Source organism: Corylus avellana, chromosome 8 (assembly GCF_965113065.1).
Source record: "Corylus avellana chromosome 8, dhCorAvel1.hap1.2, whole genome shotgun sequence".
NCBI lineage: Eukaryota > Viridiplantae > Streptophyta > Magnoliopsida > Fagales > Betulaceae > Corylus > Corylus avellana.
This window is the reverse complement of record NC_142497.1, coordinates 21,630,349-21,691,691: the sequence shown is the minus strand read 5'-3', so window position 1 is coordinate 21,691,691 and position 61,343 is coordinate 21,630,349. Positions and strand designations below refer to the sequence as shown.

General features: G+C 37.2%; 5 protein-coding genes and 1 pseudogene across 12 annotated transcripts; 2 read left to right on the top strand and 4 right to left on the bottom strand.

Annotated features, from left to right (window-relative positions):
- The first annotated feature begins 1,780 nt into the window (after positions 1 to 1,780).
- On the top strand, positions 1,781 to 5,559 carry LOC132163132 (putative receptor-like protein kinase At3g47110). The gene is made up of 2 exons (XM_059573325.2): positions 1,781 to 4,591; positions 5,056 to 5,559. Exons 1-2 carry the CDS (start codon positions 1,909 to 1,911, stop codon positions 5,475 to 5,477), a joined length of 3,105 nt encoding a protein of 1,034 aa, XP_059429308.2. The 5' UTR covers positions 1,781 to 1,908; the 3' UTR covers positions 5,478 to 5,559.
- A 252-nt stretch (positions 5,560 to 5,811) lies between these two features.
- LOC132163738 (UDP-glycosyltransferase 71K1-like) lies at positions 5,812 to 7,485 on the bottom strand. Its single transcript, XM_059574109.2, has one exon. It carries the CDS (start codon positions 7,328 to 7,330, stop codon positions 5,927 to 5,929), a length of 1,404 nt encoding a protein of 467 aa, XP_059430092.2. The 5' UTR covers positions 7,331 to 7,485; the 3' UTR covers positions 5,812 to 5,926.
- A 4,133-nt stretch (positions 7,486 to 11,618) lies between these two features.
- PH1 (pleckstrin homolog 1) lies at positions 11,619 to 12,287 on the bottom strand. The gene has a single exon (XM_059574814.2). The coding sequence runs from the start codon at positions 12,226 to 12,228 to the stop codon at positions 11,785 to 11,787; it is 444 nt and encodes a 147-aa protein (XP_059430797.1). The 5' UTR covers positions 12,229 to 12,287; the 3' UTR covers positions 11,619 to 11,784.
- Positions 12,288 to 19,199: 6,912 nt separating this feature from the next.
- Positions 19,200 to 22,190, bottom strand: LOC132164215 (Quinone reductase family protein). 8 transcript variants are annotated; one of them, XM_059574660.2, is made up of 6 exons: positions 22,126 to 22,176; positions 21,992 to 22,049; positions 21,081 to 21,903; positions 20,863 to 20,956; positions 20,473 to 20,738; positions 19,200 to 19,641 (listed from the first exon to the last, which is right to left on the bottom strand). In XM_059574660.2, the coding sequence occupies exons 3-6, from the start codon at positions 21,104 to 21,106 to the stop codon at positions 19,395 to 19,397; spliced, it is 633 nt and encodes a 210-aa protein (XP_059430643.1). In that variant the 5' UTR covers positions 21,107 to 21,903; positions 21,992 to 22,049; positions 22,126 to 22,176; the 3' UTR covers positions 19,200 to 19,394. The 8 variants fall into 8 exon arrangements, with proteins under 8 accessions (XP_059430643.1, XP_059430647.1, XP_088375022.1 ...); XM_059574664.2 differs by lacking the exon at positions 21,992 to 22,049 and having other exon boundaries at positions 21,081 to 21,178; positions 21,855 to 21,903; positions 22,126 to 22,171; XM_088518896.1 differs by lacking the exon at positions 22,126 to 22,176 and having other exon boundaries at positions 21,081 to 21,178; positions 21,855 to 21,903; positions 21,992 to 22,119.
- Positions 22,191 to 24,654: 2,464 nt separating this feature from the next.
- On the bottom strand, positions 24,655 to 30,959 carry LOC132164224 (anthranilate synthase alpha subunit 2, chloroplastic). Its single transcript, XM_059574685.2, has 11 exons — positions 30,661 to 30,959; positions 30,004 to 30,188; positions 29,723 to 29,912; positions 29,203 to 29,354; positions 28,906 to 29,021; positions 27,559 to 27,805; positions 27,420 to 27,476; positions 27,085 to 27,237; positions 26,503 to 26,583; positions 26,064 to 26,150; positions 24,655 to 25,212 (listed from the first exon to the last, which is right to left on the bottom strand). Exons 1-11 carry the CDS (start codon positions 30,845 to 30,847, stop codon positions 24,889 to 24,891), a joined length of 1,779 nt encoding a protein of 592 aa, XP_059430668.1. The 5' UTR covers positions 30,848 to 30,959; the 3' UTR covers positions 24,655 to 24,888.
- Positions 30,960 to 33,865: 2,906 nt separating this feature from the next.
- Positions 33,866 to 38,108, top strand: LOC132163126 (cation/H(+) antiporter 3 pseudogene; annotated as a pseudogene).
- The last annotated feature ends 23,235 nt before the right edge of the window (positions 38,109 to 61,343 follow it).

Below are 61,343 nucleotides of genomic sequence, written 5' to 3'. Positions count from 1 at the left end.
CGGAAACTCCATAGCCATACACAGGATAGAATCTCAAAACCTATTGAAATTTTTTTGTCCTATGAGTTTGTTGAGGGTGACACAAGAGAGGTAGACGCCAGCAAGGAAACGAAGGGCGACGAGCCAAAGGTCTAGCCAGACCCGGTGGTCACGGCTAGAAACCCAGGAGGGTCTGACCGATCTGGCCAGTGACCCACGCAGGTCGCGGCCAGACCCGCGTGGGTTTCTGGCCAACGACAGCATGAGAAAGAACCAGCCTTGAAGCATCCCCATGTAACTTGTCTCATACCCTTCTAATTCTTGTACGAAAGCTCGACGTTCTTTGGGTTCTCTTGCATTTCACGATGACCCAATTCGCCAAAGACAGTGTTTTGAAATGAATTTTCACACTTATTGCGTAGGGGTGTCAACTCGGTCCTGATTCTCGGTTATTGGCCAAAACCGAAAACCAGAACCAGGTAATCGGGTCCTTGTTAATCGGCTGGTTCCAATTTGTACCCAGTTAAAAAAAAAAAAAAAAAAAAAAAATTGTATTTTGGGTTTATTTTAGGTATTGGGCTTAAAATAAGCCCATTTTTTGCACCCAGTTGGCCAATTTTTAAAAAAACTATTAGCCTTTTTGTCTCACTAAATTGGACTTTGTTATGATTGTTTCAAATAATAATAATAAAAAAAATTAAAAACGCCCAAAAATCCTAAAAAATAAATGTTTTTGCCTATATGGGGATTAAAAATAAAAATCCAATTTTTTTAAATGCCATAAAAATTATTTTAAAGGTTACCTAATAGGCTAATACATAATACATGTAAGCAAACCAACAACAAAAAGAGATATATCCTCACAACTACAAACCTAAAGAAAACAATCAAAACAAGTATTTAAACAAACCAATAACCACAAGAAATACCCCTTACTACAACAATTCAAAACCCCCGAAAAAAATCAATAAAACAAGTATTTAAATAAACTACCAACCAAAAGAAATACCCCTTTACAATAAAAATAGTTCATAATTATATTACAAACACAATGAAACCTAAACTAAAAATTAAACTAAACACTAAAAAGTAAAAATAAAAGCAATATATATATATATATATATATATATATTCGGTTGTAACTGGATGCCAAAAATTAAAGAGCCGGAACCAGCTCTCCAGTTTTTGGTTTTATCCAACCAGAATCGGAACCGTTCCTTGGTTTTCTAGTTTTCCGATTCCAGTTTCAGTCCCAATTTCTTGATATTTTTTGACTCCCTTCTTGTTGTTGGGTGCCCATTTTGTGTTTCACGAGCAATGTGTGAAATCTTGAAGCGAAAGCACAAGGGACAAAACCCACCTCTATTATGTCACCGCGTTGAAGACTCCACTTGCAAGAACAGTTCCTTTTCGCTTACCCTTTCTTCATTTCTTGCGGTTTGGTTTATCGCTGTCTTGTCAACAGGTTTGTTGGGGTAGATGCCAAAACTGTAGGTTGAATTTTCAACATTTTGGTTTACATGTTTGAATGGATATCGGCGATTGAATGGAGAAGTCTAAAACCCAGCTTGGGAATGATGACGAGGGTGGGGGCATTTTAGGGAACAAAATGCCAACAGTGCATGAATGAATGATAAATTTTTCCCAAAAGAGAAGAAGATAAATTCAACTATATTAACTAATATTCGATCATATACACATTGACGACAGTCGACAAGTGCATGAATGAATGATCTTCCTTCACTCAATGATTTTTTTTTGAAGTGATCGAAGATGAAACTCGAAAGCTTGCCCAGTCAAAGTCAAATTAGGAAAATTCACCATGAGAGTAGTCAAAGTCAATAGTCATTAACCTCATCTTACTTCGACAGTGAAAAGTATAAAAATAGAAGATTTTCCACATTGTGGCTGCAACTTTCTCCCTCTCCCATGGAGCATCCTGTTATTTGTTTCAGACTCTTCTTTTCACCAACTTCCCGGACCATCCTTCTTCTGTCCCTCTTCTTTTCAGTCTCAAAATTTTCCTTGGCTACCACACTTTCAACTGAAACAGACAAACATGCATTACTAGAGTTCAAGTCCCTCATACATGACACCCCCAGTGTCCTGGCTTCTTGGAATGAGTCTTTCCAATTCTGCCAATGGGTTGGGGTCACCTGCGGCCACAACCACCAAAGAGTCATCGGTTTGAACCTAAAAGACCTTAAATTGGTTGGCACCATATCTCCCCACCTTGGAAATCTTTCTTTCCTTCGATCCCTCAACCTTGCAAACAACTCCTTCTCTGGTGGAATCCCCTCAGAAGTTGGTCACTTAATCAGGCTTCAAAATCTAAACTTGAGTTATAACTCATTGGAAGGAGAAATTCCAGTTAATTTGTCTCACTGTTCCAAGCTTGTCAATCTTGATCTCCACTACAACAACCTAGTACAACAAATCCCATCTGAACTTGGCTCTTTATCCAAACTTGAGATCCTATCTCTTTCCAACAACCACCTAAGTGGAAGGTTCCCACCACCTCTGGGGAACCTGTCATCTCTCCAACAGCTTTGGTTTGCATATAACAATTTGGAGGGAGAAATTCCAGGTACAGTAGCCAAAATGACAAGCTTGAAATTTTTTCATGTTGGATTGAATCATCTTTCCGGTGGGTTTCCAGCTGCCCTATACAATTTATCATCACTCATTTTCATTTCCTTGTGTTCCAACAACCTCTCTGGTAACCTCAAGCCTGACTTAGGCATTGCTCTTCCAAATCTCCAAGAACTTCTTTTGGGGGGAGGAAACAAATTCACAGGAAGCTTTCCAGCTTCCTTGGCCAATGCTTCAAATTTGCAGCTCCTTCATATATCTGAGAATCGTTTAACAGGAAACATACCTACGATTTTTCGCGATTTAAAAGATCTTCAATGGCTTGATGCATCTGGGAATCTTTTCGGAAATCAGTCAGTTGATGATTTGAGTTTTCTGACTTCTTTGACCAATTGTAGCAAGTTACAGAGGCTGGATTTCAGCTACAACCGGCTTGGTGGTGAGCTGCCTGACTCTATAACAAACCTCTCAACCCAACTAACATGGCTACAGCTAAGAGGGAATTTTATTGGTGGACGCATACCCATGCGGATATCAAATCTAGTCAGCCTAACTCAACTTGGCCTGGATCAGAATTTGTTAACAGGTAATATTCCAGCCTCAATTGGGAAGCTCTCAAACTTGAACAAACTATACTTGGGTGCAAACAAATTGACAGGGGAGATCCCATCTTCCTTTGGCAATATGACTCGATTGTTAGCTCTCCATTTGTGTAATAACAGCTTAGTAGGAAGCATACCCTCGAGTCTGGGAAGATGTAGCTACCTGCAAGATGTACGCCTTTGCCATAACAAATTAAATGGCAGCATACCAAAGCAACTCCTTGCTCTTCCAGCTCTTTCTCTAGTCCTTAATGTGTCTCATAACTCTCTGACGGGTCCGTTGCCACCAGAAGTAGGAAACCTGAAATCTCTTGTTGCTCTGGATTTGTCATACAACAAATTTTCCAAAGAGATTCCAGGGCAGCTAAAGGATTGTTTGGCGTTGGAATTTCTTTATATGCAGGGGAACTTCTTTGAAGGAACCATTCCCGATTTAAGTAGGTTAAAAGGTATTCGATATCTTGATCTTTCCCACAACAAATTGGCCGGCCGAATCCCAAGCTACATGCAGGTTAGTTTTCCCTTGTTGCAAAACTTAAATCTGTCGTTCAACAATCTGGAGGGAGAGGTACCGGTACAAGGGTCCTTCAGCAATGCTACAGCAATTAAAGTCTATGGCAACAACAGGCTTTGTGGGGGGATCCAAATGCTGCAGTTGCCAACATGCAAGCGTAGAAAGCATGTTGCTTTTAAGCTGATACTGGCAATGGTCATTGCAGCTGCTTTCTGCTTGACGTTGTTGTCTTTGATTTCTGTGTGCTTGTTGAGAAAGCCAGAGAAGAAACGTTTTTCTGTTTCTTCTTTTGGGCACTATTACCAAAGAATTTCGTATCAAGAATTGCTCAATGCAACCGGTGGATTCTCTGAGAGAAATTTCATCGGTTCAGGTAATTTTGGTTCTGTCTATAAAGGAATACTCGGATCGAATGGAAAAAGTGTTGCAATCAAGGTACTCAACCTTGAAAAGCAAGGAGCTTCAAAGAGCTTCATTGCTGAATGCCAAGCCTTGAGGAACATCCGGCATCGAAACCTCGTTAAGATTCTTACTGCTTGCTCAAGTGTTGATTTTGAGGGCAAAGATTTCAAAGCTTTAGTATATGAGTTCATGCCAAATGGAAACTTGGAGATGTGGTTGCATCCAGAAGATGGGCTCAAGCAGCTGAGAAGTTTAAGCCTTCTACAGAGAATGGACATTGCAATAGATGTAGCTTCTGCTTTGCTTTATCTTCATCATCACTGCCAAACCCCTATTATTCACTGTGATCTAAAGCCAAGCAATGTTCTTCTTGATGATGATTTGACTGCTCATATAAGTGATTTTGGTTTGGCAAGACTCCTTTCAGAATCCGGCAAGCAAGCTCTTCTAAATCAATTAAGCTCAGCTGGGATTAATGGAACTGTCGGGTATGCTCCTCCAGGTAACGTTTCAACATTTCACTCATTCTTTTAGCAAGTATAAATGACAAGGAAGAAGACAAGGAAGAAAAGAACCAAAAAATTGGATGTTAATGCTGTTAGATTTATTTCTATAGTTAATGCTGTTAGGTTTATTAAGATATTCTAGTTACAAAATTAAAATAATACTATAAGAATAATAAAAATGAAGTTATATGAGTTAAGCCGAGTTTATACAAACATAGCTCGTTTAATAATCGAGCCTAATTTTGTGTCACGGTCAGCTTATTTATTAAACAAACCAAGACCGAATCAAGACTATCAAAGCCAAGCCCGAACTTGTTTATGAGCGGTTCTGTTCGTTTACAGTCCTAGGTTAAGCCCACTACAAAATATCTGAATGCGCCTCTTATCACCGTGAGACAACTACCTTTAAGTTAACCAAATCACTAGTTTTATACCATTGAAGTTCTCCTAATTCTTGCAGAGTATGGAATTGGTGGTCAGCAATCAACTAATGGTGATGTGTACAGCTTTGGGATCCTCTTGTTGGAGATATTCACTGGAAGAAGACCCACTGATGAACTGTTCAAAGATGACCTGAACCTTCACAACTTCGTCAAGTTGACATTGCAGGGACAAGTGACACAGATTCTAGACCAATCAATTTCGAACGAGGTAGGAGAAACTAAGAACATGGTTACATGTTGGGGTGAGTGGACAAGTGACGAAATTGAATGCTTGATATTGGTCATTCACATTGGCCTTGCATGTTCAGCAGAATCTCCAAGACACAGAATGGACATGAGAAGAGTTACCCTGGAATTGCTTTCAATTAGAGCCAAACTCCTTGGGAGTGGAACTCGTGAACAGAAAATTGAAAGCTCAGTTAAAGGGGAAAGTTTCTAAAAAACTTCAATGAATGGAATGGATTAGAACAAGAAAAAAATGTATACAGGTATATTTGTATATATGTCCACTTTCTCTTTTCCTTTCTACTTTTTATGCTCTGTTCTTTTTTCTTTTGTTTTTTTGTCCTTTTCAAGTTTTGTAACGTACTTCAACAAGTATAACATGAAACCACGTAAGATTATAACGACTTGTACCCTTATGAAACAAATGATTTGTACTTGACCTTTTAAATTATACTTCCAAATGTCTATTTTATCTTACAATGTTGAAGTGGCAGCCTCGACCAACCTTCATATCAATCATTATTTTAGCCGACATTTGCATTATGAAATAAAAGTGTGATATGTAGTATTATTCATTTTTGAAACTTCGGGACAATTTCAGCAACATATTGCAATAAAAACAAGCAAAATTCAAACAAAGAGAAATCAACCCAATATGCGGTATCAACTGCTGCCTATGATCATATCATCAATAAATTGCCCAATAGAAGCGAACGACGATCCACCCTCCATTACAGCTTTTCTGGCCTTCTCTCCCATCTCCTTCACCTTCTTCCTAACCTCACAACCGCCATTCATCACACCTCTTACAGCTCTCTCTATCTCATCAGCCATCACCAGATCACCACCTCCATTCCTGTAGTCCAACCTCATCTCCATTGCCAATCCCAACTCCCTCACCATCTTGAATGCATTGAGCTGTTGCTCAGCATATATAGGCCATGTCACAATAGGCACGCCATGCCACAAGCTCTCCAATATTGAGTTCCATCCGCAATGAGATACGAACCCTCCGACTGCTTTGTGTGCCAGCACCTCCACCTGTGGCGCCCAACCGCCACATATCATCCCCTTCCCTTCTATCCGCTCCAAGAAACCTTCCGGCAGGATGTCATCGTCCGACGGCAAGGAGGCGGCCAGCCGCAAGGACCACAAGAACCTCTGCCCACTACGCTCCAGCCCAAAAGCTATCTCTTTCACTTGGGTTGCACCGAAGATCCCACGGCTTCCAAAGCATAGAAACACCACAGACGATGGAGGCTGATCATCAAGCCATTTCATGATGCTGTCATGCTGAGCCCGATCCAAACCAGGGTTCGGTTGACCCTTCAGGTCAAGCACCGGACCAACAGCGTAGACCGGAGGCGTTTGTCCATCGGAAAACGAGCGGAGACCATGTTGCTCCAACTCTGTGAACGTATTTACTATAATTCCTTTGGCATCTCTGAATCTTTGTGCAAGCTTAATATAAGCAGCGTAGCCACCATCCTTGTTAAACACAGCTGAAGGCAAAACAGCTGCCGGAACTGGGTTGACAAAGCCAGGGATTAACAACGGAGGATCTTCGTCGCTGAATTCGGCGCCGTTCACTTGGTTATGGCGAGTTGGAAGGCAAAGCATGAGACCAAGAAATCCAGCATTGGAGGTGAAGAATAAATAAGAAGGGAGACCCAGTTCCCCGCCAATATCAATCATTGACAAGCAGAAGAAATCAAGAACTAACGCTGCAACTCGAGCAGAGCCAGAGGATAAAATCTTCGTGACAGCATGTTTGACGTTGGGTATGTTGCTTTCTATGAAAGCACATATATTGGCTTGGGGAGATTTGAACGACTCCGATGGTGGTGGGTCTACTTGGGGGAGATCTATGAGCTGGATTCGAGCATGTGAGGTGGTGAGTGATCTGGTGTATGCATCTGCAAAGGGAGAAGAGGGGAATTTGATGGAAAGAACTTTGATCAAAAGTCGATCATCGCGATCAAGCAGGCACTTTGCGAATTCAAGGGTGGAAACCAGGTGACCCATTCCTGGAATTGGGATGAAGATGAGCTCTGCTACTTGCCCCATCTGCTGATCTCTTTCGTTTTTCCTGTTCCTCGTACCAACTCCCTAGGAGGCTGAGACTATTTTCATAGAAAGCACATTCCTCCCCTTTTCCTTTCTTTATTGGGAAAGACGACTGTATTATTTGGAGGCTGGTCTGGTCAGCGGTTTGAGATCGGATTCCCTAAAATTCGCTGGAAGTGAGCCTCATATTTTTTGAGCTATTTCTCACAAGTAGGCTCCACCCAAATTATACTCAATTCCGGACACCAAATTTCAAACAATCCTCATTCAGGAGTCAATGTTACAGAATTTCGGATTAGGATTCTCTATGATTTTTTTTTTTTTAATTATAAATTCTCAAATTGACGAAAAAAAAAATAAAAATTCAAATTATGCAATTTTGGTCATTTTTAAGCATCAAAACGCTTGAAAATGTCACCTATTAAAAATGGGATAAATTTCTGTTGAAAATATCTTGCCCTCTGTATTGTAAAAAAGATTTAACCTAAAAATTGTCTTTTGATTTTATGAAAAATAAGCATCTCTACAAAAATGAAGAGAAACCATTTTGGAAAGAATTTGTTTTGGTTACCTCGATAATATGCCACATTTTTAATAGGTAACATTTTTTAAGTATTTTGATACCTAAAAATAACCTAAATTACGTAATTTGAAAATTTACAATTGTAAAGAAATTGTAAGGGATCCTACTCCTGCTTATTTGTACTTTTTGCCCATCTTGGTATTATACTAGTTGATACAGTAAATTTTCCGGGCCACCAGCAAAACAAGAAAAGACTATTAGAGTGATATTGGCCGGACAAAATACTTTTGATACTTACGTCAGTAATAGTGTATATGTTTTTACCATGTCTATATTTGGCAGGTGAAATCAGCCAAGTAGTAATTTGGCAATCACACATAAAGAAGAGCTTAATATGTGGGATTGTAAGGCCAAGGCGGTGATTATATCATAACTGCGTTTCTTTTCCAAAGGCATCATATTATTGTCTTGCCATGACCAGGTCAATCAAAGGGTTCCTACCTTCTAGAAAATGGAGGGCTCCAAAGGCTTGAAACTTAAACAGAGAAAAATCAAATCAAATCAAAACAAAACAAAACAAACAAGCTTAAAGAATAAAAATTAGAAATTAGAAAAAGAGCCCAAAAGGAAATCAACAAACAATAACTGTCATTTCTCCAATGATGATGTGAGCAGAGCCCTACAGATTCTGCTCATTTGTCCAGCGCGTTGGTCTCAGCTCTTAATCCAATGGTGTACATGATTCTATAACTGCCTTTAATCTAACCTTGTACTCCATAGCTGACATACCAAGTCGACAATCTGCCCTGGAATACACCCTCCGAGTGAAGTTTCAAATTTATTTTTCCGAGCCAACCACCCCAAAAGCTGTTTTCTAAGGTAGACTTATTCAATTTTTCTACCACATACCCAAAACTACTTTTCCAATGAGTACTCAAATTGTGGAAAAAGGGTCCATTCTAAATAGTATAAAGGGGACAAAGCACAATGATAAGTCTGCGCTCCATGCAATATATTTTTGAGACACCAAGTTGGAAAAGGGAAATTTCAGCCACAAATTGCAATAAAAACAAGCAAATATCGTCGAGTTTAGGGATATAAATTCCAGAATCAAGATGATCCTAGCTACTCGGCAAATGGGTGTGGAGAAGGTAGTAAGTCTACATGCAAGACCTTTTGTTTTTTGGTCTATTTCTTCAACAACAATGACAAATCACCCCAACATATGCATTCTCTATATCAACTGCTGCCTATCATATATTCAATAAGTTGTCCAATAGAAGTGAACGAAGATCCACCATCCCTCACAACTTTTCTGGCCATCTCTCCCATATCTTTCACCTTCTTCCTAACCTCATTACCACCATCCATCAGGCGTCTTACAGCTCTCTCTATCTCTTCAGCCATCACCGGATCACCACCACTCCTATAGTCCAACCTCATCTCCATTGCTAATCCCAACTCTCTCACCATCTTAAATGCATTGAGCTGTTGCTCAGCATATATAGGCCATGTTAAAATAGGTACGCCATGCCACAAGCTCTCCAATATCAAGAACCAATGTGGCAACTCTGGCTGAGCTTGAGTTGGAGTTGGAGGATACAATCTTTGTGAGACAACGATTGACATTGGGTATGTTACTTTCTATGAAAACAGATATATAGCCTTCGACCGAGTTAAATAACTCTGCTGGAGGTGGATCTACTTCGGGGTTGGATTCAAGCTTGTCAGGCAGTAACTGATCTGGTGTATGCATCTGCAAGGGTAGTAAAGGGGAACTTCATGGAAAGGATTGTGATCAAAAGTCGATCATCACGATCAATTAGGCACTCTGCGAATTCAAGGGTCGACACCAGGTGACCAATTCCTGGCGTTGGGATGAAGATGAGATCTGCTTGCCTCATCTTCGCTCTTTGATCTTTCCTTTTTTTGATGAATGCTCTTTGATCTTTCTTGTTCCTCCTACCAACTCTCTAGGAGCCAGAGACTATTTTTATATCTCTAAGTTGGGCATTTTAGACTGTAGGAGAAAAGATAGCACACCTATTCCTACTACCAAGTCCCTAGGAGGCTGACATATTTTCGTAGCTCTAATTAAGTTGGGGTAGGAGACAAGAAAGCACACCTATTCCTCCCACCAACTCTCTGGGATGCTTACATATTTTGGTAGGTTGGGCATTTTGGACTGTAGGAGACAAGAAAGCACACCTTACTTGTTTTGTGCATCATATTATTGTCTTCCCATGACCAGATCAATCAAAGGGTGGATAGCTCCAAAGGCTTGAAACTAAATCAGATAAAAATCAAGACAACAAACAAGATTAAAAAATAGAAATTAGAAATTAGAAATTAGAAATTAGAAAAAGAGCCCAAAAGGAAAGGAACAAATAACAACTTGTCATTTCTCCAACGATGATGAGCAGAGCCCCACAGATTCTGCTCATCTGTCCAGCACGTTAGTCTCAGGTCTTAATCTATCTTTATTTTTATAACACAGGTGTTAATCTATCTATTAGACAGTGAAGCTCCCCTAGATCTCATGGGGTAATTATGGAAGTGGAACACTATTTAGACCTACCACAGAAAGCCTGTCTCGCAACTGTGGGAGCCGAATTTGAGAACAAAACAAGATTCAATTGTGCATGAATGGGCTGAGAAACTAGAAATGTATTTAGGTAACATAGGCTTGCCTAAACAGTGAAGCTACTTGCATTCTTGCTGTGCATGTGAAGGCACAGAACATAGGCTTACATCTGCGGGAATGCACCCTCTGAGTGAAGTTTCAATCTTGTATTTTGCCAAGCTAACCTTCCAGCTGTTTTCTAAGGTAGAGACTTCTTCAATTTTTCTACCACATACCTAAAACTACGTTTCCAATGAGTAGTGTCAAAAATTGGTTCATTAAAATCTGGGGAAAAGAAATGGATTGCATAGGGTTTGAAATAAATCAAGGACAAAAGAAACATGCTAGAGCTTGTGACTAAGGAAGCAAGATAAAGTGTATTGAGCAGCCCGTGTAACCAAAAAAAAAAACATGATGCTGCATACTGAGAATAGGTGGAGTCAGAAATAACTGCTGCACATAACCATTTGAGCCATATTAACTCTTAGATTATCCCCATTCATGAATTTTTCAAGAGAAGTAGAAATAGATAAATAAGCGCACATGTAATGGCAGGATTTAGTTCTCTTCTACAAACATGATCATGACAACCTATTACTTGTTACAATGTCCGGAGAGAAGGAAAGCGTTCAATTCAAACTCCGTTATCACTTACACGGAAAGGGATAAACCCAAACGGGAAACGGAAATTCAAAAGGCATATCCGGAACATTACAACCAATAGAATCAGATGACTCACACATCCTAATGACAAATCTCTTCCACCTTGAACTTCATATACCTAAAGATCAGTGAAGCCCTAAGCAGCAATATACCTGCCGTTTCCAAACAGAGCTGACAAATAACATATGCAAATTCTCATCAAGAAGCACCCACAAAGCTCTTCCTCCTACAACCAATTTATCCATCCATTACAAAGAAACTCAGCTCTAACTATCCCGCAATCACCTCCATTCATATTCAAGGGAGAATCATAACTCAACCCTGATTATTCAAACTCTTGGATTGCACAGACTATCCACTGAACATTGAAAAAATTACGAATCCCAAAACCCTAGAAAACCAATCCAAACACAACAATTAAAACATAACACCCGAATTTATAACTTACCAAAAAAAAAAATCCAAACATAAACAACGAATTAACAGAAAACATCTCAATTCATAATTAGAAAACCAGAGAAAGATCCAGAAAACTACAAGCTTTTACTATATCAAAGCAGATAATCTTATAAACAAGGAATATACAAATATTAAGCGCACCTCTCAGTGTACAAACAAGAAAGATAATTCATTTCCTCCAGATCATCACCCCCGGCTAACGTAATCGACGACCTCGGAATCGGTGACCGACCGCGAGTGCTGCACTATGGACCGTCCAATCGAGTTGATCCACTCCTCCTTCTCCTTGTCGGAGTCGGCGAGGAAGTACATGGTGTCCTGGTTGGAGGAGAGCTCGAAGGCACAGGGCTTGTGGAGGATATCCTCGGCGCCCCTGACGGTGAGGCAGGTGCCCACTGGGACGACACCACGAGGCGTGGAGCTTCGGGTGACGTAGGAGTCCTTGAACCACAGGAGCTTGCCTTGCTTGAGCACGAACCAGCGGCGGCGCCAGGTCTTGATGTACTCGCCCTGCTTGGTAAGCCACCCGGCGCGCTCCGGATTCGACCAGAACTCCACGCCGTCGTAGTCTTCCGGGCTCGGGTCCTGGCCCGTCGCCGCCCGCCATAGGGTCTCCATTCTCTTTGCCATTTACAGCTCAGATGAGACTTTTGGTGAATCGGTTTTGGACAAACCTTTGCGATTCTCAACGCAATTGTCCTAAAATGCTCAGATTTGGCTGGGAGTTGGCAGTGATAATACGACGTCGTTTCCACTGTGTATATATATATATATATATAGGGTTAAATACTCCATATCTCCCTATGGTTTCCCAACTTTATTTTTTCCCCCCTTTAGTTTCATTTTTATCACAGGAGGTCCCTATGGTTTTGATAAGTGACCAAGTTAGTCCATCCGTTAGTTGACCGTTAGGACTGACACGTGGACTAATCAAACGTCGACACGTAGCACATATTTAATTTTTAAAATTTTTTTTTAAATTAAAAAAAAATGTATTTAAAAAAAAAATAAATAAAAAAAAAAAGGAAACCGAAAAAAATTGTGGGTGGCCGAACCACCCCCTTGGCCATTTGGGGGTGGCTCGGCCACCCCCTTTGGCCATGGGGGTGGCCACCCCCATCTGGCCGATAGGGGTGGCCGAAACCACCCCCAGTAGCTCGGCCACCCCCATGGAGCCCTAGGGGGTGGCCGAAACCACCCCCAATGGTGGTTGGGGGTGGTTTTGGCCACCCCCTAGGGCTCCATGGGGGTGGCCGAGCCACCCCTAGTGGGTACGGAGGGTGGTTTCGGCCACCCCCTTGGGCTCCAAGGGGGTGGCCGAGCCACCCCCTGGGCAGCCACCCCCATCCGGCCAGATGGGGGTGGCTCGGCCACCCCTAATTTTTTTCCCTTTTTAAAAAAATAAAATAAAATAATTAAATATGTGCCACGTGTCGACGTCTAATTGGTCCACATGTCAATCCTAATGGTCAACTAACGGATGGACTAGCTTAGTCACTTATCAAAACCACAAAGACCTCCTATGATAAAAATGAAACCACAAGAGGGAAAAAAATAAAGTTGAAAAACCCTAAAGGGGTATGGAGTATTTAACCCATATATATATTTGAAAAACGATATGCCGACTCCAAAAACTTGTTTATCACAATTTATGCGGAATTAATATTATGAAGCAATAAACAATTCAATCACCCAAAATATATAAAGCAATAAAAAGGCAGACACAGATATTTTGGTTACGAAGAGGAAACCTTTTAGAAAACGTTCTAAAAGTAAAACCTCTCCGGGGCAGCCAAACCCAGGAAATCACTATCAAAAGATTATCTAGAGATTACAGACACTAGGAACACTTACAACCCTTTGCAAGACCTTGACTCTGTAAGATCGACAAGCCTACAACTCGTCTCCGCGCTCACAATCTTCTTCAACGTGATTCTCTTTTACCGGACCCTTCCGATAGACTTCTCAACCGTAGATTTATCAAAGGAATAATTAAAACTCTAAGAGATTCACTTTAACGCTCACCACATATGATCTCTCTTAGCACAGCCTCCGACGAACTCTCTGGGGGTGAAAATTCGTACTTCTATCTTCTATAATGATGTATATATACCCCCGACAAAACCCTAGACTTAAACCACTTAAAATCACGTTTTTGGGCCTCAAACTTACGGGGTGTCCGGACATGTTAATGGGCTGTCCGGACACGGCTTTGCGGAGCAAAATTTGAGTTTCTGGAAATGAGGTCCGGACCCGAGGAAGGCATGTCCGGACATGGGTGAAACAGCATTCTGGAAATGCTGTCCAATCTTGATCAACAGCCCCGATCGATGGGCGTTTGTGGTCCGATTGAGCTGAAATTTTGCAGGGACGTTCATAACACATGAATCTACATTATGAACGGTGGAGATTGGATTCTGAGCATTCTATATCAGTGTTTGAGCTTGTGAACAGTAGCCTCTGCATTTTGGAACTGAATTAAGCCAACACAAGAACTAACAAACTCCCCCTTTGGCAATTCAGTGACAAAACCAAAATGTCGAGCCAATCCCATCATCTCCCCATATTTACTCCCCCTTTTTGTCACAGAATGACAAAAGGTCTTCATATTTCCTGAAACACTTCACAAAATATATTAAGGCATATGTGGAACAGGAATACAGAAATAAAACTCATGATCACAAAAAAATGACGTAGAATGCAAGATCATGAACACACATTACCAAAAACTCCCCCTCAACATATGACTCAATAATCAACAAGAAGCTAAAAAATGCGAAACATGTTTCTCCCCCTCAAAAGTCAAATGAACACAAATGATAACACATTAATGACTCATGTATTGCACAATGAATATCCCAAACATGCTCCAAATATGCAAAACATACATGATACTAGAAATGGCTAGAAACTCATATTGCTTAACCTAAGCCAAGAAAATGTTTCATTCAACCCATGCTTGTGTGGTGTGTGGGTAAGCCATCCAAAGAGAAAAATTTTCAACTTACAAAATGAGGAGAAAGTTTCACCACCATGAGGTTTTGACAAGTATATCAAATCAAAAGTCAAACCTTATCATACTAGGGCCTAGCCACTCTCATCCTATACATTTCTCTTTGTAAAATATTTTGCACAAGTTTGACACAGTGAAATAAATTCCTTTTGGAATATGATCTTTTGATTTTATTTGTTTCACTATTTTGTTTATTTTTCTCTTTGAGAAAGTGTCATTAAACTTTTGGTGCTTATCACAAAAGAGAAAGCAGGATTTTTTAAGCCCTAGGTTCAACTAGCATATGGTCAATTTGAAAAATATGACTAGTCAAAAACCTCATATGGTTACCTAACAGACCTCACAAATAAAGTAGAACAAAACCTCAATTTAAGCTTAAATGTGCACAAAAGATAAAGCATAGGCAAAATGTACCACATATGCTCAGGCTTTAGGTAACCACAAAAATAAGTCCATTGACACAAATTTTCATCTCATGCATATTAAGAACATTCCAAGACGTAAGGAATTAAATCCATAAAAAGCAACATGAGAAATTAATGGACTATCTAGGTGCATAAGACAAAAGAAAGAAAAGGAAACAATTAAAATAACATATTTTTGTCTTTTTGAAATTTTTCACAAAAGAAAACAAATGCAAAACAAAGAAAAATGCAATGCAAAACAAAACAACATGCTTGAATTGAGATTACAACAGGCAAGACATGAATGTCCTTTAGCATTAAACTTTCATCACATCTTATAGGTCCCACTACAAAATAATGATTTGGTTTAATAACTACTTCTAGGTCTTCACAAGACATTACACATTGCTGAACATTTGATTAGCAAGTAGACAAAAATCTTGGTGGTCCGCACACAACATCTCATCTATAAGCTTTTCAAAGATCATGATATATGAATTTCTTGAAAAATCCTTTATGAATATGCCTCAAAACATGAATCTCAAAACAATCATGTATATACTTTTCATACAGAAAGTGTAACAACAAAAACAATGCAGTGCATAAACAATAAAGCAAAAACAAAAAAAATGCAAAGCAATGAAAAATAACACGCTCTAGGATATTCAAAAATAAGCAAAACAATCAATCCTAGGCATGTTATTGACTCACCTAACTTTAGGTGAGATCACTACCACTCCCCCTCAATGGGTGAATGGTATAATCTTTCCTAACCCAAACCTTCTTGAATAAAGGTGTAGAGACGTGAACCTTTTCAAACTTGTCTACTCTAGACACACCTCCCATCATCATTACCAAACCCTCATAATCTTTCCTAGAAATAGAATTTTTATTTTTATGCACATGAGGTTTCAATTTAAAACAGTTGGGTCGAATGTGACCAACTTTTTCACAATGATGACAAGTAGGAATAAACCTTTTAGGAGGTAGATTCCTAGGAGGATAGACGACTCTATATTTGGGGTAAGATACATAAGGTTCAATATGAATTTTCTTAACTTTTTTACCTTGTGAGGTCGAGGCAGCTTCTGTTTTTCTTTTAACCACAGAGTCTTCTACTTTTTCTGATTTAACAAATATTATCTCGGAAGTAAAATCATTGTTAGAAGACAAAGCAACATGACAATCAAAACTTAACTCAGATTTATCACAATCAGAATTCTGAGTATGTAACATATTCTCAAGGGAATTGCTAGAGAATTTTTTCAATTGAGTTTCTGACTCTTTTAATTTATTCTCTAACAAATCAACTTTAGAACCTAAAACAGAATTTTCAGATTTTAAAGAATCAATTAAAGCATGTGATTCAGACAATTTAGTAATAGTAGATTCATTCACATGTTTAAGATCTTGAAACTCCCCCAAACAATTTGTGTATTGATGTCTCAAAAGAGTGAATTTTTCCAACAAATTGTTGAAGGAGTTTATAAGATCATATTCCCCTTGAGAAGTATTCATAGCAAACAGGAGTCAACAGATCTCACTCAAGAATTTAATCCAAACAGAGTGAACCTGCTCTGATACCAATTGAAAAACGATATGCCGACTCCAAAAACTTGTTTATCACAATTTATGCGGAATTAATATTATGAAGCAATAAACAATTCAATCACCCAAAATATATAAAGCAATAAAAAGGCAGACACAGATATTTTGGTTACGAAGAGGAAACCTTTTAGAAAACGTTCTAAAAGTAAAACCTCTCCGGGGCAGCCAAACCCAGGAAATCACTATCAAAAGATTATCTAGAGATTACAGACACTAGGAACACTTACAACCCTTTGCAAGACCTTGACTCTGTAAGATCGACAAGCCTACAACTCGTCTCCGCGCTCACAATCTTCTTCAACGTGATTCTCCTTTACCGGACCCTTCCGATAGACTTCTCAACCGTAGATTTATCAAAGGAATAATTAAAACTCTAAGAGATTCACTTTAACGCTCACCACATATGATCTCTCTTAGCACAGCCTCCGACGAACTCTCTGGGGGTGAAAATTCGTACTTCTATCTTCTATAATGATGTATATATACCCCCGACAAAACCCTAGACTTAAACCACTTAAAATCACGTTTTTGGGCCTCAAACTTACGGGGTGTCCGGACATGTTAATGGGCTGTCCGGACACGGCTTTGCGGAGCAAAATTTGAGTTTCTGGAAATGAGGTCCGGACCCGAGGAAGGCATGTCCGGACATGGGTGAAACAGCATTCTGGAAATGCTGTCCAATCTTGATCAACAGCCCCGATCGATGGGCGTTTGTGGTCCGATTGAGCTGAAATTTTGCAGGGACGTTCATAACACATGAATCTACATTATGAACGGTGGAGATTGGATTCTGAGCATTCTATATCAGTGTTTGAGCTTGTGAACAGTAGCCTCTGCATTTTGGAACTGAATTAAGCCAACACAAGAACTAACAATATTATTGGGCAAATTTTCTCCGGCTAAATTTGAGTGGTTAATATAGGATAGTTGAACTAAAATTTATAAGGTTAAGCTTTTTGATTAAGTAGTATCCCAACATGTTAAAATTATACTCACTAAATAGGTTTTTTAAAATATCACCTTAACAAGTTATATCAGAATTGATACTGGTGTGCAGTAGGATGAAGTGGCGCTAGGTATAGAGGTGCAATGTGCAAATAAGGACGAATGTCCTTAGAGGAATAAAGGTGTAAAGTGCGAGCATGGACGAGGGTTCTTAGGGTAAAGGGACGAAGGTTTATGGCGTACACATGTACAAGAGTTTTAGGAGTAAGAACAAAGAAGCAAGGTGTGAGTATGGACGAAGGTGCATAGAATAAGAGGCAAAGGTTCATGGCATGAGCGTAAATGAGAGTTCATGGAGTGTGAACAAATGTGCATGGCGCAAGCAAACCTACATGGCTCCACAAGTGATCTTGGAGAAAACCCATAAGAATGATAAAAAGCTTACATTTGAGGGGGAATGTAACAACGTGGTGCTAGACTCACACATGGAGGGAAAATTTTTATTTTTATTTTCATTTTTTTAATAAAAAATGATAGACCGAGGAGACCAATTATGGTTATCTTACCTAGGCGTGACCATAGTAGCACCTACTCTCTAGGAGCCGCACAGGAGGGGCCTAGAGGATGAAAACCGCAGGTGCTCCCTTAAGTCCGACTAAGCCATAGCCTGACCTAACCCCACATGGGAGGAAGATTGTTGAGTATATACGTGTGGGTGCAAAATGATTGAGTTCCACACTGGAAAATGATAACAACTGCTCAAACTTATAGACTTAAACTTTTGAGATAAGTGATTTCTTAAACAAAGTGTCACATAGATTGCTACAGTCAACATTTCAATGTCTAACTTGATAACTACAATATGAATTGTCATGTCAGTTTGTGTCAAAATGGTGAATATCATCCACATTTTAGTAACTGACGTGATAGAAGTCACATGAATTACCACGTCAGTTTATAAGGTAATTCTTGTAAAACCATAGTACCCCTAATAGCACCCGAGGCCAAAGTATCACAAGGGTAATAACTTGTCACCACTATCCTCTGTCACTCTATATTTCCAGCACTTTGGCAAAGTGAGGCAGGAGTTTTAGAATTTCATTTAGAGGGTATCTTATTGTTTACTTCGTTAGAGGCATGGCAATGTGAAAACTTAACCAGTAAATTTCCGTTCAATCGGGCTTGCTTCCAGATTGTCTGCTGAGTAACATATTGAACATAACTCATACAACACAATCATTAACAAGAAGACAAGACTACCAAAAGTTCACACAATGCAGCAATGCGCATAATGCATACAAGTAATGAGGTTTCTGCCTCCAACTATTCCTTAATTCACAAGAATTTCAATTCTCACAACTAAAAATATAAAACATTCAAAACTACTTTTACCTCTATGTTGCATTTGAACATATTTTCAAACAAAAAAAACCATCGAAAAAGCATTAACAAACAAAACATAGCGCTCGAGCACACGAGTTCAATCAAAAGATTTAAGCCTCAGTCAAGAACGCAAGGAACGTACCCACCTTCTGGCGGAAGCGACTCCAGAGTCTTCTTTAATTTCTAATGAAAATTTCTTTACAATGTCCATTAGAAATCAGAGATAGAAAATAAAGAAGGCAAGCAAATAAAGAAAAACTTTGTACAAACTTACATATATGATGGGTTATTTATACAAGGAAATTGGGAGACATAATCCCATGCGTATTAACTGTAATTATTTTATACATGAAAGTCACCATCAATTAGTTTGTAATAGGTGAGTGAAGGTTGCTCTTGCTTTCCTTCTTTGCTCAGATTTTCTTCCTTAACATTGTCAGACTTTACATTACTGCCGAAAGGGGTTGATTTTTCAGTTTTTTAGCTATCTCGGTAACATATTTGCCCTGGTAGAAGGCCTGCTCGAGTTCTAGCTCTGTTGGTTGACGAGATCCATCTGCTGCATAAGTTCCAGCACCATAAGAAGAGCCACCTTTCAGCTCATTCATCTCAAACATGCCGCTCCCAAAGGTGTAGCCAAGAGGGACATATAACATACCATGATGTGCTAACTGTGTTACAGCCGTCAATCTGCAAGCAAGAGAGAAAGGGAATGAAATACCAGATAGGCAGATATCGAGCACATAAACATATTTCTTGACAAAGGGAGAAAAGTGAGATGGTAGGATGGTGGGAGAAGTGGAAAAACTTCATCAATCAGAGCAGAGGAGATTGTTAACCTTCAAAGATACAACCACAACTCTGTTGATGTGAACTCAGCCTGCACCTCAAATCTATTTATGAAACCATGCCAAAATTGTTTAATATGGTTATTATTGAGTTTCCATGTAATTGGATTATAGGAGGTTTCTCCAAACTTTAGCTCCTAATCCTCAACTAGCATATGAAAAGAACAGTTTCCATAGAAGAAATGATAAGGGCTTGGCCATTGATCCAAAAGCCTTGGGATTGTTAGATGCTGATTTGGTTAAACCCTTTAATCCTTAGGATCGTAACAATCTATCACGCTTCCGAATCCGATGTCCATGGTAGCTTACTTTACCAACACTAACTTGATGGTAGTTTTTTTTATCTTTTGGCTATTCCATTCACTTATTAGTATTCAATGACTTAAAGCTATGATCATATATAATGTCAAAGACATTTTAATTCAACCTATAAGCCACCTCATCTGTGACTCAATCCCGTGATATGATGCCTGCTCTAATACCAGTTGTTAAGAGTCCAACCATTGTTTCCAAAACTCTAAGACTATTGGATACCGACTTAGTTAAAACCTTAAACCTTGGAATCGTAACAAAAAGCAATAATTTCTGAAGACATTTCTTTACAAGTTTTGCAAGTGTGTAAGTTGATAGAGCTCAATTAAAAATTTCCAAAGGAAAAGCAGAAGTAACTCACGCAGTGAGCTCCTGGCCTCCCCCAGGAAAACCAGTACTCCAGAAGATTCCAGCAGGTTTGCCAGCAAGTGCTTGGGATGCCCATAGCTCATGGGTGGCATCGAAGAAGGCCTTGAACTGGGCTGCCATCACTCCAAAACGAGAAGGAAATCCAAAGATAAATCCATCAGCCTCCATAAGTTGCTCTGGCCTGATCTCTGCTACATCATTCGCTTTAGGAGGGGCCTTCATTTTTTGGAGTATCAAGTTAGGGAGTGTCTCAGGTACCTGTACAACACCAATCAAGTCAAACAACACTCAACTCAGTGCCAAAATAATAGAAGGCCCCTTCCTCTTTAAGTTTCCCATTGTTTTTGTGATAATCATGCGTTCTCATCCACAAAGATTTTACCTGCCAAAGTGTTGCTTCAACACCTTGAACTGCATTAGCTCCTCGTTGCACTTCCCTTGCCATAGTCTCCACGTGTCCATGTAAGGAGTAATACCTGATAAAAGGAAAAAATTACCATCTCAGATTCTCAAGCTATTGTTCGAAGTAGAAAAGCAAAGGGATAAATTTCTACTGAATTCAAAATCATTGAGAGGGAGGGAGGGAGAGGAGATACTTACACTATATAGACCTTGGTGGTCGCCATAGCAGCAGCCTAGAATAGGATTTTGATCTTGATTTACTTACTACTTCTGCATGTTAATAAACAACTGGCTCCCTGGATGAACACAACCCACACAATGCATATATTAAAAAGCGGCAAAATATGTGCAACTCAAAAGACAAACTATTATACAATTCTTTTAACGTGGTGAAGGGGCTGCTGAGAATGGATTTCCCTGACATCACAAATGATATGAACCTTTTAGAAGAGGTTTCCTTTTTAGATTCCAAAGTCAATCGACTCTCTGAACTGCCTATCTTTAAACATCAACTGTCTACTTGCGATCAAACCATATTAATATAACAAAGGCAATGGAGAATATATCTTCCACAATTACAGAGGAAAAGTACAGATTAAAAGTAGTGGGGAAAACAGAAATCTGATATACAATTACAGAATAAAAGTAAACTTCTGAAATCCAGTGCAGAAGTGTTTTAAGAATGACTGATCGCTATCACACTCCCTTTTATCCGTTTGAGTTTGCGATTTTTAAAAACTCAGTTGACCGTTTGACAGAATTACAGTTTACCCATTAAAGTCAAGCATTTTTAGAAACACACCCAACTGCGTGCGATTTGAAAACATGAATTTTTCTACATTTTCAAATCATAATTAAAAAAAAAAAAACACTCCCAAACAATATTTTTTTGCGAGCAATAGCCAAATGCACTCCAGTAATATATGATTCAAAATGGTGCCAAAAAGAGAAATCAAGTGATGAAAAGCAAACCGGTACTGTATTATATGAATCAATAGCCTCAATCCGGTAAGAGCGATGTCTGCAAAGCATGGATCATATGCAAAACGATTGGAAACCCAACATAATCAATCCTAAAAACTAAGAAATTCATAGACGACAAAACCGACCCATTTCATTGAACTGCTCAAAAACTAAAGAACTTGAGGAAGACTGTACTTCATTCAGCTGCACAAACACCCTTATATAATAAGGAGTTTTTATCGAACCAAATGGAACGAAGAAGAATTGAAGCTAATCTAACCTTTGTGAGTGCGAGGCTGTGGCAGAGGATAGGAGAAACAGACAATGAAACGTAAAAGCATCCACAAAAGATTTTCTAGAGAAGTACAATCTATATGACGTGGCGAGGCGTAGTTATCTTAATGTTCACGTGTCCTTAATTTATAGTTGTGGAAACAACTAAACTAACTACACAAACAAACAATCATATAACGACAGAAATTTAAAAAGTAAACTTTTTTTCATCTAAGAAAAAAAACCTACAAGTTCTCTCTCTCTCTCTCTCCCCTCCCCTCTCTGCAAGGTTTTTTTTTCTCTCTAGCCCCTCCCTGCTAGGGTTTCATCTTTTAACAGCCATAGGAGGAGGAGAATAAAGGTTCTCCCCCTCCGGCCCTCCTCTCCTCTCCCTTTTCTGCCTCTCCTCTCTCCTTTTATCACCCTCTTTCGTTTAACGAACTAGTCTATTTATCTGATGTCTCTAATTCTTTGGGCGATTTTTTTTCTTTCCCTTCCTCTCCGCCTCTTCCCCCTCCTTTGGTCCTTAGTTGTTTTTGTTTCTTTTTTGTATTTGCTTTTGTTGTTGTTGTTGTTTTTTTTTTTTTTTTTTTTTTTTTTCTTTTGCTTGTTTAAGTACACTTTGTGAGTAATGCTCTTGGAGTTTCACTCAAACTTCCCCCTCCTTTTGAGTGCGCCGCCGATCTCCTCTACATGTTTCGCAGCCCACCGTCCTCTGCTGGACCTTTTCTCACGCCCCCACCGCGATGAGCTTCCAACGCCCCTTCCGCTTTCAATTTCCGGCAAGGGAGCAATCGGCTCTTCTTTTCGGCTACTGTCATCCTCTTGGTGTGCTTTTTATATTGTTTATTTCCTTGTAATTTTGTCTGGCTTTCCATTTTCTGTTCTTTTTGTCTTATTTTGTTTCCCTTTAATCGTTTTTGTTTTTGCTTGTAATAATGCTCGGTCTTTTCTCTCTCGATCTGCCCGCCTAATGCCCTTCGGGTTTGTTGCTTTGGTCCAGTCCTTTGGATTGTGGATGTGAACGTTATCAGGTTGAGGATGATAAACTTTAGCTTAGGGTTATCTATCCTTAGTGCCGAGGAATAAGAACTACCTATGCATTGGTTTGAGTCTGTTTTGCGCAGATATGCTGTTTAATTTGAAAATTAGTCATAAGTGAGCGAATTTTGTTTGAGTTTGAAATATAATACGTCATCTTTGATGCTTGTAACCTTATAGCTTTAGCTATAGTTGCTTCAAAACTTTTGCTTTGAGTTATTTGAGCTTTATGCTCGTTTATCAAAGAATAAAACTGCATTGATTCATTTTTAAAAAAAATAATAATAAAGACAGAAATTTTTCTCCAAATCAATCCGGAGGAAATATTCTTCAACCCATTTAAAATAGTGTCAAGTATTTATAAACATTCAAAAAGCACATTAAATTTAGTCTGAGTTAGTAAACTGCTATTAATGACGTTAAGAATTTAATATACATTTTGATGTTTATAGACACTTGGCATTATTTTAAATGGGTTGGAGGATATTTTCTCTAAACGGATTTGGAAGAAATTTTTGTCCATTATATAATATTCCAGTTTTAGTATATTATATGATTCAAAATGGAGCCAAAAAGAGAAATGAAGTGATGAAAAGCCAATCCTGTAAGAGTGATATCTACAAAGCTTGATCCTATTTAAAACGATTGGAAACCTCTATCTTCAACATAATTAGTCCAAAAACTAAGAAATCCATAGACGATATAACCCCGATCCATGTCATTTACTACCCAATACCTACTTGTTCGAACGGGTGGGTGGGCTGCCAGATTTACTTGGACAAGTAAGCCCTATAAAGGCTTTTTAACATTTACCTAGTGATCTCTATCTCAATTTACATATCACAATGCTTCATGTCTGATAGTCAATTTAGTCAAAATTAGCCACTCTTGCTTGTTGATCCTCTATTTTTATATGCTTTGACAGCTTCATCAAGTGAGAAAAGGAAGATTTGTGATGTCGAATGTTGTTACTACAACAGCATTTTACCACAAGTTCCTTGCAAATTGACATGGCAATTCACGTGTTACTTACCATAACTTTTACTTACAAGTTCCTTACAAATTGATTGGGCAATTCATGTATCACTTATTATATCAGCTACTAAAATATAGACTGCCACATAACAATCCACATAATACTTACTACGTTTACAAACTGATGTGACAATCCACATGACACTTACATATCAGCCACTAAAACATGAATTTTCAAATGACAGCCCACGTGACACTCATTTGCATAAAATCTGAACTATCACGTAAATTTGTAAAAAGTAAAAAGAATGTAGTAAGAACTGTAGCACCCCAAGTATTTTCCACTTCATTGTATTCAAAGGTAAGCCACCACTAGGCCATGAGTCACGAGAGATCGGAGGTTGAGTTTCATAATGCCTTTGATGCTCTTGTTTATGGAAAGAAAACAATCAAAAGACACCAAGCCCATTAATTAATTAATTAATTAAAGAGAGGAATAAATGTATGAGAATTAGCTCCATGGGTGTACCAACTTAATTGGCAAAGTCCTTTTAACATTTTTTCCAAAACTTGCACCCAATACAGGCAGGTTAACCAATCATCAAACCACTAGACCTGGAAAGAATGAAATTTAACTACACCAAAAACATAAGCTCCCACCATTTACATATTAAGGAGCTCCATTCATCCTTCAGGCTAAAAATGGAGCTATGGATGAAAAAAACAAAAAATTTATAAATGGATAAAATCTCACTCATTTCTCCACAAATGAAGACTCTGCAAGATCAATGGCACGGACAAGTGCAGCAGCTTTATTCTCACATTCTCTCTGCTCATCACCAGGATCACTGTCAGCCACAATTCCAGCCCCAGCTTGAATATGAGCAGCCCATTCTCGGCGCTTGTTTTCATCTTTGTATGAGAACATCATGTCAAAACGAGCATTAGTGGGGAAAATTATGGTTCTCAAAGCGAGGGCAATGTCCATATCTCCAGAAAATGAAATGCCTCCAAATCCACCGCTATACGGCCCGCGTCTTGTGACTTCCAGTTGATCTATTAACTCCATTGCTTTTACCTGTATTGCAACAGAGCATCCAATGGGAAAACTAAGAGTGAACCCTTACAGAGGGTTAAATAATTAAGATTATTCTCAGCCAAAGAACAATGAGTGACATTTTTATAAGTGGTTAAAAAGTTGTGTGAATGGCAGATATAATTGCTCTCACTGCAAATATATCAAGAAAAATCTCAGCTTGGTCACAAATTCTGCACGGGGGCTGGAGCTCATAGGGTGTGTTTAGAAGCAACATCAAGGGAGAATTTGCTTCAGTGTTTTATTCAAGAGGTTTCAAATGAGACATAGTTCTTGGAAATGCAAGATCGACAGGAAATTGTTAGCTATTTTACTGGAACACCCTAAAAAATATGAAAACTTTAACAGTGGAATTACACTAAAATTATTCACCTCAAATGAAATTAGGAAGTTGGAACTTCAAAACCCAAATTTTTTTACACTCTTAGCAAGGCCAAATCCCTAGAAAATGCTTATCACAATTGGCTGATAAAAATTCTGAAACCTTACTATCTTCACATTTTATATCTAATACTAATTTATATCCAAGAGAATGCTAAACCAAATCAGTAGGACTATCCACAGGAGGTCAATTGAAGATAAATCAAGAAATCCTGATCTATGTATATGCTAACTGCCGTGCCAAAAAAGTCTGTGATGAGCAAACCCCTAATTATTTGATTAATCCCGATGGAACTAGACAGGTTGAATTAACTTGAATGAGTTTTGGGTTCATAAAGAGTTGAATATCCAAAAATCTTTGGAAACATTGTAAGAAAACAAAAACAAATACAAAGCATAGATGCATTGCTAAAAGTGGAACAGAGATGGTGACTAAAAGGGGGAAAAAACACCTTTGGTGCTCCACTAACAGTCCCAACAGGTAAGGCAGCACGCAGAGCATCCCAACTAGTTAAATGGTCAAGTAACTCTCCAGTGACCTGCAAAGACAATTTATGTCACCAAATGAGGTCAAAGAATAATATTGTCATTAAATGCATTTAGTTATTAAGACTAAAATAAATGATTTGGAGACCTGTTCCCAAAGCGTACTATAAGAACTAAGCTGAAGATGAATTCAAAGAAAAATGATGAAACAAGATATTCGACAGATTTTTAGATATATAATTCATGAGCAACAAACCCGAATCTAATATTTAAATGTGTCTGCACAAGTTGGGTCAATCATTGATTAAGATGTTTAACATGACACGATTAACAAATAAAAGAGTATATACACCACCTTAGTCCTAAATTGCATTTATGAATAAACAAACAAAAGGAAGAACTTACAGTTGAGCTGATGTGCATAACATGGGAATACCGCTCGATGTTCATGAGCTTTTCAACCTTAACAGAACCAGGTTTGGAGACCTACATGATCAGTCCAAATTAAATACATGATTGTGGCCATGAGGTGAAAGTTTACTGGAAAACTTATGAAGATTCTGAAAGATAGATGGAACATCATACATAGTATTAAGTGTAACCACAAAACAACTAATAAAAAGCCACCACAATATAGACCCATGGGTAAAACTATTAACTATTAGCAACATAAACTATGATGAGTGAAATAGGAAACAGGCTATATGAGAGAGATGACAACAAGTGAAAATTGAATTGGTCAACATGCTGACTTTATGAACTCATCCCAAAAGTATCTTGGATGAATGTCAAATTACCAAAGACAAGAAAATACTGCAAATTCAGAAATCTATCTTCAGAGACACATAATACAGGTTCCTTGCCGAGGAATACCAAAAAAAAAAAAAAAAAAATCACCTAGAGACTGTAATTAGATATAATATAAGTGAACCACAAGTGAACTATGTAATGAAGACTTTGGCACTCTGCAAAATAAAGAGTACAAACCTTTCCAACATCATTCCTCCCCAAGTCAACTAGCATAATGTGCTCTGCACATTGCTTTTCATCATTTAAAAGCTCTTTTTCGAGCATTAAATCTTCTTTAGGTGTCTTCCCTCTTCTAACCGTACCAGCAAGTGGTCGATTAGTGATCTTTCTCTGTCAACAAAATGAAAATTTGCATCCATGTTATTAAAGCTAATGCAAATGATATGCTATTTGTGGAAAATAAAATAGGTAGAGAAATTAAATTTCTAAATCATATATGTGCTAATAGAACCAGAACAAAAGGCAAATGAAACCAATTGTGCAGCAATTCCTTGGATTAATATAATAGCTACCTTCTTCACACGTGTAAGAATTTCTGGACTTGACGCAACCAAGATAGACCCTCTAGCCTGAACAAATGGATGAAAAAGTCAGATTTTCAATTTTAGCATATACGTTTCGAGCAAAATGTGATAGGAAAAGCCAGAAAACCTGTAAATAGGTCATGTACGGACTAGGATTGACGATTCTCAAAGCTCGATAGACTTCAAATGGATCCGCAAATGTTCTTCGTTCAAAACGCTGACTCAATACAATCTGAAATATATCACCAGCCAAAATATGTTCTTTAGACTGCAATACTGCTTCTTTGTACTCCTCACTTGTCATGCTTGACATTTCCAATTTAGGACCAAGGAGATTAGTGCATAACTCTATTGAACCAGCAGGAAGCTTTGGGCTGAAATTTATATTAAAAAAAAATAAAAATTGATAAGCAATCACAATATCATTAAAAGCGAAAGGGACCCCCAAGTACACAAGGAGTATATTAGAGAAAACACCTAACTAGAAAGAGAGGAAAAAAAAAAAAAAGGGAAATCATGATAACTAAGCATCAAAGAAAAAATAAGTGCAGCTGTCCAATGGTACAGAGTATTGAAGAACAAAAACTTAACTCCTCCAAAGTCCTCTCACAATCCTGAAAACTTGTCTTTTTTTCCTCCATCGACACCACAAAAGACACGAAGGCACCATCTTCCACACAACAGTACTCTAATTACTATCGATAATCCACCAACAAGCATACATGTCAATAACTTGTCTAAGCATAACCCACAACAGCCTAAAAATAAAATTCCATAAGGCACAAGCAACCTCATAGTGGAGAAGAAGAGGGTCCATGGACTCCACATTCCTTCTAAACATACACCTATCTACCACAATGGTAAGGATCTTTTTCAGGGCCGTTGTCTAAGCAAAAAAAGCCACCCTCAAAGGAACCTTAGTCCGCCAAACACTCTTTCAAGGAAAAAGAAAGACATCATTACAACTCAGGGCACTGTAGAAGGATCTAACATCGAACAATCTCTTTTTGAGGGGGCCCACCAAGGCTTGTCTTCATCTTCCCATCTCACTCTAACTGAATATGACACCTTGAAGAATGAGGCAAAGACATCAACTTCCCAATCATGAGTTGCTCTAGCAACATTTACGTTCCACTGATTGGTGCCACCAACAAACTCCAAGTGAGCCGCTACCGAAGCTAGAAAGGCTTCTTTTAGAGCCATATCCCCACTAAACATGTCAGAATCTAACCATGGAACTATCTCCCACTTCAAATCTGGTATGACTTGAAACCCCCCCTCCCCTCCCCCAGCAGCAACCGTTCCTCATATTCTTCTATAACCCCACCCCAAACACCCCAAGAGGCTTATTAGAACACTACCCACCCCAAAAACTACCAAATTTAGAGTTGAACTATACACTTTTTAATTGAAATTAATAAGAGACAGAAATGTAATGAGTTGCATGGAAAGAAAACACAAAATGATTACTCACGGAACTATATCATGTACTCTAGACACTAAAGCATCCAGACGCTTTATGCCATCATTGAAGGCCTCTTCAGCAGAAGAATATTGATCCATCCGCACCCAATGAATCACATATGCTTTCTGATATCAACAAAATTAACTTGATTATTGATTTAAAAACATACATAAATATGTGTAAATGTTCATATATACAATTATTCACAAAAGAAACCATCAAACCATTGCAATCAAAATTCAAAGCAAAAACCCAGTGATCTGTTTGATGAAAAAAAAAGTAGCTCGTTGATCAAAGTAAAACTACCTTCTCCACATGATCAAACACAATCACATTATCGTAAAGGCCAAGATGAACATCAGGAAGGTTCCTGTCATCAGGTGGGGCACTAGAGAATGGCAACTTTTTGCTCTCCACATAGCGCACAGTATCATATGAGAAGTAACCAACCCATCCACCTGGTTAAGAAAGAGTGTAACACTAAATACAGATTAGCAATCATAATGAATTAATAATAGCGCACTGTATCATATGAGAAGTAAACAAGTAAACCAACCCATCCACCTGGTCAAGAAAGAGTGTAGAACTATATACATATTAGCGATCATAATGAATTAATAATGTGAGTAGTATGAATTAAACCTTTTTCTATTAGTTACTTTCTTTAGGGGTACTTTTATGCTAAATACATTAGCACTGGCAGTGGCAGGACCTAATTCTCTCAAACACAAGAAACAGAACCCATATCTCCATCAAACTGAGAGGACACAGATATTCCAACATGGATCCAGCAACATAGAAAACTAATTTAATCCCCTTCTCTTACCACAAAACGCTTCTGGAAGTCCATCGACAAGTTGGGGTCTCCATCCCTCCATGATTCTTCGAGGAACCGTCATTGGATCATCCACAATCTCCTCTGTCCTACGCCCTTCCTCATGGTCCATAATTGTAACCATATTCTCTTTGGCCACAATTTCTATTGTCGGCTGAGCTCCAACAAAACTATACCGTCCCTACATAATTCATCCAACTGAAACATAAATAATTCACATCTCATGTGGATGCATAACACTTACAAAGTACAACAGAACTATAAATGCTCACAATACTGGAACCCCCCAAACCAGGCTCAACCGATTCAAACAGAAAGCTTGGAGCATCTCTATCATCTTCCTTCACCAAACACCGGTATGCAAGCACCGGAGTTAGGTGATCAGAGAATATGCATCGGTATAGAGGAATCAAATTCCCCTTCTTGGAAGCTTCAAAAAACTCTTCTGAATTTTCAACTGCATGAAATGCATCATAATAATCAATATTCACAAACACTTCATTCATTTGAATCAAATTAACATTTTTTTAGGTTTATCAATGATATATTCTGTTTCAGAATCCCCACTATGAGAACAGAGCCTCATAGCATTATGTAAGACTCAGAGAAGATAATGCTTTTGTCTTCTCGGATACCAAACAAATCAAACGTTCCCGTTGGTAACAATTCAAATGGTATAAGAAGAAGAAGAAGAGGAAGAAGAAGAAGAAAAATTGAAGCTTTGATTCATCGATTAATCACGAATCGGGACCAAAAACTAAAATTTAGATCGGAAACCATATCAAAATTCTGAAACGCAATCCCTACACTTAAAATGTCATTTTATTTTCTTTTATTTTCATGAATTTTCACAGCAACCAAACAGAACCCAAGAAAATCAACATAATTTCACTCCATATATCAGCATTTGGAGAAGAAATCGGAGGTACCAAATGACGGAGGACACTGAGCCGAGCATCTGAGTGCACGGGCACGCGAGCCCGAGCCGAGTAGGGTGACGGAGCTTGGCCTTGAGCATGAGATTCTCCCGCTAAAGTTAACGGACAATGGAGCAGCAAATCGGAGAGTTGACGGAAGTTGACGGGGCGTGAGGGCTAGGGTTTCCATAGTCAGCATTTGACAGAGAGAGTGTGAAGCAGTAAACCGTTACTGGAGCTGATTCAACAAGAAAACGCACACAAACAAAAGTAACACAAAAACAGAGTATTGGAATTTGGACCAGAAACGTCCCTCTTTTCTTTTATGGAAAATTAGGGTGTAACTTCTCTTGTTTGCCTCGGCTTGTTTAAATTTTATTTGAGCTTGAGCCGAGCTTAAGGAGGAGGTAAAATATGGAGCTTGAGCTCATAATAAGTCGAGCTGGCTTTTATATTTAACTTAATTTAATTTTTTTTATTGTAAATTTAAACTTCAAGTACTATTAAATGGCTCAAGAAGCCAGCTTGTATATAAGCATTTATTTAGCATGGCTAGTTGAATATGGAGCCTGAGTTAATATAGTAAGGCACTTGGTCTCGAAGAGAGGATATGCATCATTTTATTATAAAATGATGCTATTAAAAAAAAAAAATCATCAATTTTTAATATTAATATGAGTAACTATGTGAACAACTACTGATTTTAGCATTATACGAACTGCTCACGAGCCTAACCGAGTCAAGCCAAACTTGCTTCGTTTAATATTTGAGCCAGTATTTGTGTTCATGAAACACCTCATTTAATAATCTAGTCGAGCACGAGCTAAGCGAGCTCGGGCTTCGCTCACTTAACACCCCTAATGGAAATTGTACTTAGCTATTGCATTTACGATCCATCCTTTGAGTTTAAAAATTTTCAATTTATAATATTAAACTTTAAATTATTTGCAATGTCGGTCACGATATTTTGTTAAATCTTAATTGAGCCCGTATAAATTCCTTAGGTTTTTCTTTTCTTTTTCTTTTTCTTTTTTTTTTTTTTTTTTCAATTAAGGGGTATAAAAGTTATTTTACCTTTTTTTTGTTGTCTGAATAAACCTCAAACCCTAACGTTACAGAATAACATTACAAATTTCTTAAAATTTGATACATTAGATTTAGAATTTTTGATATATATATATATAAAATAAATAAATTAAAAAAATTGCAAATATAATGAAAATTCATAAGGTTAACAAAAGTTTCTCATTTCTTTTACTTCTTTTAGATTAAATATTTATAAGTGACTACTAATGCATGATTAAAGAAGAAGAAAAAGAAAAAAGTTCCTTAAGTAGCTCAATCGACTCAGAATCACGCATCATGAAGCATATGTCACTAGTTAAAATTCCCACTCTCCCCTTGTCCGAACATACAAAAAAAAAAAAAAAAGTGTCGGCTCATGCTCTACAATATGTAGTTAAGGAAACTATACTTATTACTCAAATTATCATCCAATTTGTAATATTCTTTCAAAGAAAAAAGTATCGTTTACGTTTTTTGCCTATCTCATGTCTTTGTAACATCTCTTTTTGTCAAATCTCAAAAAGTTGCAACTAATCCTAATGAATTTTCACCCTATGAGATCAACACACAATTTTTTTTTTCTCTTCAAATAAAGACTAGGATTTGGCATTTGCCAATTAAAAGCCTGTTTGGAATTGAGTTAGGGAGCTTAAAAAGTATTTTTAATATCTAGAAAGCTCGCATGTTTGGTAAAAACTTTCAAAAATACTCATTTGACTTTTTCACTCTGAAAATTGCCAAAATGCACATTTGAAAAAAAGCTTAAAAATGAAGATTTTTCGAAAAAGCTCTTTGAAATTAATCCAAAATAGAAGAAGGCCAGGGTAACTGATCATTTCCTATATGTGTGTATATATATATATGTCAGTTCTTAGTTTAGTATAAGAGGCAGATTGACTCAGCCATAAGATAATGTTTTGGAAAAACTTCAATTAAGACTCCTAAATTATCATGTATTTTGAAAAGACTCCTATAAATTTCAAAAATTCTCAATTTTTACTCCTGAACTTTCAATTTGATGCATTGTATCACACTCAGTAACGTTAAAAGTGATAAAATGACCTTTAACTCCTAACATTTTTATAAAATTCCAAATTTACCTTTAATTTATTTATTTTTTATTTTTTTTAAAAAAAGTGACCTAGTTGGGTCACTAGTCACGACGGTGGATCTCGGCCAAAGACTCGCCGACTGGGTCGGGGCCACCCACGGTAGGGTTTAATGTCAAAAATTGACTGAATGGAGTAGATTGCATCAAATTGAAAGTTTGATGAGTAAAATTGAGAGTTTTTGAAATTTTGGAGGTCTTTTCAAAATACGTGGTAGTTTAGCAGTCCAAAGAGCATCCCATCAAGCTCTTCATATTTAACATTTCTCTAAATTTTTAGTCCAAAGAAACTTTCAAATTGAAAGTTCGAAGGGTAAAATTAGGACTTTTAAAATTCGAAGAGTCTTTTCAAAACACGTGGTAGTTCAGAAGTCATAAGTGAAGTTTCTCCTAATTTTTTAAATACTATTTGTTTAAGAAAAGCGCTAGATTGAAGTTAAAAATTTGTGATGTGGGTGAGCTTTTTATTTTTATAAATTTTACAATGGTATAAGAGACGTTTAACTTATTAGTATAGTTTGAGCTAACAAAAAACCCTAATAATAAGAAATAATTGAAAGAAGCTAATACATCAAATACCCACGTTTTAAATTTTTGAAGTTTGGAAAGTAGTTAGAAGGTATGTAAAATTTCCCTAAAATTAAGCATGTCAATTGTCAGGATAAACAATTGTAAAATAGACAAAGAATGTTATCAGAAACTAACAACAATAATTCAGGTGATAGATGTTGACAATTTCTAGAAGAATCTTTGACCAAATGTTTTTTTTTTTTTTTTTGTTTTGTTTTGTTTCCCTCTTTCGCAAACGAAAAACATCCGATTGATTAATCCATTGTTTTCCAACAAACCATAAGATGATGGACGTTGATCATTTCTCTTGGAGATGAACAACCAATTTAACCGCCAATACTCTCCCCTGAAAACAGGAAATATTAAGGTTCGTTATTGCCTGGTCTTACATTTCTCTCTCTTTCTATATATATATATATAGAGAGAGATCAAATTTCTTTGTGTGAAAAAAGCAAAAGAGGCAGACACAGGCAAATGGCAGGAGAGGCTTCGACAGTAACACTAACCGATGATTATACAATCTCATATGATAATGCAAGCAACACGATGATCATACAGGAATGTACTGGGCTTCCCTCGATGGTCCATTCAGAAGGCATGTGGCGCTACATTCATTATGGGGTTGTGCCGTATACGTTGCCACTACTTCAGCTGCAGATGGTTCTCATTTTCACCTTCACCCAAGCCTCCTATTACATTCTTAAGCGTTATGGGATCCCCAAGTTTACCACACAACTTATTGTATGTGCTCTCTTGCTTCCTTCCGCTTCCTCCCTCTGTTTTTCTTATGGTAATTAATGTTATTTAGTAAATTATTATACGACGTCATAAAATTGAAATAAGGTGGTAGTGAAAATCAGTATTTAAATCAAAAAAGACTTTGTAAAAAATAGGGAAAATTTTACTTACTCCTCCTATTGTTCTATTACATTTGCAATTATGCCCTCAAACCTTAAAAAGTTGCAATGTTACGTCACCATGTTTGAAAACTTTACAATGTCAATTGACCGTTAGGATTTTTCGTTAAATCCTAAAGAATAAAGCCAAAAGACAAAAAAATAGGACATTGACCCGGCCCACCGCCAAGCTCGTTGTGGGTGGATGCTTTTCATTTTTTAAATTTGGAAAAATTTCAAAAACCTTCTTGAACTTTCATGTATTTTGAAAGTAATCCCCGAAATTCAAAAATTCTCAATTAAGATTAAACTTTCAATTTCTTTCAATTACCCCATTCAGTTAGGATTTTTCGTTAAATATTTTCAAAATACACATGCTTTTTTATTATAAAAAATTGGAGAAACTTCACAAAAATCCCCCTGAACTTCTACACATTTTGAAAGTGCCTCACGAAGTTTCTCCTCAAAAATAAAATAAAAAATTGTAAAGATTTAGACGTTTAAAAAAAAAAAAAAAAACATATTTCCAATATTTTTGCAACATCTTTGCAATATATATATATATATATACATGAAAGGGTATTTTGACATGATTTAATTGAAAATCCTAAATGAGGTAATTCAAATAAATTGAAAGTTCAATACCCTTAATTAAGTGTTTTTAAACATGGAGTGGGTAGTGTCACGACAAATGAAAGTTCATGAGGGTCTTGAAGTTTCCCCAAAAATTAAGTATTTAAATATGATAATTTTGTAATGTTATAAGTTTTACAAAGGTATAAGAGACATTTACTTATTAACTGTTTTATTTAACCATAAATCCTAACGGTATGGAAAAATTATAAAGTTTTCAAACAAGGGGACCCAACAATACAACTTTTTAAAGTTTCAGGGTACAATTGAAGAAGTAATGAAACATCAAGAAAGGTAAGTGAAGTTTCCTAAAAAAAAAAAAAATTAATAATTAATTTTTATTTTCACGCCATCTCAATTGTATGGCAGTTGTATATATAACCGTCTAGTAAATAGAAATTTTCTTTTGTTATGATCGCACATTTACATATTTGATGAGATTGTTGAGGTGGAGATTCTATTTATTGTAATTGAACAGTTGTCTTGATTTTATGTGAACCAGGTGGGCATAATCCTTGGTCCATCTCTCCTAGGACGCTTCAAAATATTCAAAAATGTTTTGTTCTCGATTCAGGGTCAAGAAATAATAGGAATTTTGTCTGTCCTTAGTTTCACACTCTTTCTATTTGTGAGCGCGGTGAAAATGGATATAGGAATGATAAAAAGAAATGGAAGAAAAGCCTTGTTTACTGGTGTTGCAAGCATGTTGTTGCCTTTGCTAATTGGGATGTCATTCGAAGTGAAAATTGGAAGGCTATGGTTGAAAGAAGAAGCATATGAACTTCCATATATAACAATAGCACATTGTATAACTTCATTTCCAGTCCTTGCTTTGCTTTTGGAGGACCTCAAGATCCTAAATTCTGAACTTGGTCGATTAAGCCTATCTACAACAATGATATGCGACATGTTATCCTTGTTGGCTGTCATTAGTAGCTTCTTAATTAGAATTTACCAGGAGAAAGGTACTATGTTTGCGGCTATAGATTTGGGAGCAGTCATCATCTATATTTTTGTCCTTGTATATGCAATTCGACCAGCAATGTTTTGGGTAATCAGGCAAACACCGAAAGGCAGGCCTATCAGAGACGCATACATCCATACCATCATGCTAATGATCCTTGGATTCAGCTTGTTTTCTAATTTTTTTGGTGGGAGTTTAGTAGTTGGACCTTTCATTCTCGGTTTGGCAATACCAGATGGACCGCCTTTAGGATCAACCATTGTCAACAAGTTTAACTGCTTCGTTTCAGATGTGTTTCTGCCACTCTTCGTGACTACTTGTGCTATGAGAACTGATCTGCGTTTAATTAAATTCGATAACAGTTTCATGACATTCAATGGAATCCTCATTGTTTTGATTTTTGTGGCCAAAATGTTGGGTTCTTTGGTTCCTCCTTTGTACGCTAAAATGCCTTTAAACGATGCTCTGACACTAGCTCTCTTAGTGAGTTTCAAAGGTGCAACCCAACTACAATTCTATTCATTTCTCAACGATACTGAGGTAACTATTTCTTTTCTCCCTTTTTTCCCCTAGAAAATGAAATTACCTTTGTTCTTTTTGGTTTCATTGTGTGTGCCTGTGATATACATTAATTAGATAGACGTCTTCTTCTTCTTTCTTCCTTTTTTTTTTTTTTTTTTTTTAATTTTTTTTTATGGTGTGAATATATATCATCTTTAATTCAAACCTACAGTTTATTCCTTTTTCCCTATATCCTAGCATTGTGATAGGAAAATTGCATGTTAGATTTTTCTTTCTTATCCCCTTACTTAATTTTCAACGTACAATACTAACCCTAAAGAAAAATCAACATTGAGATGTAAAGAAAGGGATGAAAGCATTATAATAAATTATCTTTTATTCCAAATGTGATGAGTTGATATTTCATGGTTAAAGGTATTTTAAGCAAAAGTCCTAGAATTAAGAAGGAAAGAAAATATTGATCTTCTTGAAATATCATACTATATTGCAAAATACATATTCTAGCACATATATAATCTTTAGTAGAAAAAAACAATTTTTTCTTGAACAACGTCATTTGATGGTTTTCTCTAACATTTTGTTTACTTAAGTGTAGGTCATGACAGACCAGGTGTTCACTTTGTCATGTGTTAGCATCCTAGTGATTGCAATTTCTGTGCCACTCCTAGTGAAGTTCTTGTACCACCCTTCAAGAAGATATGCAGGTTACCAAAAAAGGGATATTATGCATTGCAGAGCCAACACAGAGCTCCGAATCCTAGTTTGCATTCATAGGCCAGATAGTATTGCTGCTGTAATCAAACTACTTGAAGTGTCTTGCCCATCTAGAGAAAGGCCCCTTGCTGTTTATGTGCTTCACCTTATTGAGTTAATTGGTCGAACATCTCCTATTTTTATTTCCCACCAAGTGCAGAAAAAGACTGTGTCCAATAGTTCCTATTCTGAGAATGTCATTCACGCCTTCAACAACTTTGAACAAGACAATCAAGGTGTTGTATCAGTAAATATCTTCACTTTAATCTCAGTACTGCAGTCCATGCACGAAGACATATGCATCCTTGGATTGGACAAACTTACATCCCTCATAGTACTCCCGTTCCACCGAAAGTGGTCCATTAATGGTATTGTTGAATCAGAGGACAGTACCATAAGAATCTTAAATTGCAGTATGCTTGAACTAGCCCCCTGCTCTATTGGGATTCTTGTTGACCGTGGTTATTTAGGTCGCCAAACGGTTTCATCACAATCATTATGTTCTGTTGCCATGTTCTTTTTAGGAGGTAATGATGATCGAGAGGCATTGGCTTTTGCCAATCGCATGGCCAATCACTCGAAAATTGCCCTGACTGTGGTTCACTTTATTGCATCTGACACTGAAGGTGATACCCGCTTGGAGAAATTGTTTGACAATGAGATACTAAATCATATTAAACTTAACAATGTGGGTAATGAATATGTGATATTTCAAGAGAAAATTGTGAAAGATGGGGCTCAAACGGCATTGATAGTTCGAGGTATGATGAATGAATATGACCTTATTATTGTTGGTAGACGGCATAACGTAGAGACTTCGCAGACATCTGGGCTTGCAGAATGGAGTGAATTTCCAGAGTTGGGAATTATGGGAGACTTGCTTGTCTCATTAAATCTTAACTGCACAACTTCTGTTTTTGTGGTGCAACAACAACAAAAGAAGACCTAGTCCTCAACTTGGGAAGCCGGATAGCTCTTATATCCTTCTAACCGTCACAAATAGGAAACTCTATCCATTTATCTTCTCATTCTCATGGTGTATGTATAAAATTATGAATAATATTATTTAGTAGACTGTTATACTATTATCATATAAATTGATGATGTTCTCATGAGGAGAAAAAAAAAATTGGATCAACACTTGTAAAAAAAAAAAAAAAAATCAATGACTGCTTTTCATGACCACGTCATCCAAGTTATAAGACAGTTGTATAGCAGTCTACTAAATAGCATTACTCTAAAATTATACCCAATGTAAATAGGTAATTTATTGTTAGGTTTATTGTTAGATTTGGCGCGAAGCTTTATTTTTCTTTTTCTGAGTGAGGAAATTTTCAAACACTTGGAGACACCGAGTAAAGTTGACATTAGGAGCTTGGCCTTGAGTATGAGATTCTCCCATTAAAGTTAATGGACAATGGAGCAGCTAATTGGAGAGTTGACGGAGTGTAAGGGCTAGGGTTTCCATAGTCAACATTTGACAGAGAAAGTGTGAATTGAAGCTGATTCAACAAGAAAACGCACACAAACAAACAAGAAATACAAAAACAGAGTATAAGTATTGGAATTTGAACCAGAAACTAGGGGTGTCAACTTGGTACGGGCTAGGGTACCTGGTCCCGGTTACCGGTTATTGGCTAAAATTGGTAACCGTAACCGGAGTACCTATTTATTAAATTTAGAAAACCAGAACCGGTAACTGGCTACCGGTTACCCAATTATGTTATAACCGGCCGGTTACCGGTTATCCCAACCCGTAATCGGGTTTTGAAAAAATTGTGCATTTTGGACCTATTTTTTGGGCTTAATTTCGGCATTTTTACTCTTTAAAAAAATTATTATGTTTTTTTTTAGCCCAATAAGCTAGGCTTAGTTATGGTTGTTCTTGGCTTTCATAATACATTTTAAAAGTGCCCTAAAAACCCAAAGAAAAAAAATTAAAACAAGTATGTACGTATACAAATCAATTACCAAAAGAAATAACCCCTTACAATAAAAATAGTCATAAACATATTAAAAACATAATATAATATGGCCTTAACACTATATATATATATATATATATATATATATACACACACCCGGTTACCAGTTATAATCAGGTGTGTGAAAATACAAAAACCGATAATTACCGGTTTTTGTATAACCGGACCAATTATCGGTTTTTGTATAACCGGACCGGGGTAGCTGGTTACCGGTTGGCAGGTTGGTACCCGGTTACCGCCGGTTATTACCGACCGAATTGACACCCCTACCAGAAAATTCTCTCTTTTCTCTCATGGAAATTCTACTTCACTTTCATTACATTTGCAATTGAAGTTTTTTTAAGTTTTAAAACTTTTAATTTAATATATCAAATTTTCAACAATTTACAATGTCTAGAGGCATGTAAATTCCCCAGTTTTTTTGGAATAAAAATATCATTTCACTATTTTTATCGTTTGATTTAACATCAATAGTAAGGGTAACATTACAATTTTTTTAAAATCGATATACTAAAATAATTTTTTAAGCTTCTTAACACAATCTCATTTTTCTTTTTCCCTATTCAATTTAAAAAGAAAAAAGAAAAAGAAAAAAAGAAAAAGATAAAAAAAGAGGCTATTAGTGTAAAGTACACTAGCTAGGTATATATCCGATTTTACACTAATTGTTGTAACGAGTATTATAGTTTTTATTACAATTGTTTTACAAATTGACGTGGCAATTCATGTGCCACTCATATAGGTTGCATTAACCACTACATAATTAAATTTACTTATCAAATTTTATTTCTTAATTTTTTCACTTATATTGTACTAAGTGAATTTATTTCAATTTTTTTAAACGTTTGACCAAGTCACCAAAGAACACAACAATGCATATAATCACATAATTATGACTACAATGCCTTGTCTACCACCTCAAATTTACCAGTTGTGTGGAGTCAATTGGAAATTATTAACAATATGTCTACGAAACATGAAAGAATTTAACAGTTGGAATGAATTCAAAATAGAAGAAGGCTAACGGATCATTTCCAAAAAAAAAATAGCAATATAATTTGCTTAATATATATATGGGAAAAATGCAACATTAGTCATTGTAGTTTAGCTAATTTACAATTAGCTCCATGTGGTATCAAAATGAATTCAAAGGTCTTTGAAGTATGCCAAAAAAATAATTTAGTCCCTATAATCAAATTTCGTTCACTGACTTAACAAATTCTGATAGTTAGAGCCAAAACCTTTTAGTTCATTTTTTTTTTTCCTAAGCAAAAAAGTTTGGAGGGGGAAACGTAACCATAGTAACACCAACCCGTGAGGGACTACGGACCTAGACGGCGGAAACCGCAGGCGTACCCTTAAGACACTTAGAAATAACTTAACCGCCCGCCCCACTAGGGCATCAATGGGAACTCAGGTGGTTTATAGTAATCAGGCATGAGAATTCTCCATTGCGGAGATAATTGCAAATCACTTGCGAACCCACATCTTAGTACTTACCTAACCACTTGGGAATTTCCTTGGGCCATTGAACCACCACTCTTGATGGTTACCTTTAAGTTCATTTTGTTACCATAAAGAGTTAATTGCAAATCAGGTAAACCACATGGATTGATTTTGCATTTTTCCCTATATATTAAGATAATTTTAACTAACTCCTCCATTTGCTCCTAGTTTAGCATATGAGACAGATTGACTCAGCCCTAAGATAATTTTTCAATACTATTAGTTAAAGAAAATGTGCTAGATTGAAGTTATAAATGTGCAATGTGTATTCATATTTTTATAAATTTTACAATAATATAAGAGAAATTTATCTTGTTAGCCTTTTGAGTTAAATAAAATAAAATAAAAAAACACTAATAATAAGGAATAATTAACAATAGTTGATACATCAAATCCACATGTTTTGAATTTTTGAAGTTTGGAAAGACGTTAGAAGGTAAGTACAATTTCCCTAAAATTAAGCATGTACGATGAACCCTTGTAAAATAGCCAAAGAATGTAATTAACAACTAACAACCATAATGTGATAGATATAAAAATTTAAACACAAGAGCAATATAGAGCTTAAAAGGCTATTTCATTCAATGATGTCTTTTTGATATAGTGGGGTTTATATACACCTTATACAAGAGTGTTGACAATAGAATAAAATGGTATAAGACAAGACACAACCCTGAATTAGTGGGATTGCCAATTACATTGAGATCATTTAGTAATGACTTGGATCCTTGTATATCTTATCTTGGAAAGCTGGAGATTGCATATCAGTGATATTCTTCTTTCCTTCTTAGTGAATCCTTGGCAGCTATGTTTCTCTTTTCTTGTGAGTGACAGCATTGCTTTCCTTTCCTTTGAGAACATATGTTGCTGAATCATCATCTAGGCCATGTGGCTGCAATGTAGGATCATCTGGAGCACATGGCAGCACTGCTGGATGATGTGTTATAACAGCCCCCCGCAAGCTAATGGGTGGGGAACACACCCTTAGCTTGTCACGGAGTAAGAGAAACCTTGCAGTAGTAAGCCCCTTTGTGAAGATATCTGCAGGCTGATCAAGAGTGGAGATATATCGAGTGCATATGTCCTTGTTGACAACTTTTTTTCCGGATGAAGTGATAATCCACTTCAATGTGTTTGGTGCGCACATGATAGATGGGATTGGAGGCTAAGGCAAAAGCTCCTAAGTTGTCACACCATAGGGTAGGAGTGCTAGGAAGAAAGAGCTTAAGTTCTTGAAACAACATTCAAAGCCAAAATAGTTCTGCAGTGGAAAATGCTAAGGATCTATATTCAACTTATGTGCTTGATTTGGAGACCACAGGCTGTTTCTTAGCACTCCAACTAATCAAGCAAGGACCAAAGAAAAGGGCGTAGCCAGTGGTTGAGCGTCTATCATCAGGATTACCCGCCCAATCTGAATCACTATATGCATTGAGCTGAAGAGACCCTTTGCTGAATTGAAGTCCATGATTGAGAGAACCTTTGAGGAAGCGAAGGACTCTTTTAGCAGCAATCAAGTGAGTAGTTGTGAGCGAATGCATGAACTGACATAACTGATTTACAGCAAAAGCTATGTCAGGTCTGGTCAAAGTGCAATACTAAAGAGCCCCCACAATTTGCTTGTATTCAGCTGGGTTTTGAAGAGGATCACCATCATGTTAAGAGAGTTTGGACCCAACTCGGATGGGTGTCTTGGCAGGCTTTACCCCATAGAGCTTGGCACATTCCAGAATATCTGAAATGTACTTGGATTGAGAGAGATGAAGGCCACCAGTAAATGGTTGAACATGAATGCCTAGAAAGTAATGCAGGGAGCCGAGGTCTTTCAAGGCAAAAGACTGTTTGAGACATTCAATGAGGTGAGTAATAGCAGCTAGACAATTACCAGTCACAATGAGATCATCAACATAAATCAGGAGAAATATGTGCACATTGGACTTGTGATAAAAGAAAAGTGAGTAATCAACTTTGGACCCAAGGAAGCCAAGACTGAGCAGAGTAGTGGCTAACTTATTGAACCAAGCTCGAGGAGCCTATTTTAGCCCATAGAGAGATTTATGAAGTTTGCATACATGATTGGGGAACCTACTATCAACAAATCCTGGTGGTTGTTCCATGAAAACCTCCTCATCCAATGTTCTATGGAGGAATGCATTGGACACATCTAGTTGGCGTGTTGGCCATTGAAAGTGGACTGAGATTGCAAGAATAGCTCTTATGGTGGAGGACTTGATGACATGATTGAAGGTGTCTGTGTAGTCTAGTCCATCCTTCTACTCAAACCCCTTAGCTACTAATTTAGCTTTGAATCTATCAAGAGAGCCATCAGCCTTTTGTTTCACCTTAAAAACCCATTTATTAGTGATGACATTTTTGTGAAGTGGCCGTGGGCAGAAAGTCCATGTATGGTTGGCTTGGAGGGCAGTGAATTCCTCACTCATGGCTTGTTGCCAATGAGGAGAGGACACGGCTTGAGAGAATCTGGTTGGGGTAGGAGGTAAGGTAGATGGGGATAAATTAGAATGAATGGCCATTAAAGGATGTTTGGTGGAAAGATATAGTTTATAGTTAGGGAAAGTTTTGGGTTTTCTGGTACCAACTTGTAATCTGGTGGTCATGGAATGGTGAGGTAGTGGGGTGAAGGAGGGACAAGATTCTGCACTAGAGATAGGTGTTGGAAGAGGTTCTGGACTGGGAGATGGAGTAGCTGTACTGTTGGTAGGAGAAGAAGGTTCTGTAGAAAAAATAGGAGACTGGGAAGGAGACTGCAGTGGTACTGAGTCCACAGGGGAACAAGGAATTGTGTTGGTGCTGGAACGACTAGACAGCTGAGGTGAGTTTGGTTCAACAGGGTTAGAGGTTGGAACAATGAGTGTAGTAGTGGGTTGATCCTGTGATTGTGTAGGTTCAGAGGTGGCTGGTGTGAATTTGAGGGAAATTACCTTGGAGGAGACAGAATCAGTTGTAGGAGTGCCTTGTAGGGATGTTATCCAATCTTGAGCTGGAAATGTGTTTTCATCGAAGACCACATGCATACTGATGATGTTTTTCCTGGAGAGAGGATCATAACATTTGTACCCCTTGTAATTAGAGTAGTAACCTAGGAAGATGCATTTCTTGGACCTATACATTAACTTATGAGAGTTGTATGGTCGAAGAAGAGGATAACATGCACACCCAAAGACTTTGAGGATAAAATAATTAGGATTTTTGTGCAACAGTTTGAAGTATGGAGTCTGATATTTAAGTACACGTATGGGTACTCTGTTGATGAGCTACATGGCAGTATTGAAAGCATCAACCCAGTAAGAAAGTGGGAGTTTGGATTGAGCAAGTAAGGTTAGACCAGTCTCAACTAGATGCCTATGTTTTCTCTCTGCCAACCCATTCTGTTGAGGTGTATGAGGGCAGGAGATTCTATGGACTATCCCATTGGAAGTGAGAAAGTGTTTGAATTGGTTAGAGGTAAACTCACCTCCTCCATTTGTTTGAAAATTTTTTATTTTCTTGGACAGCAGGTTTTATGCAAGGCACTTAAATCTAACAAAGCATTCAAAGGTTTCTAATTTATTTTGTATTGGATAAATCCAAGAAAAATGAGTGAAATTGTCAATGAATGTAACATAGTATCTACATCCACTAAGAGAAGGAATGAGAGAACTCCACAAATCTAAATGTATTATTTCTAAAGCAGCAGAGGTTACATTATTGGATTCAGAAAAAAGGTAAACATTTGGACTTGGCTACTTGACATGATTCACATAATGATGGATGTGAGGGAGTACCAAAGATAGGCAGTTGTGCATTCTGCCTAAGTTTATTGATGATAGGAGGAGCTGGATGTCCTAGTCTACGATGCCAGATGACAGAGGAGGCTGAGATTCCAATGAAGGCAGTGAATCTCCTGGATTTATTTGCTGTTTTGGAGAGGAGAATTGGATAAAGTCCATCTCTACTTGGCCCTTGCAAAAGAGTCTGCCCCGTGCAGTTGTCCTTCACAAAAAAATAGGAATCAGTCAATATAAACCAACACATGTTGTCTACACAAAATTTTTGGATAGAGAGTAAGTTAGCTACAGCAGTAGGGCAATGAAGAATATTGTTCACTTTAAAAGGTACTTTGGAATGATAGAGGATAGAGGAACCTGTGTTTGAGATAGGGAGACCTGTACCATTACCTACAGCCACTTCCTTATCACCTTTAAAGCGTTCTTGAAGAGTTAAGTTATCCAAGGCTGCTGTGACATGGTTATTTGCTCCACTGTCAGCATACCAAGGTTCTTCATCATGCTGTTCTGTGACATGAGGGTGAGCTCTAACAGTCATGGCAGACAGTTGGGATGGAGGATGACAACCTTGAAAGGAGTGGTTCATTCTATGGAAGCAGTCAAGTGCTTGGTGTCCTATTTTGCCACAGATTTGGCAAGGAGCTCTACCAGAAGTAAAGTAATTAGGTTGACTACTAAAAGAATTTTTGGGAAAGTGATTACCAGTGCGCTTCTGACTAGTCTGATAATTGCTCATTGGAGGGACTCCTGTCTGATAATTGCACCTTGTAGGGCCTCCTGATTTTCCCTTATGATGATGAGTATTGGAGAATTTAGGCTTCTGGGAGTAGAGGGCAAAGTTCCCTGACTCAGTGATAGGCTGCTACAAATGCTGCTAATTGCCAAACAGAATTTCATGGTTGAGCAATTCTGCTTGGAAATCTTCAAAAGACATGCTAGTTGTTCAGGTGGAAAAGGTGTAGAGAGTGATGAATGTTGTGTAGGCAGGACTATGACCTCCCAAAACAAATGAGATGAGGTCGTCTTCTTTAACAGGATGTTCTGGTGCTGCAAGTAAATCTGCCCAAGATTTGGCCTCTCTGAGAAAGTCAGAACATGTTTTAGATCCCTGATTGAGGGTCTGTAGCTGACGTTTCAAGTAAGACATTCTTGCCTTAGACTGTGAGGCATAACGAGTGGCTAAAGTGGTCCAAACTTGTCTAGCCATGGTTAGTCCATAAAGTAAGGACAAAACATGATCTGACAGAGTGGTGTTGAACCAACTAAGAAGGGATTGATCCTTCTTTTGCCAAATGGAATATGTTGGGTTTACCACTGTGGTTATTTCCACAACTTCATCACTCAAGTACTTAGGAGGGCATGGCTCACTGCCATCAACAATCCCCATAAGATCATGAGCATTCAGAATTGGTGTGAAATGTAAGACCCAATTCAAGTAATCTGAAGGGGTATCAAGTTTGGTGGAGATGTGTTGGGTGATGCTAGGAAGGGTGAGACTGATGAATGATGCAGGTGGTATGGTAGGGCTGATGGATGATGCAGATGGTGTAGTGGGACTGATGGATGATGCAAGCGGTGTGACAGATGATGCAGGTGGTGTGGTGGATGATTCAGCCATGGGAAAAGCTTTTAGGATCGAAGGAGTTTTCCTATGAAGTGCTCTGATACCATATAAAAATTTAAACACATGAGCAATATAGAGCTCAAAAGGCTATTTCATTCAATGATGTCTTTTTGATACAGTGAGGTTTATATACACCTTATACAAGAGTGTTGACAATAGAATAAAATGGTACAAGACAAGACACATCCCTGAATTAGTGGGATTGCCAATTACATTGAGATTCTTTAGTAATGACTTGAATCCTTGTATATCTTGGCAAGCTGGAGATTACATATCAGTGATATTCTTCTTTCCTTCTCAGTGTCCTTGGCAGCTACGTTTCTCTTTTCTTGTGAGTGACAGCATTGCTTTCCTTTCCTTTGAGAACATATGTTGCCGAATCATCATCAGGGGCATGTGGCTGCAATGTAGGATCATCTGGAGCACGTGGCAGCACTGCTGGAGCACATCGCAGCATTGGGGCATGTGGCTGCAATGTAGGATCATCTGGAGCACGTGGCAGCACTACTGGATGATGTGTTCTAACAATAGATGTTGACAATTTCTAAAAGAATCTTGACCAAATGTTTTGTTTGAGTAATACTAGAAGCCACTCTTGTGTCATTCTCGTATCCCTCCAAGAATTGTGTCTCTTAAAATTACCTTTAGACTTGTGATTGGTCATTATTAAATTTTGATCAAATTGTAATTTTAAAAGCTACCTCATTTTTTAAGGAACACAAAAGTGATACGAGAGGGACTACTAAAATTAATCGTTTTGTTTTCATGCTTGCGCTAACTAGAATAATGCTAGAAGTCACTCTTGTGTCCCTTTTATGCCACTCAAAAAATGAGGTGGCTTCTAAAATCACCATTTGCAATTATTATTAAATTTTGATTAAAATGTGATTTTAAAAGTCACATCATTCTTAGAGTGACTTCTAGTATTACTTCGCTAACGAAAGATAACCGATTGGACCCAATGTTTTCCAACAAACCAAATGATGATGGATGTTCATCATTTCTTGAAGATTAACAAATAATTTAACCGCCAATAGTGCTAATACTCACACTCCTAAAATAGGCAATAAGGTCCGTTTTTTTTTTTTTTTTTTTTTTTTTCATAAGGTCTTGCCTGGTCTTTCGTTGTACATCTCTCTCTTTCTCTCTCTCTCTCTCTCTCTCTCTCTATATATATATATATATATATATATATATATATATATATATAAATCAAATTTCTTTGAGTGAAAATAGCAAGAGAGGCTTCGACTGATCGTCATACAATGTTATATGCTAATACAAGCGGCATGAACACCATAGTCGAATGTACTGAGATTCCCTCCACAGTCCATTCAACAAGAATGCGGAACTACATTCATCATGGGATTGTGCCGTATACATTGCCACTACTTCAGCTGCAGATGGTTCTCATTTTCACCCTCACCCAAGTCTCCCATTCCGTTCTTAAGCGTTATGGAGTCCCCAAGTTTACCACACAACTTAGGCCTTGTTTGGTTCGCGGATTGTCTAATCCATTAGGAAAGGATTAGCTACCACTGGGAATAGAAAAGTGTGGAATAGATTAGCTATTCTTATTCTTTTGTTTGGTTGTAACGCTGGAATATACTAGTTAATCCTATTCCTTCGTTTGGTACAATACAATATATTGATGAATAGAATCGTATTGTGATTAAATTTCCTTAAATACCCTTATAATACAAATACACTTTATATTATTAAGGATTTTATTTTTTTTTTATTATTTTTTTTTTTTTGCAACATTTATGCTAGCGAGGATACAGCTTGCACTTTTTCTTTATCATTTGTCTCTAGGTTACAAGTAAGGAAAATCAACATTGCTTTATGTGTATGATTTTAAGCTTTGATGTTGTATATATATAGAGAAATTGCTGAATATATATATACATCATTACATGGGATATATATCTCAGGTGGGAAAACAAAATCAAACACAATCTTAAATTCTAATGTCAATCAAACTCAATCAAAGAAATCAAAAAAAAAAAAAAATTAAAAAATTAAAAAAATTAAAAAAGAAGAAGAAAGAAACGGTACAGAGAAAGAGAGACGGAGAAACAGAATAAAAAAAATAAACGATATAGAAATACAAAAAATTAAAAAAAAAAAAAAAAAAAAAAACAGAGAGATTGAGAAACAGAATCAAAGAGAAACGGTATAGAGAATCAAAAGAAAGCAAAAACCATAATAAAAAAAATAAAAAAATAAAATAAAATAAAAAAAACTAAGAAAAAGAGATGGAGAAACAGAATCAAAGAGAAATGGTACAGAGAATCAAAAGAAATAAAAAAATAAAAAATAAATAAAAACATTGAGAAAGGGTATAGAGAAAAAAAAAAAAAAAAATCCAAGAAACAGAGAGATAACGAAATAACCAAGAAACAGATAAGAGAGATTGAAGAGAAGAGAGGGGGAGAGAGATCCTTGCGTTGAGAAGAGAGATTGTTGCAGTGAGAGAGTCGATCGCTTTGAGAGACGGATATCGTTTTGCACTGAGAGAGTCGATTTGAGAGAGGCGACGTGGGTGTGAGAAGGGTGCGGTTTTTTTTGGCAATTTACAAGATAATTTTAATCCCACAGGAAAGGATTAGCTAAGCCACTCATTTTTTAGTGGCTTAGTTAACCCTGTGTGTATGAGATTAGTAGTCCCATGGGAATAGACTATTCCCAGGAATAGAGTGTTACCAAACAAATGATTAACTATACCTAGTGTTAGCTAGTCCAATCCAAGGGTCTATTTCACAAACCAAACAGGGCCTTATTGTTTGGGCTCTCTTCCACTTCATCGCTGTGTATTTCTTATGAGTAATGTTATTTAGTAAAACTGTTATACGACTGCCATAAAATTGAGATAAGGTGGTAGTGAAAATTAGCCTTAGATCAACAAGGACTTTGTTAAAAATGGGAAAAACTTCACTTACCCTCCCTGTTGTTCCATCACTTTTGCAATTATGCCCTCAAACCTTAAAAAGTTGCAATGTCGGGTCACCATGTTTGAAAATATTGGGGAGATATGCGGTAATAGGGTTTTATCAATAATACATTAATATACATACTTAGACATTACTCTAACCCAAAAGCCTATGCTCATGAGCTTGGGTCCACTTAGATATATTAACTACTTTTTTTTTCTTTAAGTAATGCTATTTAGTAGACTCTCATACGACTGTCATACAACTATAATGATGTGGCAGTGAATATATATTACTCTTTTGATCAATAAGGGCTGGTAAAAATAAAAATCAATGGCAGATATTCATTGTCACGTCATCATAGTTATATGACATTCGTATGAGAGTTTATCATTTCTTATTTTTCTTTATACTTTCTCATGTGAGACTCAATACTCGATCACAATTGCACTCATAACAATCACCCATTTACTTGTGAGTCTCCTCCACATTAGCTCAACTCTCCTTCGCTTGTGAGTCTTTTTACATTTTTAATGGTGCCACTTTTCCCAGGAAGCTAACCATGGCTCTGATACCAATTTTTGGAGAGATAAGCAGTTACAGAGTTTTACCAACATTATATTAATATACATATTTGAACTTCACTCTAGTCCAAAAGCCTAAACTAATGGGCTTGAGAGCCTATATGGGATTACGTTATGAAGGGTAAAAAAATACTTTTAATACCTAAAAAGTTTTGCTAAACCAAAAGTTGGCATGTTTGGTAAAAAATTTCAAAAGTATTTCTTTGACTTTTTTACTCTAAAAATTGCTAAAACGCACTTTTGGTAAAAGCTTCATTTTTAAACTTTTGTCAAAAAAGTGTTTTTTTTTTTTTTTTACTTAAAAGCTCTATTTCTCAAACATAATCTCAAACATGCTCTAAGTCTATTTAGATATATTAACTACTATTTTTCTTTATACTTTCTCATTGCAGCACTCAACACTCATAAGTGCATGCACAATAGAGAACTTTGTAATGCCACCCATTCTTTAGTATTTTCCGATAAATCCTAACAGATAAAGCCAAACTACAAAAAATACTTTATTTTTTTAATAATAAAAAATTGACATGGACCCACAGCCAAGATGGCTATAAGTGCATGCTTTTTATATTTTTAATTTTCTTTTTTTTAAAAAAAAAAAAAATTAATTAATTATTTAGTTAGAATAATTTTAATGTTATAAGTTTTACAGTCGTATGAAAAACAGTTCACATATTAACCGTTTGATTTAACCCTAAATCCTAACAATAGGAGAACATTATAAAGTTTTCAAACATGGTGACTAGGGGTAAGAACGTGGTTGCGGTTAGCGATTAATGGTTAAAACCGCTAACCGCAACCGCCTTCGCTAACCGTTAAGCGGTTAACTGGCCGATTAGCGGTTAACCGCTTTTTTCCTAACTGCTTTTTGGGTTTTTTGGGCCAATTTTGAGAATTGGGATTTTTTGGGCTCACTTTAAACGTTCTTTGTTTTTTGTTTTTGTTTTTTTTTTTTTTTTGGCCTTTTTTAGGGCCATTTTAGCATCAAAGTTTGCTATATACCACAAATTGGGCCGAATTGTTACTACGTCGTTTTGCACTTCTATATTATATATAATTATATATAATAAAAATATAATCTATTTTATATTTAAAAAAGCAGTTTTCAAAAACCCACTAACCGCTTTTAAAAGTGACTAGTACGGTTAGCTGTTAGCGGTTAAAAAACGGTTAATAAAACCGCCTACTCACCCCTAATGGTGACCCAACATTGCAACTTATTAATATTTAAGGGTGCAATTGCAAAAGTAATAGTGCATCAGGGAGTAAGTGAAGTTTCCCTACAAAAACTTAATGCCTAATTTTTATTACCACTTCATTCGAATTGTGTGCACGGCAGCGTATAGTATTCTAGTAAATAACATTTTTCTTTTCATATGATCACAAATTTACATATTTGATGAGATTGTTGAGGTGGAGATTCTATTTATTGTACTTGAATAATTGTTTTGATTTTATGTGAACCAGGTAGGCATAATCCTTGGTCCATCTTTTTGGAAACCTCAAAATATTCAACAATATTTTCTTCTCAATTAAAAGCCAAGAAATAATAGGGATGCTGTCTTTGCTTAGTTACGCACTCTTTCTCTTTGTGAGTGGGGTGAAAACAGATATAGGAATGATAAAAAGAAATGGAAGAAAAGCCTTGTTTATCGATGTTGCAAGCATGTTGTTGCCTTTGCTAATTGGGTTGTCTGTCGAAGTGAAAATTGGAAGACTGTGGTAGAAGGAAGAAGCATATAGACTTCCATTTGTAACGACAGCACAATGTATGACTTCATTTGCTGTCCTTGCTTTGCTTCTTGAGGACCTCAAGATCCTCAATTCTAAACTTTGTCGATTAAGCCTATCTGCAAGATTGGTAAGCGAAATTTCAACCTTGCTACTTTTCATTAGCACCACCTTGATTAGACTTAACGGGGAGAAAGGTAGTATGTTTGCCTTTGCAGCTTTAGGAGCAATCATGATCTTTATTACCGTCGTTGCATTTGTAATTCGACCAGCAATATCACTACAAAAAAAACAAGTTTTACTAACACTTGGAATAGAGGCGCTTTAATAAAACATCCCCTTATAAGGACGTTTTATTGTGTAAACGACACAAAATAAAATTAGCAACGCCTGTACAAAAAACGTTCCCTTAATTCGGGACATTCCAATAGGGCATGTCCCCAATTTAGTTAATTAAGTGCGCTGGCTGAAAAGCGCCCTTAATTCGGGACACCTGCTATCTAGGCACCCTTAGTTAGGGGCGCCTGCCAGCCAGGCGCCCTTAATTAGGGGCGCCTGCCAGCTAGGTGTCCTTAATTAAGTGCGCTTGGCTGGCAAGCACCCTTAATTTGGGGGGCCTGCCAGCTAGGCACCCTTAATTAGGGGGGCTTGCCAGCTAGGCACCCTTAATTAAGAACGTTTGGCTGGCAAGCACCTTTAATTAAGGGCTCCTGGCCGGCAAGTGCCTTTAATTTGGGACGCTTGCTACTTAAGCGCCCTTAATTAAGGGTGTTTGTAATTAAGGGCGCCTGGCTGGCAAACACCCTTAATTAGGAGCGCGCTTGCTAGCCAAGCACCCTTAATTAGGGGCGTCTGCCAGCTATTTAAGGGTGCCTGGATAGCAGGCCCACCAAAATTATTTTTAGTTATATAGGGGAACTAGCTGCTCAAATATTAAGTTATATAAAAATAACTTAAACACAATAAAGGATAAAAGATAAAGGAAGAACAACATAAAATTTGAAATTCTAATGTTGGTGTTATGAATATGACGTGCAGTAGTAAAGTAGGAATCTATGTTTAATTGCTTTCTATTTATTTTATGTCAAGTAGTTAGATAAGAATGAAACTCTGATTGTTAGAGGTGTTTATCTTCTAGCAAATAAGAGTTATCATTTATTAGATAAGGAGTTATCTCCCTTTGGTAGAGGATCACGTATCCTAGTAGGTAATTAGGAGTTCAACTCCTACTTTATGTCTTGTTAGCTTTCTATTTAAATGCATGATCAGTCAATAAAAGTATGCAAATTTTAATCCTCAAACCTTGTGTTTGTTACGAGACCCAGGAATCTCTAATTTCCTACCGCTAGTTGTTTCAATTAGCAAATATAGGGAAGAATAAGAAGCAGGATCCTGCTTCCTTCCCCGTTTCTACCGGAGTTACTAGATCTGTTACGCATTCACGTAACAGTTAGCTTATCTTTTATCCTTTAATGTTGGCTTATATAACTTAAACACAATAAAAATTATTTTATGTTGTTCTTCCTTTATCTTTTATCTTTTTATAGGGGAACTAGCTGCTCAAACACAATTCATTACTGTCGACTTAAGAACATATATATGATTGCATAATATACATTTGCATCTATTTATATATAAGTGAGAATGGATTAACAAATGAAGATGAGCATGCAGCTGATGTAAAAAGCGACCATCGTGGATCATCACAAAGTATGGTAGATCTTCATATTTTAGTCACTTGTAATATAATCTAGTTATATATAGGTTTGCACTTTCAAAATACTTAGATATAGGTTTGTAATTTAATATTTTCTTTTGGTTTTATCATTTGCAGGTAATCGTTAAGTGACGTACGTATACTTGACCTCGTATTTGACGCCAAATGCTAAGCGAATCCGTTGATATATTTTATTTCATATGCAATATACAATTTTTGTAAACTCTTTTAAGAGGTGGTACACTTTGTGTTTATGATATCGTTTTGGATATTTTATTTCATATGTATGGTACAATTTTTGTTAACTCTTTAAAATGTAGTACACTTTGTGTTTATGATATCATCATTTTAGATTTAGATGTCTTATGAGATATGAGATTGTATATATGGATTAGATATGTATTATGAGATATGTATAAGATTGTATGAGATTGATGAATGGAGAAAATATATATGGATTAATCCAATATTTGTGGAGAAAATATGCAATACAATATTGTACTGCGTATTGTATATCAGGAAAAAATAAAAAATATATATGAATTGCATAGGAAAAACATTTTCTCCATATATTAATTATTGGAGACGCTTCGCGGTGTGGAAGCGCTCCCATATAAAAATAGGGGCGCTTTACACGCAAGCGTCCCCTTTTATGAAAGGAGGCGCTTGCCCAACTGAGCGCCCCATTTTTAGAATGAGGGCACTTCCAAGGCAAGGGGGCCTTGGAAGTGCCCTCATTCTAAAAAGGGGACGCTTGCCTAGGAAGCGCTCTCATTCTAAAAAAGAAGGTTTGCCTAGTAAGCGCCCCCTTTCTTAAAAGGGGGCGTTTTTCACCACTAAGCACCCCCTTTTTTAAAAAGGGCGCTTTGTTCTAAATGTCCCATTTTCGAGGCACTTTTTAGTAAAAAAATATCTCAAACTTAAATTCTAGTCGCCATAAAAACCAACGTGTCCCAAGTGCCCCTAATCAAGCGTTGCGAAATCAATAGAGACGTTTTTTTGGCCAAAAATGCCCTAAACAACCATGTCACAAAACCTTGTTTTTTTGTGATGGATGTCTTGGGTAATCAGGTAGACACCGGAAGGCAGACCTGTCAAAGACACATATATTCATACCATCATGCTAATGGCCGGTGCTTGGCTCCAGCTTGTTTTCTCATTTGTTTGGTCATACTTTACTCTTCGGACCTTTCGTTCTCGGTTTGGTAGTACCAGATGGACTGCCCTTAGGATCAATCATTATCAATAAGTTAAATTGCTTCATTTCTGATGTGTTTCTGCCACTCTTCGTGACTACTTGTGCAATGAGGATTGATATGAGTTTAATCAAATTCAATAACAAATTCATGACGGTCAATGGAAGCCTCATTGTTTTGACTTTTGTGGTCAAAATAGTGACTTCTTTGATTCCTCCCTTGTACTCCAAAATGCCATTAAATGATGCTCCGGCACTCGCTCTCTTATTGAGTTGCAAAGGAAGAGCCCAACTTTCATACTATACATATCTCAGAGATATTGAGGTAACTATCTCTTTTCTCCCTTTTTTTTCCCTAGAAAATGAAATTACCTTTTTCTTTTTGGTTTCATTGTGGGTGCCTCTGATATACATTAATTAGATAGATGCCTTTTTTTCTTTTTCTTTTTTCTTTTTTCTTTTTATGGTGTCAACATATATGCTTTTTAATTCAAACTTATGGTTCATTCCTTTCACATTGCTAGGATAGGGAAAAAGAAAGCAAAAAGAAAATTGCATGTTGGATTTTTCTTTTTTATCCCCTTACTTAATTTTCAACATACAATGCTTACCCAAAAGAAAAATCAACATGTAAATATAAAGAAAAGGAAGAAAGCATTATAGTAAATTATCTTTTTAGCCAAATGTGATGAGTTGGTATTTCATGGTTAAAAGTATTTTAAGCATAAGTCCTAGAATTAAGAACGAAAGAAAATATTGATCTTCTGGAAATATTATACTATATTGCAAAATACATTTTCTAGCACATAATCTTTAGTAGGAAAAAACCTTGTTTTCTTGAACAAGGTCACCTATTGTTTTCTCCAACATTTTTTTACTTACGTGCAGATCATGACAGACCAGGTGTTCGCTTTGTCATGTGTTAGCATCCTAGTGACTGCAATATTCGCGCCACTTCTCGTGAAGTTCTTGTACCACCCTTCAAGAAGATATGCAGGTTACTAGAAAAGGGATATTATGCATTGCAAAGTCAACACAGAGCTCCGAATCTTAGTGTGCATTCACATGCCAGATAACATTGCTACTGTAACCAAACCACTTGAAGTCTCGTGCCCATCTAGAGAAAAGCCTCTTGTTGTTTATGTACTTCACCTTATCCAATTAATTGGGAGTCACTCCTGTTTTTATTTCCCACCAACTGTAGAAAAAGATTGTGTCCAATATTTCTTCTTCAGAGAATGTCATTATCGCCTTCAATCACTTTCAACAAGACAATCAAGGTGTTGTATCAGTAAACGTCTTCACAACAGTCTATGTATTAAAGTTCATGCACGAAGACATGCATCCTTGGATTGGACAAACTCACATCCCTCATAGTACTCCCATTCCACCGAAAATGGTCCACAAATGGTTTTGTTGAATCAGATGACAATACCATAAGGACCTTAAATTGCAATGTGCTTGAACTAGCCCCCTGCTCTATTGGGGTCCTTGTCGACTGTGGTCATTTAGGCCGCTTAATGGTTTCATCACAGTCGCCATGTTCTATTGCCATGTTCTTCTTAGGAGGTAATGATGATCGAGAGGCATTGGCTTTTGCCAAGCGCATGGCCAATCATTCGAAAATTACCTTGACGGTTGTTCACTTTGTTGCCTCTGGCAATGAAGATGATACCAATTGGGACAAATTGTTTGATAATGAGATACTGAATGATTTTTAACTTAACAAAGTGGGTAATGAATATGTTATATTCCAAGACGAGATGGTGAAGGATCGGGCTCGGACAGCATTGATAGTTTGATATATGGTGAACAAATATGACCTTATTATTGTTGGTAGACAGCATAACATAGAGTCTCCTCAGACATCTGGGCTTGTGAAATGGAGTGAATTTCCAGAGCTGGGGATTATGGGAGACTTGCTTGTCTCATTAAATCTTAACAACAGAACTTCTATTTTTGTGGTGCAACAACAACAAAAGAAGGCCTAGTCCTTGCTTGGAGAATCTGGAGCTCTGATCATTCTAATCTTTGTGAATACGAAACTATATACATTCATCTTCTCATAGTGTATGTATAAAATTACGAGTAATGTTATTTAGTAGACTGTTATACTATTGTCATACAATTTGATAATGTGCTCTTGAAAATCAACACTTGTACAAAAAATTAATTATTAATTTTCATTGTCACATCATCCAAATTATATAACCGTTGTATAACAGTCTACTAAATAGCATTACTCTAAAATTATATCCGATGGAAATAGGTAGTTTATTATTAGGACTTTTTGGTAGTAATATGAGAGATATGAGATCAATGGGGTTGGGAGTACTCGAAGTGCACGTACATATTCTTTGCATTTATTTTTCCTTCTACGTTTAAAACAAACATAAGTTGGGAAATTTTCACACGCTTGGAGATGAGTAAAGTGTGTCACGTGGGAATTCGAATGGCATGTCCCTCTGCTAGTGTGTGCAATATGCATGGCACGACATATGTGGCTATAAAAACAACTTAGCTTAATGAATGTTAATAAATCATGTCAAAGTGAAAGTAAAAACTACTTTGGTAATTATTAATGGTTTTTGGGCTACAACACCAAAGAAAGCAATGATCATTCTGTTTCTAAAAGAGAATGTGCTGCAATTTTAGATACTTAATTTTATTTTTGTATTTTTGTTTGTGTTTGTGTTTGTGTGTGTTTATTTATGCTAATGCCTACATGTTATTTTATTAATATATCAATCTTTACACATATTTATGAATTTTGATAAATATAGTATTTGTGACACACACACACACACGTATATATATATATATATATATATATATATATATATATATATATTATGTTATAAACTATTTCATTCCTATTTCAAATTCTATTTATCATATTTTCCGTATATTGTGTTTAAAAACTGACGTGGCAATGCCATGTCACTACCATGTCATTTGTGGAGTCCCTTTGTAAGCCCAACATTGTAATTTGTAAGCCACAGGGCATATTTGTTCAAAAAAAAAAAAAAAAAAGACACTCACCTAGAGACTGTAATTGGATATAAGTGAACTACAAGTGAACTATGTAATGAAGAGTTTTGCACTCTACAAAATAAAGAGTACAAACCTTTCCAACATCATTCCTCCCCAAGTCAACTAGCATAATGTGCTCTGCACATTGCTTTTCATCATTTAAAAGATCTTTTACGAGCATTAAATCTTCTTTAGGTGTCTTCCCTCTTCTAACCGTACAAGCAAGCGGTCGATTAGTGATCTTTCGGTGTCAACAAAATAAAAATTTGCATCCATATTATTAAAGCTAATGCAAATGATATGCTATTTGTGGAAAATAAAATAGGTAGAGAAATTAGATTTCTAAGTCATATATGTGCTACTAGACCTAGAACAAAAGGCAAATGAAACCAATTGTGCAGCAATTCCTTGGATTAATATAATAGCTACCTTCTTCACACGTGTAAGAATTTCTGGAATTGATGCAACCAAGACAGACCCTCTAGCCTGAACAAATGGATGAAAAAGTCATATCTTCAATTTTAGCATCTACGTTTCGAGCAAAATGTGATAGGAAAAGCCAGAAAACCTGTAAATAGGTCATGTAGGGACTAGGATTGACGATTCTCAAAGCTCGATAGACTTCAAATGGATCCGCAAATGTTCTTCGCTCAAAACGCTGACTCAATACTATTGAGAATAAGGTTGTATATTGAATCACATAATATAATATACTGAAGAGGCCTATATATAGGCGAATAATACAGACCTAATAGAATAAGGAAATGTAAACCTAGTAAACTTAAAATACCAAAGAAAGTAAATAACAATAACATAATATTATCTAACAGCCCCCCACAAGCTCAAGGTGGAGTGCGAGAGACCAACTTGAGGTTGGACACAAGATCACGAAAACGCCCTGGAGGATGTGACTTTGTAAATATGTCTGCGAGCTGATCACGGGACGTGACAGAATGAAGTTGTAGTGAGCCCTGAAGAAGATGTTGACGAACAAAATGACAATCAATCTCAATATGTTTTGTCCGTTCATGAAAAACATCATTATGAGCAATCTGAATAGCACTCTTGTTGTCACAGTATACATGAGTAGCAGAAGAAAGAGAGACACCTATATCCTGTAATAGCCATCGCAACCAAAGAAGCTCTGCAATAGTGTCAGCTAGAGCATGATATTCTGCCTCAGTGCTAGATCGAGCAACAACAGTCTGTTTCTTACTTCGTCAAGAGATAAGTGAGGTGCCAAGTAGAAAACAGTAACCAGTGGTACAAATACGATTTGTCAGATCACCCGCCCAATCAGCATCAATATAAGCATGTAGCTGTAGAGGAAACTGAGAGGAGAAATAAAGCTCATGAAATAATGTCCCCTTCAGGTACCGAAGAATGCGGAGGACAGCTGAGAAATGAGTGGAGCGAGGAGCAGCCATAAATTGACTCACCTGATGGACAGCATACGAGATATCAGGTCGAGTGACAGTAAGATAGACAAGACTACCAACTAAATGCCGATATAAGGTAAAATCGTGAAGAGGCTCGCCATCATGAGGAGTGAGACGAGTATTAAGCTCAGTCGGTGTGTCGACAATCTTACTGTCTGTGAGATTGGCCTGGGAAAGCAAATCAGATATATACTTGGCTTGTGTTAAATAATAATCATCAGAAGAAGAGGAGATCTCAAGACCAAGAAAATAGTTGAGAGGGCCAAGATCTTTCATCTCAAAGTGCTGACTGAGAAACTGTTTAAGTTCCTGAATGCCAATGATATCATCTCCAGTGATAATCATGTCATCAACATATAGTAGAAGAAGTATGGTACCCCGGTCTGTGCGGCAAATAAACAAGGCTGAATCATAAGAACTGATGGAGTAGCCAAGGCGAGAGATAGTGGCACTAAACTTAGCAAACCATGCTCGAAGCGCTTGCTTAAGTCCATATAGAGCTCGACGAAGATGACAAACCTTGTTTGTAGGATGAGATAATCCAGGAGGTGGCTGCATATAAACTTCTTCACTTAAATCACCATTAAGGAAGGCATTTTTGACATCCATTTGACAAAGTGACCAATGTCGAGAGGCTGCAACAGCCAACAGAGCACGCATAGAAGAGAGGCGAGCAATTGGAGCAAAAGTCTCCTCATAATCCACACCATATTCCTGAGTAAAACCTCTGGCCACAAGTCGAGCCTTGTACCTGTCAACAATACCATCGGAACAAGTCTTGATTTTGTAAACCCATTTACACCCAACCACAGATTTTCCAAGAGGTAAGTCAACCAGATCCCATGTATTGTTCTTGTGTAAAGCATCAAGTTTCTCTTTCATCGCAGCCTGCCAAAGAGGGTTAGTGGAGGCCTCACGAAAGGAGTGAAGCTCATGCAAGGTAGCTAAGGCATGAAGGCAATGAAAATCCTGTAAATGAGATGGGAGAGATCTTACTCAGGTGGATCGACGAAGGTCAGGTGGTGGAGTGCAGACTAGATCCTCGAATGGAACAGAACCTGAGGAGGCAGGCGAAGAACTTGAGGACGCAGGAGAAGCGGCGTCGAGTGCATCAGAACCTGGTGACGCAGGCGAAGCAGCGTCGAGGGCATAAGATGATTGCAGTTCGAGCATGAGAGACTCTGGCAAGACATTGGTGGTGGGAGTAGGAGAAAGAGGAAACTCAAGAAGGGTAGTAAATGGAGGGAATGATGGCATGCTGAATTTGCCGACTTCGTAGAATAGTCGATGCTCCTAAAAAACTACATGACGGGAGATGCGAAGACGACGAGACACAGATCATAACACCGGTAGCCCTTTTGTTCCATTCCATATCCAAGAAAACAACACAACCGAGAACGAAGCTCGAGTTTGGTGCGCTCATGAGGCTGGAGTAAAACAAAACAGGCAAAACCAAAGACACGGAGATGGTGATATGAAGGGATAAAGCCAAATAACTGCTCGTGAGGAGTGCAATTATCAAAGATAGGGGTAGGCAACCTATTGATTGTGTAGACAGCCGTGAGAGTGGCTTCACCCCAAAATGGGGTAGGAATAGATGTGGAAGTTAGAAAAGCATGGACAGTGTCTAATATGTGCCTAAGTTTACGTTCAGCTCGACCATTTTGTTGTGAGGTGCCTGGACATGACAAGTGAGGAACAGTGCCATAATGTTTGAGAATAGCTTGAAAATCATGTTGAGTATATTTTAAAGCATTATCAGAACGAAAAGCTTTGATGGGTTTTGAAAATTGGGTTTCAATCATTTTGGCAAAAGTACGATAAATGTCCAATAATTCAGAATGGGATTTCACTAAAAACACCCAAGTGTAACGAGAGAAATCATCAACAAAAATAAAAAATAACGTGAGCCACTCATACTCGCAACAGGAGAAGGTCCCTAAATATCAGAATGAATTAAATCAAAAGAAGCAGTAGCATGAGACTCACTATTATTAAATGGCAAAGCCGGTTGTTTACCAAGTTGACATGAACTACAATCAAAAGAATTATTGGAAACTGAACCTAACAAACCCTTTGAAGCTAAAAATTTAACGTGAGAGGCAGATGCATGACCAAGACGCGAATGCCAAAGTGCAAGAGATGGTGAGGACGAAGAGGTAGCAGCAAAGATGCCTGTGGCGGGGAGATGTAAGGATGAGAGTTCGAATATACGCCCAATTCTATGCCCGGTCCCAATGGTCTTTAGACTGCAATACTGCTTCTTTGTACTCCTCACTTGTCATGCTTTACGTTTCCAATTTAGGACTGAAGATATCTGACGTAGCGGAAGACTAAGGTAACTAATCAAAGAGCAACGTCTTTGATTCTGTAAGGAGAAGCGTCTTCGTCCTGTACCAAAAAAGATAAAAACAAGCACACAGATTAAAAGAAAGATAAAACTTCGAAGAGTATTTGAGAGAATTCTCTGATTTGATAATAATTCAATTAGTTTTCTGAGTTTTTACATAATAAGCAAGCCTATTTATAGAAGAGAAATATTTGTAGAGAAAGTAAACCTAATCCTAATAGGAAAGGAAAATAATTAAAGCAAACCTAACCCTATTAAGGAAATAAAGTCCTAATAAAATAAAATCCTAATATAAAATT

Bases quoted from the DNA above. Each gene is read 5' to 3' on its own strand.
- LOC132163738 (XM_059574109.2), bottom strand. From the start codon at position 7,330: ATGGGGCAAGTAGCAGAGCTCATCTTCATCCCAATTCCAGGAATGGGT.
- LOC132164224 (XM_059574685.2), bottom strand. From the start codon at position 30,847: ATGCTGACTATGGAAACCCTAGCCCTCACGCCCCGTCAACTTCCGTCA. The intron at 26,151-26,502 runs GTAAGTTCTTCC...TTGTCTTTGCAG, and splicing joins TTATGCACATCAGCTCAACT to GTCACTGGAGAGTTACTTGA. The intron at 25,213-26,063 runs GTGTTTTTTCCC...GTTGCAATACAG, and splicing joins CTGTTAGTGGAGCACCAAAG to GTAAAAGCAATGGAGTTAAT.
- LOC132163132 (XM_059573325.2), top strand. From the start codon at position 1,909: ATGGAGCATCCTGTTATTTGTTTCAGACTCTTCTTTTCACCAACTTCC. The intron at 4,592-5,055 runs GTAACGTTTCAA...TAATTCTTGCAG, and splicing joins TGTCGGGTATGCTCCTCCAG to AGTATGGAATTGGTGGTCAG.
- PH1 (XM_059574814.2), bottom strand. From the start codon at position 12,228: ATGGCAAAGAGAATGGAGACCCTATGGCGGGCGGCGACGGGCCAGGAC.
- LOC132164215 (XM_059574666.2), bottom strand. From the start codon at position 21,106: ATGGCGACCACCAAGGTCTATATAGT. The intron at 20,957-21,080 runs GTAAGTATCTCC...TCCTTTTATCAG, and splicing joins ACCACCAAGGTCTATATAGT to GTATTACTCCTTACATGGAC. The intron at 19,642-20,472 runs GTGAGTTACTTC...TCTTGCTTGCAG, and splicing joins GGAGGCCAGGAGCTCACTGC to ATTGACGGCTGTAACACAGT.